General features: G+C 38.0%; 3 protein-coding genes, 1 long non-coding RNA gene and 1 pseudogene across 5 annotated transcripts; 2 read left to right on the top strand and 3 right to left on the bottom strand.

The window, feature by feature from the left end:
- The first annotated feature begins 22,541 nt into the window (after positions 1-22,541).
- On the top strand, positions 22,542-23,530 carry LOC135630711 (glycine-rich cell wall structural protein 1.0-like). Its single transcript, XM_065137866.1, has 2 exons — positions 22,542-22,979; positions 23,030-23,530. Exons 1-2 carry the CDS (start codon positions 22,542-22,544, stop codon positions 23,528-23,530), a joined length of 939 nt encoding a protein of 312 aa, XP_064993938.1.
- A 740-nt stretch (positions 23,531-24,270) lies between these two features.
- Positions 24,271-32,145, bottom strand: LOC135632141 (adenosine kinase 2). The gene is made up of 13 exons (XM_065140593.1): positions 31,987-32,145; positions 29,923-29,976; positions 29,540-29,586; positions 29,424-29,455; positions 29,237-29,338; positions 29,070-29,137; positions 28,610-28,686; positions 27,779-27,876; positions 27,608-27,678; positions 27,265-27,331; positions 27,073-27,195; positions 25,080-25,140; positions 24,271-24,694 (listed from the first exon to the last, which is right to left on the bottom strand). The coding sequence occupies exons 1-13, from the start codon at positions 32,067-32,069 to the stop codon at positions 24,552-24,554; spliced, it is 1,026 nt and encodes a 341-aa protein (XP_064996665.1). The 5' UTR covers positions 32,070-32,145; the 3' UTR covers positions 24,271-24,551.
- A 15,244-nt stretch (positions 32,146-47,389) lies between these two features.
- Positions 47,390-50,363, bottom strand: LOC135632154 (phenylalanine ammonia-lyase-like; annotated as a pseudogene). The gene is made up of 2 exons (XR_010494617.1): positions 49,903-50,363; positions 47,390-49,266 (listed from the first exon to the last, which is right to left on the bottom strand). The product of XR_010494617.1 is annotated as a phenylalanine ammonia-lyase-like (transcript).
- A 7,847-nt stretch (positions 50,364-58,210) lies between these two features.
- On the top strand, positions 58,211-58,762 carry LOC135630783 (uncharacterized). Its single transcript, XR_010494136.1, has 2 exons — positions 58,211-58,399; positions 58,516-58,762. It is a non-coding gene; the product is annotated as an uncharacterized LOC135630783 (long non-coding RNA).
- A 564-nt stretch (positions 58,763-59,326) lies between these two features.
- Positions 59,327-70,950, bottom strand: LOC135630782 (uncharacterized). The gene is made up of 5 exons (XM_065137961.1): positions 70,833-70,950; positions 67,825-67,849; positions 60,316-60,390; positions 59,785-59,889; positions 59,327-59,711 (listed from the first exon to the last, which is right to left on the bottom strand). The coding sequence occupies exons 2-5, from the start codon at positions 67,840-67,842 to the stop codon at positions 59,595-59,597; spliced, it is 315 nt and encodes a 104-aa protein (XP_064994033.1). The 5' UTR covers positions 67,843-67,849; positions 70,833-70,950; the 3' UTR covers positions 59,327-59,594.
- Between the last annotated feature and the right edge of the window lie 1,139 nt (positions 70,951-72,089).

The following is a 72,089-nucleotide window of genomic DNA, read 5'->3' as shown; positions in this document are numbered from 1 at the left end:
ACCCCTCAATTCTCAGCAAAGAATACAACTTTAGTGAAAGCAATAGATTGAGATAAAAGTCTTAGAAAAGTCTTTAGCAAGTCTTGTTTTCAATTGCTTGAGTGTTCACCTCCTTCTTTCTCTTAAAAAATTTGTAAGAGTGTGAACCACTTGTAAAAGGTTGTAAGAGGGGTATTTGTTCTTCCCCTTCAAAGAGATTTGCTAGTGGAAGTTAAGAGTCTCATTGAAGAAGGCTTCACAAGTGGATATAGGTCATTTGACCGAATCACTTTAAATTGACGTGTTCATTGAATGTGTAAGTACTTATCTTTCTACAATCGTTATCTACATAGCAGCAAGTTTTCGTTTTTCACTTTACTCAAGCTACTCTCAAAATGAAATCTCCTTGCATTTTATGGAATTATTTTCAAACTTACAAGTTTTAATCCGCTGCACTAATTCACTCACCCCTCTTAGTGCCGCTTCGATCATAACATATACATCATCATAATAAAATCATTAGTATTGCATGCATCATTCCAAATCAAAAATATTTCACATCATGATGGTATCAAATATCAAGAAATCAAGATGATGATTCACAAAAAGAATTTCACAAGTTATAATCAAGAGAAAATTCATCATTCATTTTCAACTAATTCAATTTGTCAAATCTAATATTTCTTGGGTATGTATGATACCAAAACATGGTTACAAATCTTCAACATATAACATGCATAATTTCAAATCATTACAAACCATTATCAATGTCCTAGTTTGTTTGCATAAGTCTCTTCTTTAGTAAATGATAAGAATAAATAATCGAAGATAGAAAATTTTTTATTCTCATAAAAGATAGCTCAAATAGAGAAATCAAAAAGAAAGTTCATGATTCAGTTGAAAATTTTTCATCCAAATTCAAATAATCAAAATTACTTTTCGAAAAATTCAATGAAGGCAAAGTAAATAGATTAATATGAGAACTTGATTCATGCATAATGCCTCAATTTTTCATGAATGCCACAAGACATGATTTATTTCAACAAATCTCTTCTTTTATAAATGGATAAAAGAAACATAGGAGATCAAATGATATAATATCTTGACACATGCATAAGAAATCTCAAGTTTTAAATCTTAAAAAATCAAGATAAAGCTTATTTAAATTTAAATTATCAAATCAAGATCATTTTCAAGAGATTACATAAGATAGATTCATCAGTAAGAATCACTTGTTGAAAAATCGAAAAGCTTTAGAGGTATTTTCAAGAAAACATACATTCTCCCTTTTTGTCTTAATATAAGTGATTTGATTTCTTACAAGCATACCTTTGTCTTTTTATGTCAAACAAAAATATGCATCATTGTTTAAAACGAAAAAGAACTTTCATTACGGCAAAGATCGATAATCCATCATCATGCATAATTTTAAAAGACAAACTTATTAAGCATGATCTCAAATCATCATTACATTATTTTATTAAAACATCAAGCATAGTTTCATTGAACATAAGGCATCTTCAATCAAAATCGAAAAGTAATACGGAAATTAACATGATTACATATTATTGCTTCTTAAAAGCATACATACGATTATTCTTATTAGGTGTACAAGCATTAGATTTGTATCTAACATTTTGTTATATTTTCATAAAACATACAATTGTCATTATCATTTTCAAAATTAGCTAGAAAAAGAAAAGCATGATCCCCTTTTATTTATTTATTTATATTTTATATTTATATACTAATTTAAAAACAACATATGAAATGCATCAAGTAATTTCAAAATAAACTAAGGGGGTTTCATTTGAGTATTTTACCTCATTGTCGAGAGTCACCAAAGCGAAGTTTATCATTTCGTCTTCATCGGTTTGCTCCTCTTTTTCGGAGGTACTCATTTCGTCCCAAAGTACTTTCTTCTTCTTGCATTCATAGTAAGTTGTTGCGTTCTTTTCAAGTATACTTTTAATTTTTTACTCTTTTTTTAAAAAATTTTTAATCTTTATTGTGAGAGATTCAAGTTCACCATCACTTGAGCTTTCGCTCGAGTAGTCTTCTTTTGTTCTAAGTGCAAAATCCTTCCTGTTCTTTGCAAGGTTATTCTCAAGTTCGTCATGTGCCACATTAGTCATTTCATAGGTCATCAAAGACCCGATAAGTTCTTCGATCGAACAAGTATTCAAATATTTTGTCTCTTCAATGGCCGTTACTTTAAGATCCCAAGTTTTAGAAAGAGATCGTAAAATTTTGTTCACAAGTTCAAGGTTCGAAAAAATTTTACCAAGAGCTTTTAAACTATTGACGACATCCATAAAACGGGTGTACATGTTTCCAATAGTCTCACTTAGTTCCATTCGAAACAACTCAAAATCATATATCAAAATATTAATCTTCGAATCTTTAACTCTACTAGTGCCTTCGTGTGTGATTTCAAGAGTGTGCCAAATATCGAAAGTTGTTTCGCAAGTAAAAACCTGAATGAATTCATTTTTGTCTAAGGCGCAAAATAAAGCATTCATAGCCATTGCATTTAAAGAGAAAGTCTTCTTCTCCAACTCATTCCAATAGTTCATCAGAAGAGAAGACTTTTGAAAACCAAATTTGACTATATTCCATAAATCGAGATTCAACGAAAGCAAGAAAACTCTCATTCGAGTTTTCCAATATATGTAGTCCGTCCCATTGAACATGGGAGGACGAATGAGAGAGTGACCTTCTTGAAAGCCGAAAAGAGTCATTTCTTTTTGGGTGTTAAACCAAATGAGAAACAAATGTTGCTCTAATGCCAACTATTAGGAACGAGTCGGCACTAAGAGGGGGGGGTGAATTAGTGTAGCGGTAAAATCATGTCGGTTTCGGAAAATTCTTCCGTATATTGAAAATCGATCCCGGAAATATGCTTAACTTGAAAACGTTTTCGTAAACGTATTAAAAGTAATAAGCAAGTAAAGTAGTTTGTAGTTAAATTAAATTACTCAAAAGAAACGTAAATCAGATTTTTATAGTGGTTCAGTCGTCGTGACCTATATCCACTCCACCGATTCCTCTTTCGTCGAGGCCATCGGCATCCACTAATGATCTTCCTTTAATAGGCAAAGATTAACCTCCTTCTTACAACTCTATTCTCCTTTTGTAGGCTCAGGAGAGAACCTTTATACCCCCTTTTTACAAAGCTTCCCTCACACTCTCCCTTAGAATGGTCTCTAAACTTTAAGAGGAGGGACTCTATATACTTTACAAGGGTTTTTAACACTAGAAACACAGAGTTTTTGTTTACTTTTTTTGCATCTCTATGCAGGAATGGTTAGGGTATTTATAAACCCTAAATGGCTTCAAAAATAAAGCCAAAATTTAAATCCTCGAAATTTTAAGGTACGGTCGGTACCACCGCTTGCACTGGGCGGTACCACCGCTTGACTGTCTTGGAGAGTGAGTTTGGGTAATACCACCGCCCAAACTAGCGATATCAAAACCTGACACATTCTCAATGACTGTGCCACGATGGTTTCACTTGTTTGGTCATTGTTTGGGCTTTTCTTATAGCCCAACACAGTCCAAACTTGGGCCCAACTGTCCTCTAATTGGGTTGACCCAATTCTAATCCTAATTATATGCTAACTACGAAATTTAAGTTATACACTAAGCTAAATAAGTCTGATGAGTCAAGGTTTCTTCCGACAAGCTTCCGGCGAACTTCCAACGAACTTCCGACGATCTCTCGGCAATGTTCCAGCGGACTCCCGGTAAGCTCTTGGACTTCATGACGATCTTCTTGGCGAGTTCCGACGAGCTTCTTTGACAAGCTCTAGGACTTCTCGGTTGGTTCTGGTAGAACTTTCAACAAACGTTCGAACTTCCAACGAACTCTCGAACTCCCAACGAAATCTCGTTCATGACTCCGGGACTTCATTTTGCTTTATGTCTTGCTATCATAGTTAACCCTACACATATAAAACACACTTCGATCTAGACAATTATTACTAAGCATGAATCATGTTGTCCGGCATGTCATTGGTCCATCGATGCTTCGTCTGATTCTTCGACGCATCGTCCTCTCTTGCGGCCTATTGCCCAATCGGCCAATTGACCTCCACAACTCCGATATCCTTGGCACAATATCCGCTCTTCTTGGCCCGAAGCCTTCTGTCGATACATCGACCGATCCTCCGGCGCGACGTCTAATCTTCTAACGTGTTTTTCTCTAGCCCAACATGATTCTTCCTGCTTTAATTGTCTCTCCCTTATCGAAGCTTCCTACGTCACTCAAAACGCAGATTAAATCATAAATACTATCAATTGGTTTCATCATCAAAATTCAAGATTCAACAATTATTTCATTCGTTCATTAGTCTCTAAGACTTTTTAAAACCGCTTTTAACAATTTTCATAAATTGAAATTCATATAAAGCAAGAAAATTCTCATTCTAGTTTTCCAATACGTGTAGTACATCCCATTGAATATAGGAGGACGAGTGATAGAAAGACCCTCTTGATTGCCAATAAAAGTCATTTCTCTTAGGCCAAATGAGAAAAACCTTGGCTCTGATACCAACTGTTAGAACCGAAATCGGCACTAAGAGGGGGGGTGAATTAGTGCTTTTGATAAAAATGTCGATTTTGAAAAATCTTCATTCAACGAAAACAATAATAAAAATGTGCTTGACTTAGAGTAAGTGAACTAAACAATTAACTCGAAATGTAATAGCAATGAACCACAAAAAGAAAGTGCAAACCGAATTTATAGTGGTTCGGTTGTTGTGACCTACGTCCACTTTTGATTCCTCTTCTGTCGAAGCCCCCGGTGGGTGATCACTAATGGTCTTTCTTTAATGGGCAAAGACTAACTACCCTCTTACAACTCTTTCTCATTTTCATAAGTTTAGGAGATAACCTTTACAAGCCTCACACCTCTCTTAGAATGATCACAAATCTAAAGGAGGATGACAGTTAGCACTTTTTCAAGACTTTTGTTCACACTTTTCATGCTATGTATGAAAGAGTGGGGTATTTATAGAACCCAATAACTTCAAAAATGGAGCCAAAAAAGTGTCACATCCCTAGTTTCTAAGGTACTAGCAGTACCACTATCATTATTGGGCAATACCACCGCTTGATAGAGCATCGGAGATTGGGCTTTGGTGGTACCACCGCTTGATAGAATAGTACCACTGCTTGGTAATATTAATTATCAATGGTTACACCGCTCAAATCACCTAGGAGGCCGAGCCTCAAGCGGTTCCACTGCCTAGTCTAAGCAGTGCTACCGCCTGACATGGCTCCAAGTGGCTGAATGGGCCATCCAACCGGCCCAATTCAGCCTTGTTTTGGGCCCAATTGACCCCTAATTAAGTTAGTAGGATTTTTTCTCAAAATTAACTCACATTAAAATCTCAATTACAATAGTTAAGGCTAAAACAATTATAATGCAAGCAATTTAAATTATTCGGCACATCAATTGTTCAACCAAACTCTTAGTGAACTTCCGACGAACTTTCGACGAACTCCTAGCGAGCTTTTGGTGAACTCCCAACAAACTTCTGGTGAGCTTTCACTACATCGTCTGATCCTTCGGTGTATCCCTCGATTCGTTCGGCCTAATGCCCGATCATTGACTCTGACCCAATATTTGATTCTTCTTTAATTATTTTACTTTTTTCATTATCATAGTTAGTCCTGCATCACTTATCTAAATACATGGATTAGATCATTAATTCATCAATTGATTTTATCATCAAAATTTGAGATTCAACAATAAAGTATTGGGAAGTCCCACACAAAATCATCAGTGATCGAGATGCTCGATTCTTGGGATGATTCTGGATCGAGATATTTAAATTGTTGGGGTCTAAGTTATACTTCTTAATAAGCCTCCACCCCCATACAGATGGCCAAACTAAAAGGATAAAACTCGCTCCTTGAGCAATATCTTCGGCACTACGCAAGTGCCAAACAATGAGATTGGGTGAAGCTGTTGGACATAGCCCAATTCTCCTACAACTTACAATAGAGCTTTGCATCCAACAAGAGTCCCTTCAAGATCATTACAGGATAACAACCGTCGACTCCTCATACCTTGGCTATTGGGTATACTGGGAGTAGTTCGTCAGCATATCACTTTGCAAAAGAATGGCACCAAAATATAGATATTGCACGAGCATACTTGGAGAATGTGACAAAAAAGATAAAGAAGCTGGTAAACTTGAAAAGGCGACCGCAGGAGTTCAAAGTCGGTGATTTGGTATTGGTGAAGCTCTAACCAACATCACTCCAATTCTTCAGGCATAAAGCACACAAAGGATTAGTGTGCAAAAGTGGTCTTCCTAATTATCAGTAGAGTGGGCGACGTATCTTACAAGTTGCAGCTGCTAGCATGGCTCAAAATTCACAATGTTTTTCACACCAGCAACTTAAAAGTCTATCACTCAGATCCGCAAGATGCTTCCCAGAGTGCTCCAACTTGGCTACCCCTCACTAGAGTCTCCTACGAGAAGTGAGCTAAAACCATTTTAGCGGATCGCAAGATAAAGCTACCCAATGAAGCTTAGCAAACCGAGTACTTGGTAAAGTGGCGAAAGCTTCCCCAAACTGAAGCTAGTTGGGAGCCCGAAGATGCCCTATAACATGAATAAGTAGTCATCAAAAACTACCAACAAGTGTCGACGAGGGCGTCAATAGTTTTAGTATGGGAGAATGTCACGAACGATCATTGAGCACCCAAAACAACTTTATTCAATAAACCATTCATCACTTTTGCAAGCTTATACAGATACATGATAGTATGTTCTGCCTTGTTTTTGTATGTTTTTACTTGAAAAATGTAAGCAACAATAGTTCACAGTGCTGTAGTGCGATTGCTCGCTACGTCGAGCCAAACTACCCCAAAATGGCTTTGTTTTCACGTGTCATAAACTGTTTTCTATAGACCGCAAGCTCATGCAAAATGTTAGCCATCTCAGCACCTTGGAACCCCATGGGTGGCACCAAAGGGTGTGGGGCTTCAAGGTAGTGTCGGGTGTTGAACAATCTTCATAAATTCACATGTTAACTTGACGGGAACTTGCCTTCGTGTCCAATACCCGGTGAGCAGTTGTTTGTGGACTTGCAACTATTCGTTCTACCTTCTAAAGTTATTATTTTCTCCTTCCTCTTTTTTCTCTCTTGCACTCAAGGTGCTCAATGAATTGCTTGTAAAGCTTCCTTCTTCGTGAGATGTCGGGAATTGTTCATCGCTCGTTTTCAATCTAATTAACTTCCTATTTTACAAGTCTTTCGGGACTTGTATAAGGTTACAACTAGGCTGACCCTTTGCAAATGTATATGTTGCAAGGGCACCTCATGACTTAGGTAATCCTAGCTAAGTCCGAGTAATTGGCGCAAGGGTGCTTCATAACTTAGGCAACTCTAGCTAAGTCTCTGACTTTACCGCAATGGTGCCTCATGACTTAGACAATTCCAACTAAGTCCATGACATGTAGGGGCGGTGCTCCCTCGCAAGTGAGTCGTTTGCAAGGGCGGCTCCTACGGTGGTGATGGTCACCCGCAAGGGGCACCACCACCCGTGGGTGAGCTGCCCGTAGGGGCGATCGCCATCTGTGAGTAGGGGCATGCCCGCCCACAAAGGCCACCACCGGTGGGGTGGTGGCGATCGTAATGCAACAAGCATAGGGAAAGTGGGTTACAGTTTTTGGGAAAAGGATAATTTTGCCCCTTTGAATTTTAAAATTTTCGAGGTCTATCCTTTTTATCAAAATTTCTTAAATACCCTTCATAATTTAAAAAATTTCCTATATTATGATATTTGACATATTGGCATGAAAATTACATTTTCTTAATGACAACCTCGAGGAGTTGGTGTATATGATACAGCTTGACAAATTTGTGTGCAAAAAAAGTTCATATAAGTATGCAGATTTCTTAAGTTCATCTATCGGCTGAAGCAAGCTTCTCAAAATTGAAACATAAGATTTGATGAGGCCATCAGATCTTATAACTTTGTTAAGAACGAAGATGGGCCTTATGCGTAAAGGAAGGTAAGTGAGAGCGCTATCACTATTTTGGTGTTGCATGTAGATGACATTCTAATAATTAGGAATAATATAGGAATGCTCTCTATACTAAAGGCTTAGCCATCTAAACATTTTACCATGAATGACTTATGGGAAGCATCCTATATCTTAGGGATTCAGATTTATAGAGATAGATCTAAGAGGATGCTTAGCTTGTCCCAATCCAGGTATATAGATATCATTATCAAAAGATTTAGCATGAAAATTTTCATGAGAAATTTCATACATATGAGACATAGGATACACATTTCTAGGAGTATGTCCCCAAAAACTACTAAAGAAAGGATAGATATGGATAGGATACCCTATGTCTCAGCGATAGGGTTTATCATGTATGTTACGCTATATACTAGATCTAATATAGTGCATGCTCTAAGTGTCACGAGCAGGTATCAAGCAAATCTAGGCTTGGAGTACTAAAAAGCAGTAAAGTATATCCTCAAGTACTTATGAAGCACTAAGGATCTTTTATTAATATATGGAGGAAGTAGCCTCAAGGTTGAGGGCTACATTGACTCGAGTTATGAATCTGATGTCGATGATAATAAGCCTAATTCAAGGTATGTATTCACCGTGAATGAAGGAGCAGTATGCTGGAAGAGTTCCAAGCAATATACTACTATTAACTCGATCACAAAGGCAGAGTATATTGCTATGATAGAGGCAACAAAGGAGGGATTTTGGATAAAAAAAATTCATCATAGATCTAAGAATCGTGCTAGGCAGTGAGGAGTCGATTCCCTCATATTGCGACAACTATGGGATGATTGCTCAAGTGAGGGAACCTAAGTCCTATCAGAAGTATTTTAAGGAAGTTCCAGCTTATTAGGGAGATCGTGGCTTGAGGAGATATAGCAGTGGAAAGAGTTTCATCCGAAGATTGCTAGTCAAAGGTGCCCTGTAAACCAATCATGTGAGTGATGACACGTGTAACATGACAAATAGTTTTTTGCTTATTATTATGGTATTTTTTCACTTTATATTGCTTGATGCATAAATATATTGTGATGTCCAAGGATCTATAAAATGAGAATCGAATCGTGATGAGATCATGATAATGAGATCAATTCACCTCTAAACATAGACTCTAAATAATCTTGGTCATAGGTTACTCAAGAGAGATATCGAGATAATCGGACAGACTTGTGTATTGTATACACATCCATATGATAGAGAAAGTTGGTCTCATAGTTGCTCGTGTGGGGACACTAGGGCTATAGTGTAGGTACTCATTGGAGAATAAGTTCACTGATTGATCCGCTCACAGAATGCTAGATGATTGATGATACCTCATTGTCAAACAGTGATTCTGTCGTGATAGGACCGAAATCGACACTAAGAGAGGGGGTGAATTAGTACTTGCACAAAAATTAAGTCGATTTGAAACTTTCGACTTGATAAAAACGTATCGAAAAAGATATTGAAAGTGTGCTTGACTTAGAATAAGAGTGATAAGTAATTAAGGCAGAAAACAACAGTAATGAAGAGCAACAAGAAAGTGCACACTAATTTTATAGTGGCTTGGTCATCATGACCAACGTCCATTCCCGATTCCTACTTCGTTGAGGCCACCAGCATCCACTAACGATCTTCCTTCAATGGGCGAAGACCAACTACCCTCTTATAACTCTTTTCTCATTTTCATAGGTTAAGGAGATAACCTTTATAACTCACTCACCCCTCTCTTAAACTGAAATCAACACTTAGAGCTAAAGGAGAGGAATTCTCACAAGATTACAATAGCATTTTCCCCTATTTTTGTTCTCAGTTTGTGTGTTCACTTAGCAGGGATGAGTGGGGTTTTTATAAGCCTCAAGTGAATTCAAATTTAGAGCCAAAACGATCTCATCTAGGGTTTTCGAGATACTGGCGGTACCACCGCCTGACAGATTGACAATTGACGGTACCATCGCTTGTTAGTCTGACACTAACACTGGGCAATACCACCGCCTAATTTGACGGTACCATCACCTCACATAGTTTTGAAGACTATGTATAGACAGTACCACCAACCAAACAACCAGGGAGGTCGAGTCCCAAGTGGTGCCACCACTTGGGCCTGGTGAGGGTTGCTGCGTGGGCCTCACTTAGCAAAAACTAGTCTCAACTCAAGCCCAACGGGCCCCTAATTGAGTTGGCATTACTTTATCTCAATATTGACTCAATTTTACCTAAACTAACTTGATCTAGACAAATTATTACAAAGCATGAATCATATGTTGTCTAGCATGTCATTGGTTATTCAGGCGCTTCGTCCGATCCTACGGCGTATTGCCCAATCAGCATGTTGACTCCTACAACTTCTGATCTCCTTGGCGTAGTGTCTGATCCTTCAGCCCGATGCCCGAACTCACAGAATAAATTCCTTCTACCGGCACGTCGACTAATCCTTCGACTCGACGTTCAATCTCCTGATATATTCAACTATAGCGCAATGTTCGATTCCTCATGCTTTAATCAATTTGCCTCTCCTTTATCAAAGCTAGTCCTGCATCACTTAAAATGTAGATTAGATCACAAACTCATCAATTGATTTCATCATCAAAATTCGAGATTCAATAATCTTCCTATTTTTTATTATGAAAACAATTGATGATAGAATTTAAACTAAACTCCCCCTATCAATATGTCATATGTAATATTGATAGAAACTTTGGATTCAGAAAATCATGACTATTTTATCATTGCATGCATCATGAATATTGAAAGAACCAATTAATCATATAATTGCATGCATCTTAAAATCATGAGTATTTCATGACATGTTCAAAGTATACAAGACATGATCATCATCATAACTTCTCCTCCTTTGTCATCAATAAAATGAAGAAGTGCAACTAACAAGTTTTCAAGCTTGCAATTAAGCAAGATTTACATCACTTTAAAACATACAAGCTAACAAGTTTATGAGATATGAAACTTAGCAAAATTTTGCTTCTCTTGAGATTGCAAGCTAGCAAGTTTTCTTTCCTTGAAATGTGCAAGCTAGTAATTTTTTCTTCCTTTTGCGATGTGCAAACTAGCAAGATTTTCTCCCCCTTTGTTATTGCAAACAAGAAAGAAGAAGAGGGGAGGTACAAAAATTTACATCAATGATCATCACATGAAAGACATCAAAGATCATGAAAGATCAATACAAAAGATCATCAGTCTTTTGTATTATCAAGAAAAACTTCAAAACATAAGAGATCAATTTGATGATCAATACAAAGGAGTCATAATAAATCTCAAGTTGAGAAATTAAGATTATAATTTGTATAAATCTCCTCTTAAATAAAAACGTCATAGAGAATTTCAAAAATATCGAAAAATCAAGAGAAGGATTATGATTAAAAAAAATCTCCTTTTTAGTGAATAGCAAAAGGAAGAATCATAATAAATGATCTTGATTCAAATGAAAAACGTAAGTCATTAAAAACTAAGAAATCAAGATAAAAAAAATGGTTAAGTATTCTCTTTAATAAAATGCAAGAGTCATATGAGAATAAAGAGTAGGGGATCTTGATTCATATAAAAAAAATCTCAAGTTATAATTACAAGAATTCAACATCATGATAAAGATAAAACTCATTCAAACTCAACTTTGTTGAATCTCGGATTTTGATGATGAAGTCAATTGTCATTTATTATCTAATCCATATGTTGAGATAAGTGTACAGTATTAACTACGATGGAAGTAAAACATGCAGCAGGAGTTGCGCCGGAGTCAAGACCATGATCACAGTGGGGGTTCGAGAGTTCGACGGAAGTCCGGACGGTCGTCGAAGGTTCTACAGGAAGTCGAAACTCGCCAAGTGGATCGTCGCAAGTCCAGGAGTTTGTCGGAAGTCCACCGAAGCATCACCAAGGGTTTGTCGAATGTTCGCCGGAAGAAGCGATTGATGCACTAAAGCAAGTTGCAGTATTAATGTCTTAAATATCATAGTTAGCATGTAGATTAAGTTAGGAATGGGAGGTGATCCCATTAACTTAATCTGGGGGCAATTGGGCCCTTGACAGACCCAAATTGGGCCGAATGGATCAGCCCATTCGGACCCAGAATTCCTGACCGACGGTGGCACCGCCTAGGAGCTCAATCTCCCAGGAATGCCAAGCGGTAGTACCGCCCTTGTCAAGCGATGGTACCGCTTGAGCTCGGTCTCCGAGCAAAGCTGAGCGGTGGTACCGCCCTTGTCAGATGGTGGTACCGCTTGAGCTCGGTCTCCGAGCAATGCCAGGCGGTAGTACTGCCCAGTTATGACGGTAGTACCGCCAGGACCCCGGAAATCCGGGAGATGACATTGTTGAGCTCCAAATTCGAACCAGTTGAGGACTATATAAACCCCATCCTTTCCTGCATGAAAGGGCACCGAAATCTTGATCTTATTCTGAGAATTTGAGAGCTCAAAAGTGTTGTAAAAGGCCAAAAGTTCTTCTTCCTCTTTTCATCTAAGTTTTGATCATTCAAGAGAGGAGTGAAAATCTATGAGGGTTGTCTCCTAAGCTCATCAAAAGGAGTAAAGCTGTAAAAGGGTGATTGGCCTTTGCCTATTGAAGGCCTCTAGTGGACGTTGGTGACCTCATCGGAGAAGGAAGCCAAAAGTGGATGTAGGTTAAGATTGACCGAACCACTCTAAATCTCAGTTTGCATTTACATTCTACTCTCTATCTTAACTGCAAACTACCTCCATTGCTTTTCTTCAATTGTACTTCCCTTAATCTTAAGTTGAAGAACTTTCCGAAATAGTTTTTCATCGAAAGTGTTTTTATCGTATGAACGTCGTTTTAAATTGTCGAAAGTTTTCCGCTGCACTAATTCACCTCCCCCCCCCCCCCCGATCCTAACAAACTTATCAAATTATCAAAATCACTTTCAAGATATTCAAAATGGCATATATTGATTCCTTTTTTCAAGATTTTCAAGAATAATGTATTCCTTTTTTTATGTGTTTCAATTTATGTAATTTATTTCATACAAATATTGTTAGGATCAAGAGCGGCATTAAGAGGGGGGGGATTAGTGCAGCGGAAAACTTTTTGAATTCAAAAGACTTTCGTTTCGATTAAAACTGATTCAGACGAAAATGGTTTCGATTCAATCTGTTTTGAAGAGATTATGAACTTGAAAACTTTCGTCAAAGTGCAAGAGAGGATTAAGGAGATTTGCAATAATGTAAATTGCTCAAATGAAAAGCAAACCAGGATTTAGAGTGGTTCGGTCAACTTGACCTATATCCACTTTCGGATTCCTCCTCCGATGAGGTCTCCGGCGTCCACTAAAGGCCTTCCTTCAATAAGTGAAGGCCAACCACCTCTTTTACGGCGCTTTTTCCTTTTCACGGGTTTAGAAGAGAACCTTTACAAGTCTCACACCTCTCTTAAATGATCTCAAAACTTAGAAAGGGAGGAGTACTCTAGCACTTAATTACAACACTTTTACACCCCAACAACTCAAGAGTCTCTCAATGCTTTTGTGCCCTTTCATGCAAGAAAGGGTGGGGTTTTTATAGGCCCCAATGGCTTCAAAAATAGAGCCGAAAAGTTTCTAATCTCGGATTTTCGGGGTCCTGGCGGTACCACCACCATTACTGGACGGTACCACTGCCTAACACCTGACACTGGGTGGTACTATCGCTCAGTCTGGGCGGTACCACCGCTTGACAAAGCTCGGAGACTGAGTTCTGACGGTACTACTGCCTGACAGGGGCGGTACCACCACTAGCAGCAATAACTGCCGACAGTACCATCGCCCAGTCTAGGAGATACCACCGCCCAAATTTCCTAGGGCACTACTTTCCAAGCAGTGCCACCATCGACCAAGAATTCAGGGGCTGAATTGGGTGCTCAATTCGGCCCAATTCAGCCCAGTTAAGGGTCCAATTGACCCCTAATTAAGTTAATAAGATTACCTCACAATCCTAACTTAATTTACGCTCTAACTACAACAATTAAGACATGTTTACTACACTTCTTGTTCCGGTGCGTCAATTGCTCTTCCGACGAGCTTCCGACGTACTTCCGACGAACATTCGACGAACTCTTGACATTACTCTGACGGACTCCCAGCAAGCTCCTAGACCTTACAACGATCTTCTTGGCAAGTTCTGACGAGCTTCTTTGGCAAGCTCCTAGACTTCTCGGTTGGTTCCGGCAGAACTTCTGACGAATGTTCGGACTTCCGATGAACTCTCAAACTCCCAATGAGATCTCGATCTTGACTCCAGCACAACACCTGCTATATGTCTTACTGCTATCGTAGTCAATCCTGCATACTTTTCTCAACATATAGATTAGATTAAACAAATTACAATTGACTTCATCATCAAAATCCGAGATTCAACAATCTCTCCCTTTTTTATGATGACAATCAATTGATGACGGAGTTAACCTTAACTCCTCCTATTTATATGCCATACTTGAGAAAACACATTCTTGAATTCAAAGCCTTTGAATTCAAGAAACAAATTGATAAGTTAAGTTCATTTAAACTTATCAATACACATATCATGATTTCTATCATGATCTAACATTCTCAAAATGATGTCAAGGCATGACATCCATTTTCAAGTATGATATTTCAAATATGAAAGATGACAAAGATAGCAATTCATCATTCTATGGCAAGATATCAATTTGTAAAATAGTAAGTTAAGCTCTAGATATCTTATGAAAGAAATTTATCAAGCAAACATTTCAAGTATCTATGATGAAATACATTGCATACATTTGTCATCAATTTATCACATTTTGGTATTATTTCTCCTCCTTTATCATCAACAAAAAGGAGAACGATTCAACAATGCAAGTGTGGTAAAAATTCATTTCAATTTGTATACCAATCATATTTCAAGCATTCATGACATGGTATTATTCAAAAGTTCTCATATTAAAAGTTATAAATATTAAAGAGATAGCTTCCATTAACTTCTCCCCCACTTTTTTTTTATCAAAACTTGGCATGAAGAAGGAAAATAAGGAGGAAATCCATTAAGAACCAACTTTGTGAAATGATTTGAATCAAATAAAAAATGATGAAAAAGTTTTATTAAATTATTCTTCAATTTTCATAAGGATCAAGATATTCATGTGAAATCAACTCCTCATTCTTGCAAGTGTTTATCTCAAAAAAAAAAAATTTCTTCCTTCATTAAGAAAGAATTCATGTGAAAGAATCATCATATGAAGGATAAAAGAAATTCCATGAATAAAACTTCATAATGAGAGGAGCATCACATCAAATCCAATTCTCATTAAAAATTCACAAAAGATAAATATGTGAGAGATGCATTTGTCAATGACACAACCTTTATTTACAAGTCTAAAGCGGCCACCAAACCCAACTAAAATGGGACTATTAAGCCTTCGGCTGTCCCTCTACGTGCTATGCAAAGCATGAACATACCAAAAGTCACGGACATACATAAGCATTACATCAAACATCCTGTTTCGAAGTTTGTCCGTGACATTCTCCCCCACTTATTCCTTCGACGTCCTCGTCGAAGCCTTTGTGAACACGACAACTCCTCGCCTTTGCTGAGTCTTCAATCTTCTGCTCCAGCTGCAATGCACCTCCTGGCTCCCAGTTGCTCTTCGTTGTTATTTTTTTTTAGTAGTTGAACCTTTGAGCCGCCATGCTGCTTCAACTCACCAATGACTCTGACTCTGGTGTGGGGTTGGCTGAGTTGTGTTGATCATTGTTGATTCCTACGGATCCTCCAGATGAAGGAAAAGACCATCCTTACTACGCCAGTCTCTCAAATGCCTCATGCTGCTTGAACTGGGTGGATGCTTGTTGGAGCTTTTAACGAGCATCGTCTCGCAAACTTCTGAAGTTTTGGGTCCTTCCTCCACAAAATTTGCTTATTGACTCTTCTTTCACTTAGTTGTCACTTCCAAGTAGGTTCGCATCACTTCCGCTTTCGATTGGCATTTCGTTAGGAAATGAAGCGGACAATCTACTCTCAATAGCACTGATCATCGTTGGAGAGGATTTGACAACTATTGTCTTCCATTATCTTCGAAGAGTCTTTGAACCTGTGCAGAGCTCCTCTACTGGATAGATAAGAGAATTGGGGTACTCGGTTTCGCCCATTCTCTTAAGGGTTGAGAAGGCAAAGGTTACTTGACTTCGCCCGCCTCATCGAGGTTGTACTCCATGCATCGAGCTGGTTACTGGTCTTCGCCTGCTCTTTGCTCACACTTCTGAAGCACTTGAAGTGTTTGCACTCCTTGCGTTGAGTTAGTTACTGTGATTCACCTTCTCAATGCCATCGAACTTCTGGAATGCAGGAAGTTTTCACTCCAATTTGGAGTAATTCTCTAATGGATCTGGTCGCCTCTGGGATTGTATCGTCTTCTCCATCAACCCTGCCACCTACTCCACTAAGTAGCAATGGTACAGCACCGCGTACTGCTTGCTTCATTCCTTGGTCGTGCACTCTTGCATGACCCGAAGTCCTTCACTTTCGGCTATCTTGATGAGAAGCTCGTTGACACCGGTCTTACGAAGTTCCCTGGCCTCTGCCCTTTAGCCTTGTCTCGGTACTTGGAGTTTGCCTCTGCATGCTCCACCTCCTCGGCCCCTTTCACGACCAAGCGCTCTCCCTCCATGAGAGCAAGGGATCAATGACTTTCACGGAAGTCCCGCCTCTGCGGTACCATGGCGCTACCATGCCCATGGCCCTACTATCCATCGCCTCGCATCTGCATCCATTTTCTTCACGATCAGTAGATATGTCTCTGTAGCACTCCTCCGAGTCCACCTCCATTCTAACTGATGCTTGATTTTGGGTAGCTAAGTCCCTCTGGACTCGTCGTTGCTTCCTCGCCCCTTTCGACCCTCTGCTTCAACACCTCTGTGTTCTCCAAGCAACTCCCTTTTTATCGATGGAAAGATAGATTGCAACTCCCACGCATGGCCTCTGCCATCACGTTGTAGGGTTTGCACCGATTCTGTTCTCCTTAGCTTCCTTGGTAGCAACGTTCGCTTACTCGACCTTATCCTCTGACTTGTCGAGCTCCCTTAAGCGAATATGGGCTCTGGAGCAGTCCAACTCTCCAGTTGCTTCGATCATACTTCTACATGATCAAGTCCCTCCCATAGGACTTACTAGTACTTGTATTCGAACTTTTTCCTTAGTGAAACATAGCCCCCATATGCTGATGACTAAGGCTTTCATCCGATGTAAAATTCGATGCACGCACGGAAGACCTGCCTCTACGGTACCATGGCATTCACTCCTTGAATCCATAGCCCTTCTTGTCGTCATGTTGTTCACCGAAGTGGAGCTTCCAGTAGCTCCCGATCATACCTTCGTATGATCTAGTCCTTCACGGGACTCATTCACGTGTATCGCATTGCCACGAACTGTTCCACCACGATCCGCTGCACCATGTCGCCTCCTGGTGACATCTCCATTACATTCTGATCCTTGTGGGACGAACTTGAATTGTGATCCCTCCATATGTGGCCTCTGCCAATACATCGCAGGGTCTCTTCCACCTTCGATTTTGTTCGCTCCTTTGGCAATCGACCTTCATCCACCCACTCTTAGGTCACAACTAGACGAAGCACCGCTCTAGGACAGTCCGTCGCCTAGTAGCTCCCGAAGTCTCCCAACTTCGCTGCAATTAGTGCACCATTGTCTGGATCCTGGGCCTCTGCCCCTACCAGCATAATTTCCGCTATGCACCGCTTCCTTCATGGCAACTTGAATGGCAACACTGTGGCATATTCTTTAAGAGTACTCACCTCCGCGTCCTCTTGCCCCGTGCCAAGGCCTTCTAAACCCAACTTCACCTCCGTAAATTGAGTCGCCTTAGTTCCTCCATCAAATGCTTTTCCGAGATAAAGTGCATGTGCCCAGAAGCTCCCTTCATCTTTGGCACCATGCAAGATGAGTCTACTCCGTCAGAATGAAGGACCCATGGAACAACATGATCCTACTCTTGCCTCTTTAAGAGTTCATGTCCTTGACCTCTATCCAAGGAAAGCACTGTGCCTCCGCTCCATGTTCCATCTTCTATGCTGGCTCCCTTCATGCGGCTTAGGTACTTCGCCAAGTTACACCCAAGTTGCTTCGTTTCTCGTTTTTGCATTGAGTTGATGGTGGCCCTCGCGCCCACCATTCCACGAGTTAGCCCTCCCTTGAGTCTGATCTCTATATCGACTCCAAGTGTGCCTTCATTTGTGTTGCTTTGCGTCGCTCCCCCACTTGAACTCGCAATGCATCCACCAATGCATTCTCTCGAGCGAAATCATGCAACGACTCCTCGCTGTTTGCTCAGTCCATTGAGCTTCGTGGAGTTATTGTTTGTTGAGGTACTCCTCCTCAACATGTGAGGTCCGTCCCACATGATTCTCCCTCTGGAAAGCCGAGACTTATCCCTCTTGGATAACTGTCCCGTTGGAGCAACATCTCTCTTCGTTTCAGAGACCACCATCCCCTTGGACTACTCCGATTTGCTGAACAAACTGTGCATTGTTCTGCCTCCTGTAAACGCACTTGCTAGATTGCGACTCCACGTTAATACAGCCCCCGCTACACCACTCAAGGCCTAGCAACATGCTGAACTCGTTGCACACTTTAGCCTCCTACAGATGTATCCTTCACATGCTGAAGAGAAAGTTTCAATGCTCCATGGCGCCGAGTTTCGATCGCCTTGGGATGGTCGCAAACATTCCATCGTCTGCATACAAGTCCATGTATGAGTACCGAATTCTTCGAGTTAGCAATTCCCCTCACCTCTATGAGCTTTGCACAACTCTTTCGGTCGCTGAGCAACTCATTCCATCTTGCATAGTATCATCCTTTACCAAGCGCCTCGCTTGCCTTGAGCACCATCAAGTATAGTTGTCAACGTTGAGCCGTAGCTCAAACTCAGCCATCCCAACCTTTGTGCGCTCCACATTTTTCCAAGCTTGCTTGTTCTCGTGGTGCCTCTTGCGCGAAGGGTTGGTCATTCCTCTGAATGTAATCTCAGGTGCTCGCTCCTCCGAGCGACTCCTTTTCCCTACATCTCAATGCTTATTTTCCCCCAAACGGTCATGCGTGTGCTGACTGCCCTCAACGCAGCCCCGCTAGGTCCCCCACGTTTGCATGCGAAGTGTTTCTATGAGTGCTTATCCAGAAAACACTTCATAGACAATGCAAATTACAAACAGACTTTACAAGCTCTGAATAGTTACACAACAAATGGTCAAAATGATCCATTACAGACCGAAAATCTCTCACAAGTGTCTACATGACACAACCTTTATTTACAAGTCTAAAGCGACCACCAAACCCAACTAAAATGGGACTATTAAGCCTTCGGTCGTCCCTCTACATGCTGTGCAAAGCATGAACATACCAAAAGTCACGGACATACATAAGCATTACATCAAACATCCTATTTCGAAGTTTGTCCGTAACAACATGATAGTGTATACAGGGGAGAAGTGCCAGTTCACCATCACGGTCATCTTTCTTGAGAATCCCTTATTTCCAGTGTTGCCTAATCAAGTTCATGAAGAGTATCAATTTCAACCCAATTCAAAGCTCTACAAATCATTCAATGAGAACATTTTCATTGCCATACGTACAATGTCACTTTAGAGCAAAACCAATGCCATCCGTACAATTTCACTTCGGAGAAAAACCAAAGGTTTGGTTTTGCTGCTAACAATTAATTTGTCTCAATTACCTTTCCTCTTCTCAATTGCTGCTATTTGTAAGAATTGGTTGCAGGATTTTAAGATCTAAACAGAAATATCTGAAAGGCCACACCTATGACCTAGAAAAGTTATATCTAACATTGAATTGATGTGTCATTCAAACTGGATACTGTTTCAGCAGTTATTGGTCGATCACATTGTATATTTGCTACTATCATTGATATTCAATCAATACTAAGATTTTTGACTAGTAGTTCCAATCTTGTAAAATCTATACCATCAGGGAAGTAATGTATAGTAACAATCAGGAAATTATGCATATTTGCATATTGCAACCTGAACAAGATAAGAGATTCACATATAGATAAAACATATGCAAACATTGCACATCTTTATAACATAATGCAATATCTATTCATTCACTATATTCTGATTAATCCAATCAAAACTGGAGCTTCGTATTCTGTTTATTTTAGATCAAGTGTAGATTAAGACATTAAACTGAGTTTAGAAACAAGTAATATTCTCTATTGTAAAAAGATCTAGTGCTTTTCTCACTCTATGCTAGAGAGGTCAATATGGTGTGTACTAGGAACTATATTAGTCCATTAATAACTATTTATTAATTCCAATTATTCAGCTAATTTCCTTATATTTTGAACAATTCAAATAAGGTATGTTTCATAATTAGAGTTCATAAATATCGGTCTTTTAGTTAGATCTTGAACTACTCAAGTGAGATAGGTTTGAAATTAAAGAGTTCATAAACATGGATCAATTTGTGGGCCAAAACTTAGACCATAATATGGCAGGACACAAAATCTATTGACTAAGACACGGATGTATGGTGTGTTAGTGACCTCAATGGGAATGTTACTGATGGGCCAGTTGGTGCATGCTAAAAGAGTTCATAAACTGGATCAATTTGTGGGCCAAAACTTAGACCATAATATGGCAGGACGCAAAATCTATTGACTAAGACACGGATGTATGGTGTGTTAGTGACCTCAATGGGAATGTTAATGATGGGCCAGTTGGTGCATGCTAAAAGTGACAACTAGTTTGCGGCATGCAACAGTCTTGCTCCACCTCCAACTAACTTGGTCACCGCTACTCCCAGAGGTGAGTTGAGAGGGTGGCATAAGAGGGGAAAGGAGAAGAAGCATAAGAGTTAATATGAGGAGTCTCTTCAAAGATACCCCAAAGCATAAGGTACTTCTGTGAAAAAACAGAACACATAACCACTACCTGCACTTCACCTCATCCTTATTTCCTAAAACCTGCCAACCAAAGTCATCACTTATTTCAAACACTACAGATATTAGTCCACAATCACTCACATAATTAATTTTTGGAACTACATTAATGTTTACATTCTGAATATGGTAACAATAGTGTGAGCCTCAAGAATATATTATCTTGTTGTTTGACAGTTATACTTTAGTCTGCCATGGATAAACAAGATTTAGATAGAAGTTTATATTACAAACTAAAGGGACCATGAGATTGTGGGACAAGGGCATCAGCATGGGATGCTCACAACAAATTACCCCAACATCACAAGGATGTGGCGGAAGGAAAAAAGAAGAGTCATGGACTCAAGACATCTCCTCCCACCTCAGCTGTTGTGTGATACTATGTATGATTCAAACAAAGAAAATAAGTGTTCAGATCAGCCTGGCTCAGCCAAACCCATAATAGACCTAACAGCAAATTGATTAGTCTGGCCAATTAAAACTAATTCGGACCACAAAATCATAACCTGACTTTATTTAAGAACAGATATCCCAAGTGTATCTCAGTAGAAATTAGAAACCAATTTAACACAAGTTGAAAATTGTCAAAATCCGAGTACCTTCTAGTTTTTCTAAAGACGGAGAGAGCCAAAACAAACAAACATGATGCGATGGCTCCCTGATTCAACATTCCTTACACTGAAGTATTTCATGGATGTTGCAGACAAATATGAAATTGACACCAATGATTTCTGCTACCCTGGACTTTTCCACCCAACAGCAGGTTGCTATAGAACTTGAAATTTTGAAACAACAACACTCTACTAAAATAGGAAAAAAAATCCAATACTTCCCATCGCTCAGTTGCTGCCAAAGCCAACAATGGAATGGAAATACACCAAAAATACATAAATCAGCAGTATCTTCAAGTCAACTAAAGTACAGAATTACATATTAGACGAGCCCTAGCTGAACACATAAAGCTGCATGGCAACAAAATGCTACAGTTTTAGATCTTCAACTGTCTGACTCAGATCAATAGACCAAAAATTAACAGCTATAGATGTCATAACCAACAACACCTTAAATGCACAATATGGTGTACAAGTAAACCTTCCCCAAGAACTGTACATTTGAATTCAGATCACCCTCAATGACAAACTCAGGCGCAACAACACGGCATAAAAAGACAAGGAATCACAAAAAGGGCAGTTCTATAACAACAAATTATTGGAGGAGGCAACAGTAGTACCTCGCAGTCATGTCAAAGCAATGTAGGGAGCTGGAAAAAACAAACTATGCAACCAGTTCCACAGTTCCAGGTCATCTGAGGCCATTGAGATAATCCTCCAAATCTCTTGCCGTAAACTGCTGGCCAATTAATTCTCCATCTTTTCACCTTACTGCAAAATCGAAGACCAACCAAACCGCACTGATGTAAACCTGTACAAGTGAAAGAAAAGTTGCCACAAATAGCTTCCAGCCAACCATCGTCACCATCCATCTGCCCAGATAACCACAAACCAGTGTTTCCAAGAATTTGATTGAGATGGCCTGTGTTGGCATGAGTGATATCATATATAACCCCTCTTTCACTACATCCTGCCCTCGTCGGCATAAATCATGGTCCATGATCTCCACCCACGGGATGACAGCAAACACAAGCGACACCACTGCATCCACCAAAGCCCTCGCAAAAAAGAACCCCAGGAGAGCCTCATCGTGCGGCCCAGGCCATGGGTTCAAGGGCGAGAGGAAGAAAGGCATAAGCTTGACCTTGACGAAGAGCATGAAGAGCACATTCTGGTCTCGGACATCGGCAAAGAACCAGATCCACAAGAACTGGACGATGGCGTCCCTCGCGGCCCACCTCCAGAACACGAACTGCGTGAGCCGTCACATCCCCAACCGAGCGCCGGAATAGATGGTCTCCGTGACGGAGACCGGCTTCCGAAGGTGGAAGGCCACAGTCGAGAAGAAGACGGCGCCGAAGGCGGACGTGTAGGCGAGAATGAAGCCCATGATGGCAAGGGCGTGGGTGGAGGAGAGGAGGGTAAGAAGGTAAAGGATAGTCGTGACATCATGAGGATCGAAGCCGAAGCCCGGCCAAGAATCCGGATATCAGGGGCCCGATCTCCGTTGTCGTCGACGCCAACAGCATCGGCGGCGTCGGGGAAGGAGAAGAGGAAGGGGGAGGATGGGGAATAGTCAGGAATCCTAATCTTGACTCGGTTGAAGGAACTCTGGAGCCCAATGGAACCGTTGCCACGGAGGAAGAGTGCGAGGAGGGAGGTGTTACCGGCGGCGGAGAGGCGGCGAGCGGCGTCGGAGGAGGTGAAGTGACCGTTGTCGTCGAAGGTGCCGAGGCGGGTGAGGTGGATGAAGGGAGTGCGGCGGCGGGCAGCGGGGGGAGGAGGAGGGGAAGGGGGCGACGAGAAGGAGGAGGAGGAGGAGGAGGAGGGGGGCAAGGAGGAGAGGCGGTGGAGGAGGGAGCGGACGTCAGGATCGCCGTCGGGGAGGGAGGAGAGGCGGAGGCTGCCAGCGAGGAGGGCGGTAAGGATGAGGGCAGGAGCGGAGAGAAGGGAGGACAGGGAAATGCGGCCGTCCGGTGATTGTGATTGAGCCGCAGCGGACCGACGAGTTGTGCCACGGGCCGTTGGCCGCTTCTTTCTCTCAAAATCGTCAATTACTTTCTCGGTTTATGGATACATGTCTTTCTAAAATTATGTTCTTCGAATCAGAAAAATATATATATTATTAATTTAAATCTTACGAGACCTTAATAGAGAATATTCTTAGGAAATTGGTAATAGAAGATGTCTATATTCTTCATCCAAAGCAAAATTACGTGCGTCCAATCCTAAATCAAAGTATGCAAGTGGAGAAAAGGAAATATAATAACAATAATAATAATAATAATAATAATAATAATAATAATAGAAACACAATAATAAAGAGACTGACGTGAAGCTTATGACCAAAAGGGCAAGGAGCGAGCTCGAATTCAATGATTAACCAATCCAAAAAGACATCTAAGAACAAAGAACATGAAAAGACATCTGAGAGGTACTTCAATGTTGCATAATGAGGAGGCATCACACAAAACGAGCGTGTGTTTATATATATATATATATATATATATATATATATATATATATATATATATATATATATATATATATATATATATATATATATATATCCAATTGTGACGTGCAATTCCGGATTTAAATAAAAAATTTTAAGCATGAAAAATTTTAGTTACACGTACACATGCAGTAAATGACTTGTAGACAATAAAATGCTTTCAAGTGGACTAACTGCAATAATTTACTTAAGAGCAGCCACAAAATAGATAAAGATTCTCTTAATGATTAGATATTAATCCCATGATAAAGCAACAAAAATGCTAGTACAATGCACCGATGAATAATGATTGCTTAATAGGGAAATATAATGCCTGAAAATTTGGAAAATATTGCCCTCACCATCATCTAATAATGGCAGCCGAATGACAATAACCAGTTTGGAAACACAAAACAGCATAAGGGATAGACATTATTATCATTCTGAAAAATAAAAGGTAGGATCGATGACTGGCATAGTTTGCTGCGGCAAAACCACCAGGGAGGTTCACTTAAAATCAGGCTTCTCTGGGTAAGTGCAGCCTGACCTCTGAATTATCACATTTGCGGCATAACAACCGGCTCTTACGCAGTCCTCGATGCTCTTTTCTTGAACCAACTGGGACAAGAATCCTCCAACAAATGCATCACCTTCACAATGCAAGTCCAGAAATTAGAACAAAAGCAATGGTGGACCAAATCAAGGATAATTGGGTGGACTCCTTGTTGGATTTGGTTAAAAATTAAGCAGCAGTATCATGACACTTGATCATCTTTTGTTTCAATGCCCTTAACATAGCAAAATAAGAGAGGCTCCATACAGCAGACCCAGTGGTTGGGATGTTGTTGCATCCAGAATCAGTAGGATGAGATGCCAAATTCCTTCAAACTAATGCCTCAATTTTTACTGATATATCTTGTTGGTTCTAAACCTAAAATGTTCATTTTGAGAAAATAGTATGTTCAACTTAATAAACAAGATACAGAACTTGCATGTTGATGGATGAGATTCTTAACTCAAGGGAAAAACAATTACCTGCACCATTGGTATCAACCAGCTTCTCCTTTGGCAATAGGATCACTGGGAACAATCTCACCTGTTATCAGGATGGAATGAAAGAAATCACTAACAGATTGTTTATAGAAGCAGAATAGCATAATATAGCAGATAGATGAATTACAAAGTTCATGTTGTAATCATAGATGACTAATAAGTGCCAGCACAAAACCTGATATCCCTTTCTCATATTTATTTAGAACATACCTAGCTAATCGTGAGAATATTGTACCCAAAAATATTAGATGAAAAGATGTCAAAGGATTTGAGGCCATACCCCAAGCAACTAACACAGTTCAATCTGTGGGGTGATTTGAATAATTGTAAAATACATAAGAATTGAACTCAGAAGAAAACGGAAGCAGTTTGTGTGGTATAGCCATGCCTAACAATGTCAAGGCAAAAACCATTAGGGGTATAAAAAAAGTATATTAAGGTCTGCGAGGTGTCAGCTACAGTGCATTAGTTGAGTTGTATTTAGGCATCAAGAGGAAAGACATCCAATAGAAACACAAGTTTCAGGAACTATATCAAATATGCATAATAACAGAAAGAGAACCATTATATCAACAAATCAACTCTTAATTATTCTGAAACCAAGCATTGAAGGTTTCACTGTTGGAATGAAATGTTTTTATAGTATGGTTTCTGGTTGATTTTTTTCTTACAAAATTTCAGGAAAATTGAAGAAATGAAAATATAACAGAATCAATATATTGCTTATCTATTAAAATTTTATATTTCAGTAATCTAAAAATCATACTAAAAATTTAAAATTAAAATTGGTGTTCTTATCTATTAAAATATTCAAGTTTATAAAATCAAAAGGTTCCTTTGTACTTCAAACTTGTACATCTCTACTTGCTTTTGTGAACTTATAAATTGAAGTGAACTCATCTCAAGACTATTATTGGTCATTTATGGCTAATAACTTTCTAGTATGGGGGTTGGCTATCAATCAGGTTTATTTTCAGTAAAATTTCTATTTTAACCAACAAGGATGTTTATAACTTGCCTTGGGGGAATCTGGAGAAGATTTAATCACTAGAACAAGTTAAAAGAATCACAAATTTTGTAATAAAAAAATTAATTTGATCCAGAGACAGTCTTTAGACAACTTTCTTAGTGTTGGGACCTAGCTCAAAATGAGGGAATCTGGAAAAAAATGTGCTGCAAAAAAAGTGGAGAATCAATGCTGGAATGAAGAACAAGACACCGGATGAGTTTCGGGAGCAAAGGTGGTGCATATACAGCCTCAATGATGAAACTCAATGACAGGTTTTTGTTTCCATCCAATCCATACAACATTAGATAAGCAAAAGTGTTTGACCTAAAAACAGTAGAAAAGTCCTCTGAAGAAAGGACACTTGCAGATTAAAAAAAAAGAACAAAATGATTGATAAATTTCTTTTTTTTTGGATATCCATTGAGAAAATTGAAAATTCTGAAACATTTTGAGACTCCTATTAGAATATATATATATACACACATATACACACACACACACACATACATACACATATATACATATACACATACATATATACATATTGAAAATTCCGAATTTTCTTCTCTGTAATATTTATTTTTCTTTTTTCCATTATTGCTTATCTGTTTTCTATAGTACATGTTTTAGATATAAAAGGAAAAATCTTGAGATATTAAATTTCCAAATTACAAGGATACAATTTCTACAGGTCACATTTTGTTTGCATTGGCATATGATTTGAATAAGTTCATCTCTTCTTTCAGTATTCTCTCCTCTTATCATCCTACTTTGCTCATAAAGACTGAGTATGCAATGTCTCAATCAAATAATTGTGCTACATTTTAAACATATTTTCTGTTAATTGATAATTTTATATTGATTTATTGCAATTGTTTTTACACGCCTTAGCATTGCATGGTATTTTTTCTAGTAGATTGAATGCACCACTTTGTGAACTGCATTGTGATGATTAAGAAATCTAACCTTTCCATCCTCAGCGACAACTACTGGATCACAACCTTGAGTGATAACAGTAATTCTTTTGTGAGTTCCTGATGCCTTTGGCAATGCTGAGATCTTTAAAGCAATCTCCTCAACATTCTCAGTCTGAGTATTAGAACCAGTCAGGCATGATTGATACCATAAGCTAGTACAAGCAAAATGAAAGATTGTTACCTCCCAACCGCGAACTCTTGCAAAGGTCCTTGCTTCAGTTTCATTCCCAAATACATAATCTACATACCTGAAAATTAAAATAGTACATAATTTCCATGTAAGTGACCATGTGATCTTTGGGAGATATCGCTAAAGCATGGGTCAGTATAATAAATAGGAAAGTAAACAGTTTCATCAATGACTTATAAAAACCGAATTTGGTGTATATAGATTGCATGCCTTTTAAGAATGCAAATAATAGTGTTATATTGTGAAAGGGCAACGATGTACAGGTCAATTAACTCATCAGTCAAAATTGTTGACAGAAATATCAGATGACACTTGGAGAGGGGATGACACTCACGGCAGAGCTTTCTCTTGAACACCTCGGAAGAATTCACAGATGAAAGGAGCAGAAAGGTTCATCATGAACACCTATAGACATGGAATGTTTGGAAAATAAAAATATGTCAATGAATAAAGAAAAAGCCTCATGGCCAACATGAAGTTTCTCGTAGCCAACATGAAGATGTACCTTGTTATTGGCAGCAGCATGCTCAGCTACAAGTTGAATAGAATCAGGAGACACCGTGAGGAAAAAACCAGCTATGTAAATGTACTTGGCCTTTTCAACTGTCATAGTTACACAAAAACTACTTGTCACAAGACCAAAACTAATGTATTATTCTCATAGTTTAACAATCATAAAAGCAGTTGAAAATATAGGAAAACTTAAGCAGGGAAAGTAGCCTTTAGTCCAGATATGGCTTTGGCTTTGGATTCTATTATAATCCATAAAATGTTCATGAGTTCAACCGTGTATACCTTGATAAAACCAAAGAAATTCTAGAAGGTAGTGCCTAAACATTTGGTAATCATCTCAACTTTTCCATTTGCTAGGAAAAAGTTCCAAATGAATTGGATCAATATTTAGATATTAGGCTAGATGTGAAAAAGGAGGTCAAAGATAATAATAAAAATTGAACCTTCTATCAAAACCAAATTAGAAATACTCTTGTAGTAAGGCTGTTTGTGAATATTGTTATGCTTGAAGTGTTAGCAATGGATACCCTAGCATATGTGCTGAAAAGCTGATGATGATTAGATGACAATGGCATAGACTAAGTTTACCGGCAGCCAGAAAGAAAAGGTTAATTATGCACACAGGTAACAAGTAGAAAACCAGCCTGCCTGTACGGCAGTGGCTTGTCCGCACACCAACACATGTGATTAATATTTCTTGACAGAAGGTATCTATCCCTCAACTTCAATGAGAATTCAGTTGTGTGCATTACAATACATCACTTGTGCATGATATAAGCACCAAAAGAAGCATTATGAAAATACAGGCTCAAGACAAGTTTACCCAATGCAAAGTTTTCTGGTCTCTTTAGGTGTTCGATTTTATAGCAATTCGCTGCAGACAAATTAGCAACTAAGGACCTGTTCATCATCAAAAGATGGCATCAGAAAGACAACTACAGCAGATACACATAATGACTTGATAAAACTAAAAGTGAAAAGTGAAAAAATGAATGCCGTCCTAGAATCAAGGTGGTCTTGCAATCATCCCAAACTAGATGCTGAAAATTAAAAAAATTACAGGTCACAAATGATAGAAAGATATATGCAGGCAATGCACAACCTTTTGCCATAAAATTCAGCAGCATGTATGCACAAGAAAAAGTATATCATAAAAACACATCCAAATTCCACACTAGAGAAGAATAAGATATGGACACATAATAATCAGTCACCTATCATGCAAGAGATATTCCTTACCATATATGTAGTAAATTTAAATAAGGGGAGAATCATGAACTCACCTCTCACCACCAACAACACAGACTGCACATGTACCAGTGGGGGCAGTTTCATCCTCATAGTAATGAACCTGTGAAATAAAGATTGAAGCAATATTTACTTAAGAATCATACAGAAGAAATACAAACAACAATGGAGGAGAACATAAAGGAACAAAGGGTAGACTTACATTAACACCTGCTGCTTTCGAGTTCTTCTTCATTTCCTCTCCAAACTTATCCTTTCCAATGCATCCCATATAACTTGTTGCACCAGGAATTTGAAGCATCCACTATACAAGCATGAAGTAATGACTCTGTTAGAATCGATCATTTCCATAAAGCTATATACAGTGATAACTTGACAATAAAGTATACCTGAGCAACCCTGATTGAATTCTGCGTAGCCCCTGAATAGATACAGTTAAAAAATAACATAGATGTTAACATAATCCTTATGGAAAGAATTGTTATGATTAAACACAATGTATTACCTCCAGCAATATATTCAACATTGTATTTTGTAGATAACTCATCATACCTGGTCCAAACAGGCAAAACTTAGCTCATCATGTTAAACAGCCAAACAGAGAATAAAAGTAAATTTCACATTTTTCTGAAAGCAAAAGGAACCAAAATTAAAAATGAAAAACTAAAAAGTTGCTAGCATCATCATATATACAAAGGTTTAAAAGGAAGAATTTCATGATAATAAACATGACATGTTCCCTGCTATAATAGCTTCAATTTCAGTCTAGTATCAAGAAGTTACAGTAATTAATAAGCCCCTTATACAAAGAAAAAAGAAAAAAATAAAATTATTTATGGAAGATAATATGTTATGTGATAAAATATAGAAAGAGTAACAAAGACCTACATTGGCAAATGTTTTTCCTCTGCAAGAATTGCATCATTCAACTTAATGCCAAACCTGAAACATTAAGAAAACATGTCTTCACATCAGATACATCCACAGTATCATATAGTAGAGATGTAAGCTAAACCCACAAATGATCCTTATCAGAGCTGTCTACATAATCATAAAGCAGAAATCTAAGTTACACTCACAAGCAATGAGTTCAACGTCCAGTTTATATGCCAATAAGGCTATTTTTTGGTAAGGCACTGGCCATGGGAACTATTGCAAGCACAAAATATATAAATAATTAGCTGATCAAAAAGAATATCACAATTCAGTTTTGGATGGGGAAAGAAGTGGAAAAGGTGCACTAGAGTATAAGAACCAGATCTTTCAAAAAAAAATAAGCAAAAAAAGTATAAAAATAAATACACTAGCAATATGATCTATGAACTCAGTGCAAAGTAACACAATCTGACCAAACTGAATCTATGATCAGAGCAGAAACATACAATTATAGAATACAACAAAGACAAAATATATTGACAAACAGTGTTTGCCATGAAAAACGCCCCAAAACCCAAATAAATTATAATGAAAAATTCAATCATCTACGTAAAGATTATATTATGTAACAATGATAAACAAACAGAGAAATGGTTGAATCTACAAGTAGGGCAAGGCAGAAACATGTTAACAGTGAAAACCGCATCAAAGTAATGCAAGCATGCCTACATGATTACAGTAGCAATGATCAGATAAAGTAGAAGAAAATAAGTTTTAACTCGCATCAATGAGTCATGTAAATGTCAATCAAGCCATTTCCAAACCCACAATTGGAATGATTTGAACAGTATGAAGTTATTCAAGCTTAATTTCACGATGTAGACCATCGTAAGTTGTAATATAGTGCTACATTTCTCAGGTTGTAGATCTTAAGTTAAAGGTTTTACTGATGATTTCATAACTTGAACAATCTTAAGATTAACAAAAAACTGAAAATTTTTTCTGATTAATTTCATATTAGACACGATCATTTATACACTTAAAAAGTATCAAAAGCACCAAAAGACAGATGCCTTACAGGCTTAATGAGACAGATGCGTCACCTAACTTAGTTGATAAGGACCTTGACTCTTAATAGCAAGGTCTTGGAATCAAGCCCTGCCTTCACCACTTACCATTTACCAAAAAAAGAAAAAAGAAGAAATCACATAAAGTACAAATATTCACATGTGAGACAATAAATTAGGATCTTACTATATAAGGTATTGCGTTATACAAAATAATGAACTTGTCATTAATAGTATCCAGATACAAAAATCAGTTGTGCGACCGTATAAGGAGGTTTAGATCTGGATTGGGCTTTCCAGGTCGTTAAGATGACAATGAGAAATTTAAGTATTTGCAAAAGTAAAAGAGATTTATGTATTTACGATCAGAAAAAAAAAACCCTTAACAACTCAATGTTAAATTGCAACAAATAATGCATCCAAGAACCATGATCTAAAAGCAACACAATACATGTCAAAAGATCTAGGAAGTATTAGCTCTGTACTGCAAACAAAGAGCTAAAATAATCAAGGAAAACATGTTGGGGAATCCAAAACACACGAAATTTCCAGTTTTACGAGGAGAAACAAGGCACAAAACAAACGACGAGGAAACAGCTTCCATCAACAACAAATCACATTCCGAGAAAAGAACGAACCATATCACACAATCTTGCAAAACGGCACGAACATAAAAAAATCCAATCACCTCCACAGAGCAAGATCCAAATATAAGAGTGCTTTCTTACAATACAAAAAACCCCAAACAACAACCCGACAAATGATTCAACATCAAAGACAAGGCAGATCTCACAGAAAGGTTTAAGTTTCACCAGATCCTTGACCAAAGTTAGCTGTCAGATCTCAATACGCTCGAGAACAACAATACTGGAACACAGAACGGCAAGAAGAGTTGGGATCCGCGGGACAATGAACCAAGATCGGATCAGAGAGCGATATCTAAGCTGAACGAAAGGAAAAGGCCAAAAGGCACCACAAAAGAAGAGATCCAATGGAAGGATAGGTTCACCTGCTGAGGAACTCGTCGTCGACGACGGCAGAGATGTCGAGGAGGGGATTCCCCATCCCCAGAAGCACCCCTTCGCAGGCCATTTCCCTGTTCCCAGCAAGCGAACGCGAGCTCGGCAGCGTGCGAGGCGGCGAGGAGCAAAATGGAAGTGTGCGAGGGGGAAGTGTTGTGAGGCTACGATTTATAGAGGAGCCGATGACGGAGAGGGTGATCGTCGACTTTGGATGCTACCCAACCACCCCGGTTCGGGATTAGGTTGGTGGGTGGGTGCGACCCAGACCGGACAGTGTCCGGTTCAATTTCGAACCACAACGCACGTGCCAAACACAACGAGATTGTAACATTTACATACTAAAAATAATAAAATTTTAATAGTGAATTGAGTTCCATATAAATAATATTCTCCAAAGTTTGTGGTTACATATTCATCCCCTTTAATTTTATGTTTAGCGCACATGAAAAACTCAAAAACTTGTAGAGTGACATTTATGATATTGTAACTTAAAATTGACATTAATGTGCTTTCCAAAATGTTATATATCTTTTGATTAATTTTTTTTTTCAATTTTTAGTTTAAATATAAAAAAGTTAAGTGACGTTTGTGATATATCTATCTTATCTAAGACATACTGCCTTTTCAAACTCATGGATAAATAGTGGATATCCCAAGTTTATTGGAAGACACTAATGAGATTGGCATATATGAAGGATTTAAATATTTGAAGGGATATATGCATTAAAGACATACTGCACATTTTTGAACGGATTGAGCTGAATCAAAATCATTTTGTGTATAAATTAACGTAAAGCATATAATGACATGCAAATGCTCTCTAACTAATATGATGATGAATCAAAAGACATATATATTCTTTATAACTTTGCATATTGTTTTAAATAAGATATATATATAAGTATATATGCATGATAAAATGACCTAAACTCCTTGTGCCACTTGATATTAGTAACAATTATACCAAGATGATGAAAAGTAGGCTAGAATCTGTATCTAACAACTAAAATTTAGAATCTAAACAAAATTTGCAGGTAAATTAATAACACCATAAAGATCATGGGGAGATTGGAGTGGCAAAAGAATACTTCCACAAGAACTTAGATAATATATATGATATCTTAATTTTGTGTAAGGTCAAGTATGTGGCTTTCTTTTTAGGAGTTTAGTGCTAAAGCAAGGATTGGATTCCCTATTTGAATCCAAACAGGGTTCAAGGCCGCACTAAATCTAAACTGAGACATGGATGGAGATCATGACTTAGTTGATGCTCAAAACACAGGTGCAATAAAAAGCCTTTCCAGTTCCAGTATGCAAATACTGGAACTATGTTGACCATCAAGAAAGTGTGATGATCTTCTATGTTATAACTTGTGTGTTTTCTCGGTAGTCATATATGACCAAAAATGAGGTTTAATATTATAGTTGGAGTCGTCAAAATAATTTTTCTGCGTATAAACACCAGACTATGTTTATCAAAATAAAAATTCAAGTATCGAACAAAGTCATCCAAAGATAGAAAAGAATATTACTTGCAGGATTCTTAAGGTTCGAAGAGATCTAGATTTCTTTCTCCATACAGCCACAGTGACACTAGATAAGGGATTACTTCTACAATTATCTTCTCCTATTTCCCTCGAGAAAATAATTACTGACACACAATGACAGTGTTTACGAGGCTAACTTATGGTTGTGGATCATAATAATGCCTCTGAAATTTGTGTACTATTTGCTTTTTGATTTTATATGCTATTTTAAAACAAAAACTTCTTTTCATTTATGTTTTTAGGAAATCTCAGCACAGTTCCTTCTCATTTTTGTTCAGGCCGCTGTGATTGACTAACTTAAATCAGTATTCCAAAGCTTTAATTCATATATATTCGAAATGGGACCTGTGCTTCAGTGCTGTCCGATTGCTGGCTTCATTTATGGGGCCGTAGCAGGCGGTATAGATCCTCGAGAAGGGTGCATATTCTACTGCCAATACGGATACTAGACGGCAATAACTAGGTTCTTTATGGTTCATGCTTGGGTTAGATGCTGCAAAGTTTAGTATGTGAGCATAAAAACCTTATTATTATATAAAAAAATTTAATATAAAAATTTGACATCAAATAATAATTTATTTAAATTTATAATATGTATCTTTTGATGATTCTCAGAAAATTTTTTTCTAATATGTAAGTATATCATGATCCAATCTAAAGATCACAACGATACCTCTCTATAAAGATAACTAGATGTATCTTCTTCTTCGATGGATTTAGGGATAAAATAGATATAAGAAAAGATTTATAATCTCTTATTCACGTGACTAAAGAAAGATAAAAGAATATCTATAATTTCTTAATTATGTCACATATCTATATACTCTATCCGTATATAGTCTTTAAAACGTCATGTCTATAAATATTTATAAACAAGAGAATAAGGTCTAGAATAAATAATTATAAGAGTCTCTCTCATCAAGATCATCTCCTAAATAATTCTATCATAGTTAGACTTCCTTTTCCATTGACTATAACTATAATCAAAACCTATGTCATAATATATCTTACTTAATTAGAGAAGGTTACATAATCTAATATTTTTATGTTTGGCTCATTAATTAATAAGATATAAAAGGGTTAAAAATTAAAATATAAATAAAATAAAATTTATTTAAAAATAAATTTATCTAATTAGATTCTAAATTTTGAAAATCATTTATATGTGCATAAATTTTAAAAAATAGGTTAATAAATCTAATAAATATAATAATACCACGTTAAGTCTGACTTCTATGTATCACAATACTATTAATCCTTTCTAATATAGTCTAAAATAATCTATATAATTTATCTTATCAAGATAATCGTATCATCACATTCAACCATAATATGTACATAAATAAATATGAACGGATATCATAAACAAATAACTTTAAAAATATAAACAAGAATATTAATTATAATTTTCACTCAAATATGCATCATTATATCTTTTATGGGTTACTCACAAACCCATTTATAAGAATATGTTCTTTGTAAGTTTTAAATGAATAACTCAGTAATCAGTATAGTGAAACTCAAGTTAGTAATTAATATTAATTATTTATAAACTTTTTATCTAATTATTAAGTACTTTATATTATAATTCATAAATCTGTAATGATACTTGTCTTAGATAAGAAAAATATTGTGATATATCACAAAGTATCTTTAGCAATTTGATAGTTAAGTTTATTCATATAAAGTCCTGAGATAAAATTTTACGGTTATAAAGCTTAATTAGTAGCCTTAAAAGCATGCCACAAAATCAACTTCTATTATTAATAATATAATGATGTATTGCTTTATATTTTTCTTGTAAATTACCTCAAGTTGATATATATATTAACCGTAAAGTGGACTTTAATAAGGTAATTTTTAAAATTTGCACCTAAAAAATATTATCATTTCAAGCTGATCTAATTTTAGACATGTGAGCATATGATCCTTCGTCCTTTTCAAATATCTTATTACTTTCTTTATAGTCTTTTAGTATTTTCATTCTTGGGTAACTCTAGTATCTACCCAATATTTTAACTAAAATTGATATCTAATTTGGCATAGGTTTAAGCATATAATAAACTTTCAATTGCACATAAAGAATATTTTCTTTATCTGTTTTTTTCAAGTCATTTTTAAAAAGATTTATTTTGATTAATTTTTTTTTTATTTTTATCATTTGTTGAATAAGATTGTATACTAAATCTCTCTAAGACTCGGTTAATATATTCATTTTGAGATAAACTTAGAAATTCTTAAAATTTATCTCTAATTATCTCAATACTAATAACATAATATGTCTCATTCATATCAACCATCTTAAAATTATTGGTGAGAGATTTCTTGGTTTAGTATAATAAACTAAGATCACTATTGGTAATTAAATTATTATCTATATATAATTCTAATATAATAAATTTACTCCCATTGATATTTAGATATAAATATTAATTAATAATATTTTTCTTAAACATTAAAGAAATAATGATATTACAAAACTTTATATAGTATTTGTTGAAAGCTTGTTTAAAGTCATAAATGGATTTCTTAAATTTATATACCAAATTTTATATTTCTTTCATTTTCTTTGTGAGTCATTTAGGTTAACACATATAAATCTATATTCCTAATACGAAAACTTATTTTCACACCCTTATAATATAACTCAAAATCATAATGAACCACTAATACAATGATAATTCTTAACGACTTCATTTAAAAAATAAAAAAAAATCTCAATATGGTTGATGCATTTTCTATGAGTAAAATCTTTGATCATAAGTTATAGTCATTATATTATTTGATGTTACCCTTTTAGTAATATTTATATAACAAACTCTTTTTATAGTTATTGGGCAATTTGATGAGTTCTCAAACATTATTCTGGTCATTGATTTTAACTCTTCTTTCATTATATCATAATAATTTTTAGAATCACTATTTTTAATAACTTTATAAAAACAATGAGGAATCCTTTTGATTCTTATATTATAATCTGATTCTTGTAGATATATCACATAATCAGAAATGATAGATCTTATTTTCCTTTGAGATATTCTCAAAACTATTGATTATAGTTATTCTAAAAAACCATTAACAGTAGTATGATAGTTCATTAATATTATTTTATTATTCATCTTTACCAAATCATTTAATGCTTTGGGTAATAATAATCTCTTGAATGATAAAGGAGTATCAACTTATATCTTCTCGATATCAATATTAAATTTTAAGATTTTTAATCATATTAATTTAATATTTTCTAAGAATCTTACATTACCAACAACTATCCTCGTACTATGATTAGGATAATAAAATATGTACCCCTTTAAATTTTTTTAGATAAATAATAAAATATCTAAAAATAGTTCTTGAATCTAATTTCTTCAATATTAAATATGTAAATATCTTCAGTTAGGTTTCCTATTAGTCTACAACTCAAAAAAAGTTAATGGAATTGACTTACTATGAACCCTATTCAGAATATATATAATCATCCTTAGAACTTCTCCTCATATAGATTTAGGTATAAAAAAATAACTCATCATGCTCCTAACTAAATTCATAAGAGTATAATTTCATTTTTGATCCTACTCTATTATAGTACATTTGGCAAATTATATTGAGAATTATAATCAGATTCATCATAACTATCATAAAATTTATCACCTTTTATCAAATATGATAATTTTAATTTTTTTATCTAATTATCTCTTAACTTCATTTATGTACACAGGTGTCAATAGCTTAAGACCTTATATAAATTAGATATATATACATATATATATAGTCATATCTCAATATATTATTTATAAATATGATAAAATATCTCTCTTTATTAAAACAGAAATATGGAGTGTCCCATAAATATAAGCATATATAATTTGAATAAGTTTTTAAAACTATATTTCATCTGAATATTTGATTTAGGATCATTATAAACTCCATAATCACATTAATTATGTATAGACTATCGAATTCAAAAGTTACCTTTTATTTAATTATACTAATTTTACGACCATCAAGAGAGAGATAATATCCTAACAATTCTAGGTAAAGAACATAAATTTCTAAAATTATAAGGACATAACATATATCCTTAATATCTATCAAATGAATCATTTATAGGTATAGGTGATAAGTACCAACTATTATCGCTTTCGTTTTAAGGTGATTGCTTATAATGATAAATATTTTATTATCTTTTAATTTTTATATTAAAATAAATCTTTATTATTTGTAACATGTATTGAAATATCAAAATTAATCCACTAAGTATTATAAAATAATTTCTATAATGTTTAATTTGAAATATACAATGGTCATATTTATTTATTTTTCTTTCATACCAAACTTTATAATTCTTCTTATCTTTCTTGCCATATAAGTAGCACTTTACTATGAATATTTTTTTATAAGTTTATATAGCATTTATAAACTTAGGTGATTTATGTTTTAACTTTATTTTATTGTTACCTATTCTTTGAGTAGTACCTAAAATATTATAAATCTTTCATATTTTAATTTTAATTCTTTCGAAACACATATACTTATCAACTTATTTAATTTTTACTTATCCTTAATTTTATTATAGTAAATTTTAAATAAACCAAACTAAGAGAAAACAGAATTAGAAATAAATTATATGAAAAAAAGACTCAAATACATTTATGCCTAAAGTTCTTGAGCTTATAACTTTGTCAATCATATTGATGATATCATCTTGAATTCTTTAAATACTATCATACTGAATTTCAATCAGTTTTTTCATTAATATGTTAGCCAATGACTTGTCAATAAATTTAAATTAATTTTTAAATATTTCAGTATGCTAATTATATACTATACTAAAGTCTAAATATTATTAGTAATTATCATAAAACTAAGTCTTTTAGACTTTTTCGATCAATTATCTCAATTATTTATTCCATAAAACTTTCAATAATTAAGTCTAATCAAGGTCTAACACATAGTGTAAATTACATATGCTCAATTCATTTAATCCAAAAAATATATGGACATTTATAAGAATACAATGAAGTACCACTATAATAATATTATATTAATGATTTGAGTATTTTATGTAATGTTGAACTATTGAAATCATCTCTATTTTACTTTGGGTGAAATATTAACATATCTACTATTCACACAAAATTACTTATAGAGGACTAATATAATCCTCATAGAATAGTATTGCTATTTTTGGATATACAATCCTAGACTATAATGATATCCAAAATAATATCATCTTACCCTATCACATAATTATTCGAAGTATATTCTTTTTTGAGATTATCTAAATCTCCTAATTATAAATATCATTGGGAATATTATTTTTTTAATATTATTTATGATTAATTCCTTAATATAATTTTATAAGTTATTGATCTAAGCCATTTTAGTAGCTATAAGATCAATATGATAATATAACATATAGTTTAAAATATTCAATAAATGATAAGATATTTATTGTAATTCACATCCCACAAGCTTACTATCCTAGGCTACTTTGACAACTATCGATCAAATAAACTTTAGAGATATAAGTTACAAATAATATTCACTAATTTTTTTAATCTAATTTATGCTAAAATAATTTAACAATAATCATAATAATTATTGAGGATTAATCAACATAAAGAAAAACTCATATGTTAACTATAATCAAAACATAAATCATGACTTTATGTAAAAAAATAATTATTATTTTATAATTTTAAATATATGTATATGAATAACCAAAATAAAATCTAAGAATAATAGTTAGATTTTAATTTATCATAAGATTTTATCAATAAGTCATTTGAGAAAACTATTAAATAAAATCATATTTTATATTGAGCTATCCATAGGCTCATATATTTGAGCTAACCATTTGTCCAATTAGACCTATTAAAATTAAAAATAATTAAAATTAATTTTTATTCAAAGTTTAATTTTTCCTCGAATTCGATCTAATTAATAATATACTTTATAGTCAAAATATAGATATGATCAAGTCTAATCAAAATATTTAATTAACATAAACCAAATTAATCAATTTTATAACTAATGACATAATTTAAAAAATTTGAATTTTTAAAGGATAAAACTATAATTTTAACTTAGGATATATAGGAAATTATTTTGATTTTTGAACATCAAAATTAGAAAGTAAATAAAGGGACACATATTATAATTATCTTATTTTTGAGGGATAAAACTATCCTTTTGGCAAAAACCATAACTAACCCATTCTGCGCTTGCTACGTAAGGTGTAACCACTGCCTACGTGAGGTACCATAGCTGTTGTCCTTGGTCATTGTGCAAGGCACTATGTTAGAACCCTTGCAGATTCTAAACTTGGGGTTGATCTCTTTAGGGGATCGGCCTCCTTGGAACTCTATAAGGGTTCCTTCCTCCAAGTTGCTGCTCAAAGGCTGCAGAAAAGATTCATCTATTGCTTATGAAAGAGAAGGAATACATGGCTATTTATAGGGCTTCTAAACCCTAACTCCTAATAGGACTCCTACTCAAGACTCCTATTCCCTTACAACTCCTAATTCTTCTCTAAGAAAAAACCTCATAACAGAATGTCCCTCTCAATTAGGACTCCCTCTCAATTAGGACTCTCCTAGCTAGAGTCCTAACAGAATGTCCCTCTCAATTAGGACTCTCCTAGCTAGAGTCCTAACAGACCTGCCCTCTTCAAATCAGCCTTGTCCTCAAGGCTGAGATTCCATGAACTCAGGGAACCGGGTCTTCAGCTCCTCATATGGTTCCCATGTGGCGTCTTCAAGTGGTAGATTATTCCAATGCACTAGTACTTCAGTAGAGGGATGTCGGCGACGCATCACGATCCTGCGATCGAGGATGGCTTGTGGTTGGGCTTGAATTACTGCATCCTCCATTGTGTTGGGCAGTTGGATCTGGGGTGACTCGTGTTCTCTCGACTTGGGCTTTAGGCATGATACGTGGAAGACAGGGTGAATTTTGGCATCCTCAGGTAATTTAAGTCTGTACGCCACGGCTCCAATACGCTCTGTGATCTGATAGGGCCCATAAAAACGTGGGGATAGCTTCATGGAGGCTCGAGTGTTGATAGAGAGTTGCTTGTATGGTTGTAGGCGAAGATATACCCAATCTCCTACTAAAAATTCTCTTTCACTTCGTCGTGTGTCAGCTTGCTGCTTCATTCTGGCTTGAACGGTAGAGAGATTATCTTTTAACAGTTGTAAGAGTTTGTCCCTATCAATCAATTCTTGGTCAACCTGATCTACCTTGGCTGAGCCAATTACATACTTTGGAATCACAGGGGCTGGTTGACCATACAATGCTTCATAAGGGGCACATTTTGTAGATGAATGATATGTAGTATTATACCACCATTCGGCCCAGGGAAGCCATTTCGCCCACTCTTTTGGTTGGTCACTAGCGAAACACCGGAGGTACGTCTCTAAGCACCTATTTACCACCTCTGTTTGGCCGTCAGTTTGTGGATGATACGCTGTGCTCATCTTGAGTTTGGTGCCTTGTAATTGAAATAACTCGGTCCAAAATTTACTAGTGAAGATCCTGTCACGATCACTTACGATGGACCTTGGCATCCCATGTAGTTTAACAATATTTTCTATGAAAATCTGAGCAATACTAGCAGCAGTGTAGGGATTTCTCACAGCACAAAAATGAGCATATTTCGTAAGTCGATCAACCACCACGAGAATCGTGCTTTTACCTTTGAAAGATGGCAGCCCTTCAATGAAGTCCATGGAGATGTCAGTCCACACTGAGTCTGGTATGAGCAGTGGTTGTAGCTTCCCTGGATTTGCCACAGCTTCACCCTTGTGCTGTTGACATACATCACATTGTGCCACATATTCAGCAATAATTTTTTTCATCCCTCTCCAATAAAAATTTTGCTTCACTCTTTTGTAGGTTCTTAGGAATCTAGAGTGCCCTGCTGAAGGTATGGAGTGCATTTCATGCAAAATGATTGTGATGCAAGGGGAGTCTGGTATAAGCACAATGCGACCTTTGTAGCGTAAATCCCTCGAATCCCAGGTGTAGTGGGCTATTGCACTTGGATCCTCCTCCAATTTTTTTATGATGTTGCTGATCTCTGGATCCTTCTTCCATTCTTCCCTAATATCCTCGAGGAGACCGGTGGTAGGAAGGGAGATGGCTGAAACCTTAGCTTGTTCAGGTAGCCGTGAGAGTGCATCTTCAATAATGTTTTCTTTCCCCTTTTTGTAAATAATTTCATAATCAAATCCAAGAAGTTTGGTTACCCATTTTTGCCGCTCAGGGGATGATATCTTTTGCTCCAAAATGTACTTGAGGCTTTTATGGTCAGTTTTAATTTGAAATCGCCGGCCGATCATGTAGGGTCTCCACCTCGTTACTGCGTGTACAATGGCAAGCATCTCCTTATCATATACTGACATGTTTTGATGGGAGGGAGATAATGCCTTGCTAGTGTATGCGAGTGGTTGACCATTTTGCATGAGAACGACTCCAATTCCGACTCCAGATGCGTCGGCCTCAATGATGAAGGGTCTATTGAAATCTGGTAGCGCAAGCACCGGCGTCGTTGTCATGGCTGCTTTAAGTTTGTCGAAGGTAGCATAGGCTTTGTCCGACCATTGGAAAGCATCTTTTTTTAGTAAAGAAGTGAGTGGTGCACTGATCTTCCCATAGTCCTTAACAAATTTTCGGTAGTAGCCCGTTAGTCCAAGGAACCCCCGTAGTAATTTCACGTTTGTAGGTTTCGGCCAGCCTTGCATTGCCTCAATTTTTGTTGGGTCTAACGCCACTCCTTCTGATATTATATGCCTAAGGTACTCTACTTTTTGCTGGAGAAAGCTGCACTTTGGTTGCTTTACAAAAAGAGTATTCTCCCGAAGGATCGTCAAAACAATCCGTAAATGCTGAAAGTGAGTCTCAAGAGAAGGGCTGTAAACGAGAATATCATCGAAAAATACTAGCACAAATTTACGAAGAAAGCTTCGAAAAATATCGTTCATGAGACTTTGAAAGGTTGAATGAGCATTAGTGAGTTCAAAAGGCATTACCAAGAATTCATAATGGCCATTATGTGTGCGAAATGCAGTTTTTGGAATGTCATCGTCACATACCCGAATTTGGTGGTAACCGGATCGGAGGTCCAACTTCATGAAGACTCGAGCTCCTTTTAATTCATCAAGAAGTTCATCCACCACTGGTATTGGGTACTTGTCCTTGACGATGATGCCATTTAAAGCTCGGTAGTCGATGCACATCCGCCAAGTTCCGTCCTTCTTGCGTACAAGTAGCACCGGTGAGGAATAGGGGCTGCAACTTGGCCGAATCACCCCTGTTTCAAGCATCTCCTTTACGATCTTTTCAATTTCATCTTTCTGGAGGTGAGGATATCGGTACGGTCGAGTGTTCGCTAGTGGCTTGCCCGGAAGGATTGGAATTTGATGGTCATGTTGCCGAGAAGGAGGAAGACCGCGCGGTTCAGCAAATATGTTAGCAAATTCAGTAAGCAATTGGGCAAAATTTTGATCTTCAATTTCTATTTTCTTCTCTTCTTGTTGTGGCTGGAGATGCATCAAAAAGCCACTATTTACCTTGTGCAAAACTTTCTCCATTCGTTGGGTCGAAACAGTGGTAACGTTGCTTCCGCGCTTCCCGCGTAGGATGATCTGTTTGCCCTTACAGTAGAATTTCATAATTAATTTAGAAAAGTTCCAAGAGACATCACCTAGTGTAGTCAGCCATTCTATACCAAGCATTGCCTCATAGTCATCGATTGGTAGGAGGAAGAAATCGGTGATAATTTCTTGGTCTTGCAGTAATAGTTTCACCTGCGAGCATCTTTGGTCGCACTTTAGAATTCTGCCGTCGGCAACCTTTACATTGAACTTGCTGCAACCTTCAATATGCAGTGTCATCCGAGCAGCAACCTTACAATTTAGGAAGTTATTAGTGCTACCCGTGTCGATGAGAACAGTGATCGGCTGTTGTTTGAGAAGGCCTCTAACTTTCATCGTTTGCGGATTTGAGTAGCCAGCTAGTGCGTGTACCGTAATGTCGGTCGGCTGTGGCTCTTCTTCCATATCTTCTTCTTCATGTTCATGGCTCTCTTCTAGATGTTCAATGACCTCTTCTTCTACTGGTTCAATCATAAGAAGTCTACCTTTTTTACAGCGATGCTCGCGGCTCCACGACTCGTCGTAATGCCAACATAACCCCTTCGCAGATCGCTCCCAAAGTTCTTCCCTTGTTAACCTTTTCGGTGCAGGGACTCGGTTGATAGTAGGGGGGGCTGAGGGCTTTAGTATTGTAGGTCGTGGAGTGATCATAGTCCTCCGGGCTTCATGGTTCAATCGCTCCTCTTGTAGTCGTGCGAAAGAGATGGCTGCCATAAGCGTGTAAGGTTGTCGCGCCTTAACTTCTCCCCGGATCTCTGGCTTTAAGCCTCAATAAAGGTCCCCAATAATTGTTTTTTAGACCAATCACGAGTTTGATTAGATAACCTTTTAAACCTGGTCTGGTACTCCTGAATGGTGGAGGTTTGTCGGATCTTTGCTAGTTGTCCGTCAATATTCTCGTAATAAGTTGGTCCGAAGCGGATCAGTAGTCTTCTTTGAATTGTTGCCATGAAAGAACTCCATAAGTGTGTTCAAATCAGTCAAACCATTGTATGACATCCCCTTCAAGATGTATAGCTGCAATTTCCACCATGGATGCATCCGCAGTTTTATGGTATCGAAAATATCGCTCTACGCGCGAGATCCAACCAATTGGGTCTCCTTCTTCCCATCTAGGGAAGTCCACTCTCATGCGCGAATAGTTGGGGTCTGTCATAGAGCCTCAACTCTCTTGGAAGTCATCTCTTTGAGCATAATGTGATTGGTTAGAGCTCTCTCCTTGATGTGATTTCTTCGGGCTTGGTGGTCGGCCCAAACTGAATTCGGTAAGGAGAGTCTGAATCTTATCCTCCATTCGTGCCTCAAAGGCTTCAAATTTTGCATTGATTGCCTCCTCAGATGCCATAGTATATGACTCCAAATCTGTGATATTAAGATCTCTCTTTTGTTGATGGGTTAAAGGCATGTATAGGTTTGATAGAAATCCGTAAAAGTTTGCTGCAGAATTGTGTTGTCTTGTAAGAGCAGAATTATCGTCGAAGAAACAATGGTTTCTCGACGAAATCTCCATAAAAATTTGAGAGATTTGAGGAGGGAATTGACAGCAATATCTCAGTTTATATGACAGCAAGGATGTCCAATTTAATCAAGAAAATTTTGGTAGTAACAGCAAGAAAATTGGTGTAAGTTACGATAATAGAATTCTCGTCAAAAAATTTCAACAACTTACGATGAAAATTTACAGCAATATAGGAACGATTTTTTTTTTTTGGATTTTCGGATAGGGATAACTAAATTGCAGCAGCAGTAAGGTAGGAAACCAGAACCTGTTGCAATTCACGGGATGATCCGCGGTGGTGGAGATGAGGGCGGAAATTTGGCAACGATCTCTTAAGCAATTGTGGGAATTGCTTTGGGCAGTTGTGGAGGGTTGATGGAAGGCAGTGGAAGGGCAGCGAGATGCCAAGAACACTGCTCTGATACCAGGTGTTAGAACCCTTGCAGATTCTAAACTTGGGGTTGATCTCTTTAGGGGATCGGCCTCCTTGGAACTCTATAGGCGTTCCTCCCTCCAAGTTGTTGCTCAAAGGCTGCAGAAAAGATTCATCTATTGCTTATGAAAGAGAAAGAATACATGACTATTTATAGGGCTTCTAAACCCTAACTCCTAATAGGACTCCTACTCAACACTCCTATTCCCTTACAACTCCTAATTCTTCTCTAAGAAAAAACCTCCTAACAGAAGTCCCTCTCAATTAGGACTCCCTCTCAATTAGGACTCTCCTAGCTAGAGTCCTAACAGAATGTCCCTCTCAATTAGGACTCTCCTAGCTAGAGTCTTAACACACTACAGCCATTGTCTGCGGTGACTTTGTGAGACATGATCGTCGCCATCATGCATAGCCATTGCTTGCGTGCGACCTCTGATGTCTAGTTGACGTTGGCCGCAACCATAAATGCTATCACAATTGTGCTACTGCAACTCCTGTAGGCAACGACGATGCTATTGTAGCTACTGCATGCAATTATTATGTGAAAACCTTTAATGTTAAAATATGAAATCAAATAACAATATATCTAAATTTACGATGTGTACCTTTCGATGGTTATCAGAAACAAAGATTTTAATTTTGAATGATATCGCCTATACCAAGTAGTACATACCGGTTCGCCAGTAGATTAGTATGTAGATAGCTCGCTATCGGGGTATCATCGATTGGGACTATTTTTGCTTTGTTACTACTTGAAATTGATCGGTAACGGTTAATTTCGACCGTCATCATCTACTACTTAGTGATATTAGTCGAGGGGGAAGAAAGAAGAGGGAGAACCTAAAGATTCGGTATCACTCTCCCTCGACGATCCCGATCTATCATCGCCCTCCCTTGCCGGATGCCGCATATGAGATGTCACCTCCTCCTCGTCTAAGATAAGGAGGCCTTGGCATTATCGACGATTTCTCCTCATTTGCATAGGAAGAAGAAGATTCTTCGTTGGGAGAAGTCTTTTAATTTATTATTATTATTATTATTATATATATATATATATATATATATATATATATATATATATATATATATATATATATATATATATATATATATATATATATATATATATATATATATATATATATATATATATATATATATATATATATATATATATATATATATATATATATATATATATATATATATATATATATATATATACACTCACTGAGCGATATGCCAGAGTATACTACTCGGTATGCTCGTACTGTATAGAGCTAAGCTCGATGGGTATGATACAAAATTATGAATCTTGTTCAGAAAATATTTTCTGATCTACAAGCAAACCATAGTGGAATTCGAAAGCTACAATGATACTGATATGCAAAGATAACTAAACTCATCTTCTCCTCTTTTCTTATCCTTTATAAGATTATTATGAGCGATGGATTTAGAGACAAATGAGATATGAGAGAAGATATATAATCTTTCAATCATGTCATACATCTATGGGCATTGTGTGTATAATCTATAGGAGATTCTGTGGTGAGAGCAAAAAGTCTAGAATAAATAATTAGAATAGTCGTTTCCATCAATATCATAAGAAATTCTATCATAATTAAAATTTCTTTCTATTGATCGATAATTATAATCATATTTGTCTCTATCAAATGTTCTCATGTTCTTTTCTGAAGCAAAAGATAGTCCAATATGTTGAATTGATCCTGTGAATTTTCTGGCATGTACTCTCTGATCTTATGGGAGTTCATAAAGTCAGAAAATGCTCACCTTCACTTTGGCACATTTTTGGAGTAAAATAATTACAAAAGTTCATCATCATAACGTCTTCTGGGCCAGCTTTTCTTGCAGCTGTGTTTCCATCACAAGGCAAAGCATACGTGCAGTGACGCGTCTTTGGAGCACTTGTGCTATTACTCATGGCTGGTTCAAAATCCATTCAATTATGCTGCAGCTCTTGGCTGGGTCAGAATCCACCCTGCGTAGAGGAGTTTGCACGTCAGAAGCCACTTAACTTTTTTCCTCGTATCTTATTCTTGAATTAGTTCTCTCAAATTTTCTTAAATCCTATAACTTAAGAACAGGAACAAAGATGCTGAAAGTAATCCTTGAATTCTCACTTTATCTTGGATTCATAGATCAAATTCTGTTCAAATGAGTTCTTGAATCAATGTTCCAAACATGCTCCAAGCTGCTTTGCTTTCTTAAATATATACCGATGGAAACTTTGGAGAAAGGAACAAGCAACAAATTAATGCAGCATTGCAACGTTCACTACACATTTCCCCGCTTCTGCTTAACATACATCGACAGCTATGAGAAGAAGAATTCAAAGAGGAACTAATGCTCCCATCTCTTTCTCAACATATGGGAAGTGGCGCGCCATTCCACTCCTTCAAGCACTCGAGAAGTGGATCGATCAGCGACCCTCCGTTGATGGCCACAAACACCTTGTCGAACTCCTCGCCGGGCGACCTCACCTTCTCGCCGGTGAGGCATGCAGTGCCGAGCTCCTCCCTGACAAACCGGTACAGTGGGTACGATCTGCATTCCTTGATTCGGTTGGCGATGGTCGCGTCGCCGTTCTCGACCTCAGCCCTTGCTGCCTCCGCTGCCTTGGGCAAGACGGCCTTGAGCTCCTCCTCGAACGCGGTGATCTTTTGGAAGATGGAGGTGCTTGCGTCCTTCTCCTTCTCACCGTTGACCAGGGCATGCTCCACCAGGACCATCCTCAGCTTGGGCATCAGAGCGTACGTGGAGCTGCAGGGGTCGTCGGTGTAGCTGAAGACGTGCTCGCGGTCGACGATGGTGATCAGGTCCTTCTCGCAGAACCGCGAGGGTTGGAGCTCGCCGTTGACGTCTGCGGTCAGGACCCTCTTGGCGACTTGGCTCACCGTGTTCTTGACGGCGTTCTTGAGGTTCTCCTCCAGGTGCCTCAGGTCGATGGCTTGGCAGAGCGCGACCAGGTAGGTGGCGGACATGAGCTTCAGGATGTCCACGGCATCCGCCGTCTTCCTGGAAGAGATCAATCCCAAGGAGTTGACGTCTTGGTTGTGCTGCTCGGCGCTCTGGACATGGTTGGTGACCGGGTTAGCGAGGAACTGAAGCTCGGAGCAGTAGGCCGCCATGGCGATCTCGGCGCCCTTGAAGCCGTAGTCCAAGCTCGGGGTGCGCCCGCCGGAGAGGTTCGACGGCAGGCCGTTGTTATAGAAATCGTTGACGAGCTCGGAGAACTGCGCGAACATCAGCTTCCCGATGGCGGCGAGGGCGAGGCGGGTGTTGTCCATGGACACGCCGATGGGTGTGCCCTGGAAGTTGCCGCCGTGGAGGGCCTTGTTCCTGGAGACGTCGATGAGGGGGTTGTCGTTGACGGAGTTGATCTCCCGCTCGATGGACTTGGTGGACGAGCGGATGACCTCGATCTGAGGGCCGAGCCACTGCGGGGAGGTGCGCAGGGCGTAGCGGTCCTGCTTCGGCTTCTGCAAGGGGTCTTGCTCATGGAGCTTCTTCGCTATCTTCATAAACGAGCTTCCGTCGAGGATGTGCTCCATGATGGCGGCGGCCTCGATCTGGCCCGGGTGGTGCTTCAGCTTATGGGTGAGGTGGTCGGTGAACTCCGGCTTCCCCAGCATGACCTCGCAAAAGACCGCCGACAGGACCTCGGCGAGGACGGCGAGGACGTTAGCCTCGTAGAGGACGACCGAGGCGAGGCCGGAGCCGACGGCAGTGCCGTTAACGAGCGCCAGGCCCTCCTTGGGCTGGAGCTCGAAGAAGCCGTGGGGGATGCCGGCGCGGCGGAACGCCTCCGCCGCATTGATGGCCTCCCCGGCGGGGTCGAACGCCTTCGCTTGGGGCGGCCAGTGAGCAAGCCGGCGATGTAGGACAAGGGGACGAGGTCGCCGGAGGCGGTGATGGTGCCGCGGAGCGGGAGGCAAGGGGTGATGCCGCAGTTGAGGAGGCCGGCCATGGCCTCCAGGATCTCGAACCGGATGCCGGAGTAGCCCTGGAGGAGGGTGTTGACGCGGACCAGCATCGCGGCCCTGGCCGCCGAGGCCGGCAGCGTGTGGCGAGACTCCCCCCCGGAGCCGAATATTCCGGCATTGAGGAATCTGCAGCAAGGAATCTCGATGGATCAGCTGTCACAGCTCGTGGTTGCCAGTCTCAAGGCAGTGTAGCAGCCATGAGACGAACAAATGATAGGCACAGGGAATATTAAGGATTCATGTACACCACAAAACCTCGAGCCTATCATGCAGTCGCATGCAACATCACAAACATAATGATTCTTGTAGGTAGAATAATAATGGAGGTCAACACCGTTCCAGCTCATAAAATATGAATGCAAACCACATGTATATTGCCCATGTTAAGCGCCCCACCTACCCCACAAATAATTGATTTCATGATACCTTCTCCGCCGATTGGGTTGGTAGTGGCAGCATCTACTAATGTGGATCTCATGCATCTTTTTCGTCCTTTGTAGTTGGATCTTGGTCTCTCTCTCTCTCTCTCTCTCTCTCTTATTGCATCCGCATGCAACGACAAGGTTGCGTGCAGGGCACTGTGCAAGCGACGAGGACCATGCGACTGTTCCACTGTCTTCCTGGATACAGATTGCACCAGACCATGACAGCTCCTACTCTTCCCTTCTCGACGAATCAGTGGATCAAACAGCCATGGATTCTACCTGTTATGCTTAATGTAACTTGCTCTCCTAGGTATGATGGGAAGAAGGGGTGGGTTACCTGATGAGCTCCTTCTGCAGGGCTCCTCCTTCCTTGGTCCGCCGGTGCGAGGTGGCGCCAAACCCGGTGGTGACGCCGTAGCTGTCGGTCCCTTTGGTCATGCTATCCACCACCCACTGGCTGCTGGCGCGCACCCCGTCCCTCGCCGAGTCCGACAGCTCCACCCGAACCGCTGCCGCCGTAGCGACAGCCGCCACCTGGGAGATCGTGAGCGTCGCGCCCTCCAGCCTCACCAGAGGCCGACGGGACTCCTCCACCATCCGCCTGACCTCGTCGAGGTGGCTCCCTGACAGCGCCTCCGCCGCCGCGGCCCAGTTCAGGGCGTCAGCCTTGATGCACAGCCCATCCGTGGTGCTGTTCGTGTAGGCGCCGTTCTCGACCTCCATTAAGAGAGAGAGAGAGAGAGAGAGAGAGAGAGAGAGAGAGAAAAGTTGCTAGTAGAGATGGAAAGCTTTACTGGGAAAGAGAGAGGTGACAAGAGAAACATTAAATAGAGAGGCAGAGAGGAGGTGGTGGCAATGGCATGGGACAGTTGGGGTGGTTGGAACAGGGGAAGAGTGGGTTAGTTGGCATGGACTGTGGACCGTCGGATTGCGATCGATCGAGATCGTACGGTGAGAAATTAAACATTATCATTTCCTCGAAGACGGAGGCGCGAGGGGTTGGTGGGATCGCAAGGGGATGTGTAATCATGCAATCATTTTTCCTCACCAATTCTTCTATCTACTTTGGCTTTTCTTCTATGTTTTTTGTTTTTGTGGTATAATGAATTTTAGAATTAGTATAATTAAAAAATTAATCACCTCTAAAATATATATATATATATAAAACATATGGTATCGTATTGATCGAAGACGATGACACCAATTAACTTAGCTGGTTAACACTCCATGACATGATTTAGGCACTGAATCTCACCCTCACATTTTATCATTCAGATCAAATTTAGATATCCATTGCCATTCCGTTTGCTTAAACTGAATCATGGTCTTTATTAATAAAATTTGATACAGAATTAATAAATAAGTGGATACTTAAATTATTAATTAATAATAAAGTGAAATTAGTTGGAAAAAAGGAAAAGGCTCCGAGCATTGTTGAGCTACCACATATGTCATTGTCTACACCAACCTCTCTTTGTCTCTCTTTCCTCTCCATGTAGTAGGTGAGAGATGGCTGCCAAATTGCTTTGGATCGAAGGGGATGTAACAATCAAGACGAGATCCAATTGATGGAGCTAATTATGCTCACATGCTCGTGTGGGGAATGGCATACGTGTCTCATCTTAACCATGCGATTGATTCCATAAGCTCACCGAGTTTTTTATACAGCTCGTCCCTGAATCTTTGGACCGTAGCTTCAGTCTAGTTGTAAGATTAACCTGAATCTTTGACAGTCAAAAGTCACTTAAACAAGGATTGATTGAATTACTCATAGTTCATATGTACCAATTATTGAATTACTCATGATCGTGGTTGAGCTTTCGATCTCGATAAGTTGCGATGACATTTTCATGATTAAGTTATTTTAGTACGATGATGATGATGATGGGTTTGATTCTTGATGGGAGTTCTTTCGAATGATAAATCATCGGTCACCTAATAAAAGATAGTTAGTCGAGAAATTATTGTTCAAAAATGATCTTTTATGCTATCAATCAATAGTCATGATCTTTACTAACATCTTCTTCTCATTAGATACTTAGCACGATGATAAGTGCACAACTACGACAAGGTTTCTGCCCCCTCTTTGAGATCTGTCACAATAAAATGGCGATCAACGTTCCATTTGGGATCAGTAACAAAGGAATTCAGACATCCCAATGGAAGACTCTCCTCGTACTTCTTGTTTCTACAGAATAAGAAAAAGGGATTTTAATGTTCATGTTTGGAACGTCTCCGTCATCTGGTTTTGATCCCATCGGACATTGAATTATCAACCACATAGTTATTGATAGTTTTGATGCATGATTTTATTTTCAAGTCAGAAAGTTTAAGCAGCATGCTGCCGAACTTCCTGCCAACTCAAATCTTCTGAATCACATCCCTTTGTTATGCTCAGTACAAATTTCCTCCCATCTTAACTCAAAATATTTATAGTCAAATTAATAGTAATCGATGTTAAAATAGATAAAAAGAAGAGATAAAACTATTACACAAACATTCTTTACAACTTCAAAGTACTTTACCAAACATATGATTTATATTGTTCCATAGATACATTAATTATATTTAAAATATTTTTCTTTTTTTAAATTCAAGAGTCAATAGTCAATTTGGTTTGTCCTTCTATAAGCATTTAATTTATTTCTCCTCTTGATATAATAAATCTCTCTCAAGTTTAATTTGAATGTTCTCTCCCCTTAAACTTATTCTAACTAACATACTAAGTTTCTTTGAAAGTTATTGAAATATTTTAAATTTGAGAGGTTTTATAAGTATATCGACCACTTGTTAACTTGTCTTGACATGAGGTAGCTCCACTTTTTTATTTTTGACATGAATCTCTTATAAATGAAATCTTGTATTAATATGCTTCGATCTTTCATGATAGACTGGATTATTAGCTAAAGCAATAACTAATTTATTATTAACATAATCTTAATTGATTTCTCACATATGAAGTTTTTGGAGTAGTCCTCTTAGTCATATTACATAATAAATATAAAAAAAGCTATTATATATTCTACTTCACAATTTGATATAGCAACGATATGCTTTTTTTTTTTTAAGATTATGTGAATGTAGCTTCACCAAAATAAAATGTAGCTTCTCGCTCAATTATTATCACTATATCCAATGAGCTTGATTCTTTTAGATGATAAATAAAATATTTTATACTCAATTACTATCTCCTTTGCATAATTTTCTTATGAGATGAAAATTCCTTCATTGTTTTGTATAACTTCAATACCGAGGAAATAAGTCATTAGGCCCAAGTCAGTCATCTCAAACTCCTTCTTCATATAGTGCTTAAAATCTTTAATCATGGAGATATTATTACTTGTAAAAATTAAATCATCTATATATAAGCATACAAATATGATATCTCCAACAAAATTAAATTTCATATAGAGAGCATGTTCATGTGGACATTTAGAAAAATTATTTTGAATAAAATAAATATTTATCTGAGAATTTCATGCTCATGGGGCTTGTTTAAGCCCATAAAGAGCTCTTTTAACTTGTATATAATATCTTCTTATTCATAAGTAATAAAACCATGAGGTTGTTGAACATATATCTATTCTTCAAAATCTTCATTAAAAAATTACTAATTTAATATCCATTTGTAAATTTTTTATTTTATTTGAGTCGCTAGGGAAATAAGAAATCTTATAATCTCCTATCGAATAACTAATGTGAATACTTCTCGATCCCATATTATCATTTGTACTCTTTTGCAACTAATTAGATATTATATTTCTCCACTTCCCTTTGTTTATTTCTTTTTATTTTGAAAATCTATTTAACACTGACCACTTTGTGATCTTTTGGAAGTGTAGTAAGCTCCTATGTATTATTTTTGTTAATAGCATGAATATTCTCATTCATAGCTTCTTGTCATTTTTCTTCTCTACAAGCTTCTTTGAAGGTTAATGAGTCATCTCTTATAAAAATAAAAAAGTTTATTATTGTTAGTATTAATCCTTTGAGTCACATGCTCCTAAATCATTCTTGTCCTTCTTATAGTTGGACTTCTTGAATCATGTGACCTAATTGATCTAGGTTATGATTTAGACAAAAACTCTTCGATACTTGCTTATATTATATCATCCTTTTCTGAATATATAACTTTCTTATGTGCTCGTTATTTTTCCAATTCCGATTCTGTTATTCATCAAACTCAACATTGACATTATAACTTTACCTGTGATAAGATTATAGAGTTTATAACCAAACAAGACACATTTCTAACTTTTATCCTCAATGTTTGTTCTCTTTTCTTTTGGTATCTTAACAAATATAACACTTTAAAAAATTCTCAAATGATTGACTCTTCATTTATGTAAGCTTCATATTTCTTCTAGTGTAATATTATCAATTCATCTTATTAAAAATATGTTAAATAAATAAACTGTACAAGAAATAGCATCTCCCCAAAATTCTTTAGGAATTCTTTTTTCCTTTAACATGCATCAGATCATATTAAGTATAGTCATATTTTTCTTTCTAAGATGTCATTTTATTGAGGTGTGTAGGAATGATGAATTAATATAAAATTTTATTATTTCTATAAAAACTTTTAAATTTATTTGATATATATTCACCATTCTATTTGTTTGTAAATATTTAATTTTACAACCATTTTGACTTTCAACCAAATTCTTAAATTCTTTGAATTTGCCTAAAGCTTCTTTATTTTTCTTTAACATATATAAAGCTTCTTTATTTTTCTTTAACATATAAACTTAAGTTTTGTCACTATGATCATTAGTGAATGTAAGAAAATACATGTTTCTTAGTGAATGTAAGAAAATACTAGACTAATATGGCCACAAACATTTAAGTGCATTGGATCAAGTGGATGCTTTACTTTTTTTGTGCTTTTGACTTTGAAAGACTTTCTTTCTTACTTGCCCATAACATATATTTCATATAATTTTAATGGGGGATCAATTCTTAGCATTTATGTCATCATATTATACTTTTATAAAAGTTTTAAAGCCTTCAAATTTAAATGAGTATATCTAAGATGTCATAAGGTAGAAATATCCTTAATATCAATTTTAAAATAATTTGACTAATCAAAAATACATAAATACAAATGAAACATTTTGTTCTTTCCTATTTTCATATATGAGATTAATGTTTTATTCTTATCATGAATTGAAAGAGTCATATCTTTCATCTTAATATCATAACCTTTTTCAAGTAGCTACCCCAAGCTCATAATAGTATTTTTCATATCAGAAACATAATAAACATATAAAATACATAATTCTTTATTATTATTAAGCTAAAGAAAAATTTTACCTTTGCCTCTTACTTGTCTTTGAGATGGATCACCAAATATAATATTTCCGGAATAACTTGTATCCATTTCCAAACATAGTTCTTTGATGCTACACATGTGATTTGAAGCTTCTATATCTAAATGTCATATCATATAGACTAATCTTTTATCAAATTATCATAAAACATCAGCAAAACTTAATTTTTATTCTTTCCGTTCTCAACAAAATTTGTCTTTATCACCTTAATTATTAGGATTATAATAATATTCAAAGTAGTGTCCATACCTTCTACAAACTTAGTATTGTATTTCAGACTTTTTAAAATTTCTACAATGTCTATGGCCTTGACCATGTCCTCAACCATAACCTTGGCCTCTTTGGCTAGAATTTTTTTTATCACATTTATTGTTTTGAGATTCTTGAATGGTCTGATTTTTGTCATTTCTTCCTTTTTGTTCATGACCTCATTCTCTTTGAGAATTTGATTCACCTTTGTATTCAAGAGTAAGCTTGGTTTGTAGTGTTTGCTCTATAGATTTTTCTTCTCCTCTTTTTGTAAGCTTTTATTCATGAAGTTGAAGAGAACTCATTAGTTGTTTTAAAGATATTTGTTCTAAATCTTTAGACTCTTCAATCGCTATAGCAATAAAATCAAACTTTGGATTTAGAAATTTTAGTATTTTTTATTATTTTTTGATTATTTATTTGTTCACCATTTCATCTCATGAATAATAGAAATGATTTTTGAGAAGCAATTAGAAATAGATTCAGAAGTACCTTATTGTAATTTTCCAAACACGGCTCGTAAAACTTGTAGACGAAGATTTCTTACCTTATTCACACTACTAAATATTTTTTGAAGTATTTCCTAAGCCTCTTTTGAAGTATTTGATAGAGCGATGATCTCGAATATTGTATCATCAAGTACTTGGTAGATCGTGAATAAAACATTTTTCTCCTTCCTTTTTCTATCTTTGAGTTGTTTTCTTGCTCCTGTATTCATTGCCCTTTCTTCTACTAGATTTGATTCAACAAATCCATTTTTTATAAACTCTCATATATTTTGGGAGCCTAGAAATATCTTTATTTGGATGCATCATATATCATAATTTTTTTTTGTTAATCTAGGAATTTAAAGTTAAATGGTGCTTGGGGAAGAAGTCATACCAAATGTTGAAATAGATAGGAATAAGAGATAGAACTATCATATAACCGAAGATTAGGAAAAAGCATAATATTCTATTTTTTACTTAAAAGTTTTTACAACTTCAAAAACTCTACATTAGGTTTATATAGTTTTCATAAATTTATTATATTAATTACTTTTTTTTCTAAAAAATTAATTTGGTTTATCCTTCTCTAAGTATTTAATTTATTTTTCCTCCTGATGTAATAATTCTCTCACTTGATATAATGAACTTTTTATGATGACTTTAATTCCTCGTCTGACCATATAAACCAACCATCTCAATTCCTTTCCAGCTGCATCTTGGTTGTCTTTGCTATTTAAGTTTCTCATTAGCATTAGCAGCTTTGATGTCATTTATCATGATTTGACAATAGAATAGAATAGCTATCCATTGACTTAATAATCCTAAAACTCTACTCCTTTAAGCCCACATTTCATAAACTTTAGAGTAGTCAAAAGGTGAAAAAAATTGCTTGTGAATAGCATTGCTATGTTTGAGCATTCAAAAGTGCATGTGAATAACATTGCTATCTTTGAACATTCATCATTTGGAAAATTTCCACCAAACGAGCTATCACGATCCAACGTGAAGAGATAATTGACTCGTTAATTTGATGAATCTGAATTAGTGACTCAAAATATTTATCATCAAATTAATAATAATAGATTCATCAAGCCATATAAATAATCTCAAATCCCCTTCAGTAGTTCTTAGACACTTACATCCCTCACCGACGACAATTTTGATGTTATTTATCATATGACCCGACTCAATAAAATAACTGAATTATTAATTTAATAGATCTGAAACACGCATAAAAAAAAAAATTTGAAGTCCAAATTACACAAATCTTGACCTGGTGAAGGGCGAGAGAAATTATCCATGGATAGTATTATTGTGTTAAGAATTCATGCTTTGAAAAATCTTTGTGGCCTTGAGAAATTCCCACCAACCAAGCAATTTAGGTACAGAGTCAAGGTTTGAGAAAGGTTAGCTTCCAATTTCCAAGTGGTAGGAGTTTGGTGTGCAAAGCTGCTCACCAACAGAAGGAAAATAATGGCAGGGACAATTTCTTCTCCCCCACCCCCACCACACTATAAACCTAACAATGGGTCCCTTTGATCCCACCACTTGTAATATAAAATGTTAAACAGGAGTAGTAGACAACTTGTTGGTGATTAGATAACAACCTCCCATTTGTGCCATGAATGAGTTGAGTCTTTGACAATGTGGTTGGTTGGCATGAGGGAAGAAGGAGAGATGGCAGGGAGTGGGAGGAGCTGACTCTCATGGATAAGGTCAGCTCCATTTGCAGTCCAAAAACCAGTGTGCACATGAATGAGGATTGGCAGGTCATTTGCAAATTGGAGAGGAGAAGATGTACGTCAAAAAAGAAAGAGATGAGGGGCTACCAAATGCCACAACAAAACTACTACAGCTTTGCATGCTACAAATAGGAAACTCCAAATGACAATTATAAGTAATTAGCCTTAGATGAGAGTTGAGTAATTTTAATAGGAATTAAGAAGATTTTGATATATTTTTAAAAAATATATAAGATGATAAAATCTTGACTTTTTTTTTCTCACTTAGTCTTAGACTCGTGTGATATTTGTCTTTATTTATTATGAAATAATGATAATTAGAAAAAAGATGAGTCATGACATGGTTATTGATATGGTTACCAATTTCGTTAGATAGATTTCCACAGAAAAATATTTTTTTTTATTAAATGGTATTTTGGATATTGGTAAAGGATAGAATCTCACTATCAGTATTGTTTATATAGAGGACGATATTTATGAAAATTCTAAAATATAAAAAATTTTCTCCTGAAGCCATTTCCTATTATGCAAAACACAAATTGATGTCATGAATCTTACTATATATATATATATATGTATATATATATATGTATATATATATGTATGTATACATACATATACATATGTATGTATACATACATATACATATGTATGTATACATACATATACATATGTATGTATACATACATATACATATGTATGTATACATACATATATTTATACATATATATTCTTTTTCTTCTTCTTCAAAATGTATCGGGCTTTTATCTGCTTCTTATGACTGGTTGTTAGCATCTGAGCAATGCACCGACTGTTAGCTGGGGCGGAATGGTTTGGGAGGTAGTTGGTGCGAGATCAAGATTCATATTTGAGCTGCATGTCATCTGCTTCATTTTGATTCACTTTTTCTTGTAGCCTCTGATGGATCCACCATCTCCTGCTCCTTTTGACCCCGAGGTGCCATTCCTCCCACCTGCACCACCACCACCACCACCACCACCAGCAGTAGGCATTCTGGATTCATGGTGAGTATTATTGTACCACACTACCAGTCGCTCTTCATCTTTCTGGCATACCATGTGGACATCTTGCTCATTTGGTTGGTCTCTTCCTCCAAAAACAAAAAACAAAAAAATTGCAGCCTGTGGTGTCTTTGCTGCTGTGGATTGTTTACGAGTTGCTGCCCACCACTGTTTCAGCCTGGACTCCCTCCTCCACTCTGAATCCATGATGTGGAGAAATCAGATGGATGCTTTTTAGTGTGTGTCTCCTCCACCTGTGATCGAAAAGAGGGATTGGAATGGGATGTTTTGATATGATTAGAACCGCGACTTAAATTTTTCCTTCATTTGTGGCCAAAAGTGGACTCTTCATGTTCTTCCAATCCACTCCATGCTTTGCGTTTCTATCAGCAGCGAAGCTCCGAGCTTCTTATCTCCGATACGATAAACAAGGTTTTGTGCAGAGGGGTACGATATGATAAACAAAGGGTGTGTAATGTTGTTCGTTTGTCTGTACAACATACATTATGACACACGTCCTGAATATAATGCAACTCAATAACAGTGGTCTTTCCTGACCATTTAACAAACAATTTCAACGCTTTTATCCTTTTTTCTCTGTTGTCAATTAATGTTACCATAATAAGCCATTCCAAAATCCAACTGACCGCCTCTTATAATTGACCATTATTCTGACTGACGATGTGATAGATAACACAACCTAATTTGCTTCATGCAAATCCAATTTGTCGGCCATCTCTAGGAAACAATACCAAATCTGTGTTGCCATGAAAGTATTATTTGTCACTTCAGACGACTAATGCTACCTTATCGAGAACAATCTGCCATCACTCTCCGAGGAATGACGGACAAAACTGCGATTTCCATGAACATTAAAGAGTATCATCATGCAAGTCATCAGCAGATGCACCGGGGTGGTGATGAAGAATCTGCATCATAACAATTCATCATTAAAGAAATATATATAAAATCGGCATCCATAACAAATCATCATTTTGATCTCAGAGTCCACTCTCATCTACTGTATTCAACACAGTACATAAAAAAAAAATTCAGCACATTAAAAGTTTGTTTTATCTTCTAGCCAGCCCCAAAGCAAGCTAACAGTTCCAGACATCCTTCTCTTACCATACAAACTTATCAGTACCTGATAATATGCACTACATGACATGCCATTCCCTCATTGAATCTCAGATCCTCACTTGGGATTCCTGAGTACAATGATGACAGAGTCCCCTCGAAGGAACATCTTACTGATGAATCTATCCTTGTTGACTGGAAGTGCTTTCTTCTTTCCCTTGCCTGTCTTGGGTATCTGCAATGATTAAAAAAAAAAGTTATAGAAAATGCTGGAATGAGACGACTGGTGAAATTATTTAGTAAGTTACCTCGGTCCACATTTCCCTAACATTTTCAAGAACCATGTTACAGTGGCGATCAAAAGCTCTTACACGGCCAAGTAGCTTCTTGTTGTTCCTGCAATTGATAAGCACCTGTTGCAGCAAAGTTTCAGTATAGCTGCCTAATTACATGCTAAATTCTAAAATAAGATATTATTCATGACAAGCATACGATGCCAACTGAAGATGTTCTGTTACTAAAAGTCAGTAAACAAAATAAAAAAGGATGATATTTTGGTTGTCTTGCATTTAAACAATTGCCAAATAACGTGCCCCATCATTTGCCATCATCTGCAACCAAACTTTTCCTAGAAAGGTAATGCTGTCAAGATATCCGCAAATTCTTTCTACATAATCTTGTACAATGCAGAAGAATAACTCAATTATGCATCCATTTAAATAGCCTCATCTATGAAACAAGTTACCAACATACACTAATACAAGTGATCTATAATTACAAAAATAGTTCTCTTCCCTACCCCCACATTAACATAATAGAGCATGTAAGACTCCTCGTACCTGTGTATTATTTTTGACACTCATCATCAGAACAGAGAGAGGTCCTGTGTTGAATTCCTCCTCTTCTTTCTTGGCCTGAACATATAAGTTTAAAATGTTAAAATAACTAATCAAACACCTTTGCCAGTGAAAAGATGTAATTTATTAGCAAGCAAACTTAAAGACCATCTATGAATGACATCATAGTTTCAAAACTCTGGTTCTGGAATGTGAAAGATCATGCAAGAGACACAGCTTGTCAATTCCAGCTATACTAGTCGAGGGGAGGAAATTGATGTAGGAAGTCACAAAAAAATCACTAGTCAGTCCTACAAGCTTTTAAGCTGTAATCACATTTTACGGTGACCTGTATCAACAAAATGCATGAATTATGTGATTTTTCAACATCAATGCTATTTGAGCTCAATAGATTAGAAGCTGTGTTGCCATTTGCCTAAAAACACACATAAAGACCATTTACCCTCTGTATTCCCTGCATCATGCTCATCTTAAGGAAATGATACTGCAGATAATATTCACAAATGAATCATAAATCACGCTGCTGGATCTAGCAATTTTTGATGTCATCTTATTCAGACAAGCAAACGAAGTTGAAAACACATAAAAGATCCCTGACTAGCTGCATTTACAAAAGTACCTATATCATTTCTGTAATTGGTAAAATATTGCCTAGACCTTCCACCTAGACCTGCATTTATTAGCAAATTCACTCTGAACCAAGCATACTGTTGTAGGCATAGTAATACTAGCATACAAGAGGACACGTTGTCACGGACTTAGCTGGAATTGCCTAAGTCGTAAGGCACCCTTGCGGCAAAGATGCGAACTTAGCTTGCGTTGCCTAAGTTGCGAGGCACCCTTGTGGCAAAGACGCGAACTTAGCTTGCGTTGCCTAAGTCGCGCTTCGCCCTTGCGATTTATGTCCGCAAAGATCAGCCCACTTGCAACCTCTTGCAGGTCTCGAAGGACCTGTAAAAGAAAAAGTAGATTAGTTCAAAGAATGAGCAACAGATAAGTCCCAACGTCTCGCAAAAAAGGAAAGCTTTACAAGCAATTCAGCGAGCACCTTACGTGCACAAGAGAAAAGAGGGAGAGGAGGAAAACAAGGACTTTAGAGGGTTGAACGAACAGCTGCAAGTCCACAAACAGCTGCTCACCGGGTGCCGGGCGCGACAACAAGTTCCCGTCAAGGTAACGTGCGAACTTGCGAAAGATTGTTCAACGCCCGACACTATACCGAAGCCCCATTCCCCATGGTGCCACCCGGGTGGTTCCAGGGTGCTGAGATGGCTGACGTTTCGCGTGAAGCAGCAGGCAGCAGAAAACAGCATGTGGCAAGCGAAAACGGAGCTGTTTTGGGCTGTTTTGCTCGGTTCGGTGAGCGATCGCACTGTAGCGCTGCAACTTATTCGAACTTACATTTTTACAAGCAAAATGACTTAAAACCAAGCCAAAACATGCTGCTAAGCAGCTGTACATATAGATGAGAGCGACGAACGGTTCGTTGAACGGAGTTGTTGTGGGTGCATAACAACCGTTCGTGACATTCTCCCCCACTCAAATTGTCGACGCCCTCGTCGACGCTTGTTGATAGTTGTTGAGGATTGCTTCTTCATGTCGTAGGGTGTCTTCAGGCTCCCAACTGGCTTCAGTTCGGGGAAGCTTTCGCCACTTCACCAAGTACTCGGTCTACTCAGCTCCAGTGGGTAGCTTTATCTTGCGGTCCGTCAAAATGGTTTCAACTTGCTTCTCGTAGGAGGCTGTGGTGGGGGGTAGCCGAGTTGGAACACTTCGGGAAGCATCTTGCGAATCCGAGTGGTAGGCTTTCAAGTTGCTGGTGTGAAGAACATTGTGAATTTTGAACCACGCCGACAGCTACAACTACCGGCATGGTTAAAGCTTGACCAACACCAAATCGCCGATTTTGAACTCTTCAGGTCGCCTTCCCAAGTCTGCCCACTTCTTCATTCTTTTTGCCGCTATCTCCAAGTAAGCCCGCGCAATATCTGCATTTCGGTGCCACTCCCTTGCAAAGTGGTAGGCTGACGGACTACTCCCAGTATACCCAATTACCATGGTGTAAGGAGTTGACGGTTGTTGCTCTGTAATGATCTCGAATGAGGCTTTTGTTGGATGCAAAGCTCCACTGCAAGTTGTAGGAGAATTGGGCAATGTCCAACAACTTCACCCAATCTCGTTGGTTGGCACTCACGTGATGCCGAAGATATTGCTCTAGGAGCGAATTTATCCTTTCAGTCTGGCCATCCGTCTGGGGGTGGAGGCTTGTGAAGAAGTATAGGTTCGACCTCAACAATTTGAATAGCTCGGTCCAGAATCGTCCCAGGAACCGAGCGTCTCGATCACTAATGATATTGTGCGGGACTCCCCAATACTTCACTACATTTTTCATCATCAGCTTGGCCGCCTCCTCTGTTGAGCAGTGTAGGGGAGCAGCAATGAAAGTTGCATACTTAGAAAATCGATCGACCACCACGAGTATCGATCCGAGTCCCCCTACCGCGGGCAAGCTTGATATGAAGTCCAAGGAAATGCTCTCCCGCGGCTTTTCTGGTATGGGCAACAGCTCCAAAGGTCCCACAGGCTTCCGTTGCTCCACCTTGTCTTGTTGGCAAGTGAGGCACGTTCGAATATATTCCTCCACATCAGTCCCCATCTTCGACCAATAGAAGGCCCTTTCCATGAGAGCCAAGGTTCTATGAATGCCTGGGTGTCCAGCCCAAAGGGAATCGTGACACTCTCTTAAGAGTTCATGTCTCAGATTGTCCACTCGAGGAACATAGACTCTATTCCCTTTGGTGTAAACGAGTCCCTCCTGGACCCAAAACCGTCGTGCCTTGCCTTCTTTAATGAGCTGTATTAGGGCTTCTGTCTGGAGATCACTGTAAAGTCCATCCCTGATCCTGGAAAGGAAGTTGGAGTGTAGCTGACTTGCTTGGCCTCTGCCCTCCAATTGTACGATATTCATACGCTTCACTTTCCGACTCAATGCATCGGCCACGACATTCGTCTTTTCGGCTTATACTCCATTGCCATATCAAACTCAATCAGGAAGTCCTGCCATTGTGCCTGCTTTGGGGAGAGTTTCTTCTGAGTTTGGAAATAGCTCAAAGCGATGTTGTTTGTCCTTAGTACAAATCGCGATCCAAGAAGGTAGTGTCGCCAAACTCGTAGGTAGTGGATCACCGCTGTCATCTCCTTCTCGTGCACCGGATACCGCCGCTCGGTCTCATTGAGTTTGCGGCTCTCATAGGCCACCGGATGACCCTCCTACATGAGTACTCCCCCAATAGCGAAATCTGAAGCATATGTATAGACTTCGAAGGGCTCCCCATAGTCTGACAATTTGAGCACTAGTTCTTCCAACACAACAGCCTTCAGATCTTGAAATGCAATTTCACATTTATCAGACCACCTCCAAGGCTACTCATTCAGCAACTCCGTCAGTGGAGTTGCACGCTTCGAATACCCCGCTATGAAGCGTCGATAGTAGTTGACGAAACCAAGGAAGGATCTCAACTCTGGCACCTTCTTTGGAGTTTGCCATTCTGCAACCGCTTGTACCTTCGATTTGTCCCTCCGAATAGAGCAATCACCGATTCGATGCCCTAAGAATAAGATCACCGTTTGAGCAAAGTAGCATTTCTCCCTTTTCACGAACAAAGTGTTCTCCCTGAGAACCTTGAAGATTGTCCGAAGGTGCTTGACATGCTCCTCGAGCGTTTAACTGTAAACGACGATATCGTCTAAGTAGACGACTACGAACTTATCCAAATACTCCTTGAATAGCTGGTTCATGAGAGTGCAGAACGTGGCCGGAGCGTTGGTTAAGCCGAAAGGCATCACCAAGAACTCAAACGCTCCATACTTGGTCACGCAGGTAGTCTTCGCTTCGTCGCCTTCAGCGATGCGCACCTGCCAATACCCTGACCGAAGGTCGAGTTTTGAGAAATACTTAGCTTTACCCAACTGGTCGAACAAGTCTGCGATGAGCGGGATGGGATACTTGTTCTTTACCGTCACTTTGTTGAGAGCCTGGTAATCAACACATAGTCGGAGGCTCCCATCTTGTTTCTTCTGGAAGAGAACTGGAGCTCTGAATGGTGCTTTAGAACTGTGGATGAGACCACCACTTAGCAGTTCACCTAACTGCTTTATGAGTTCTGCCAACTCTGGCTGGGGCATGCGGTAGGGTGGTCTCGCTAGAGGCTTCACTCCCGGCTCCAGCTCGATATTGTGATCCACGCCTCTGCATGGCAAAAGAGTCTTTGGCAACTCGGGTGGCATAACGTCATTGAATTCTTTCAGGATGTTCGCCACCACAGCAAGTTCATGAATGGCCTTCTCGTCGAGTGGCTCTAGCTTCATAGCAGCCACGAATGTTAATTCATCTTTTCGCACCCCTTTCTTCAATTGTAATGCCGATATATGTTGGGGTTCCCTGGCTCCTCTCCGAGAGATGGGAACCACACAGGGGTCGTCACCTCCCATCACACATAGGGAGTTAAGGAACGACATTGGCACCAACTTCGCCGCGTGCATAAATTCCATTCCAAGAATCACTTGGAAGTCATCCAGTGGCACCGCCATCATGTTTGTGCTCCTGCTCCATGTTCCGATCTTGATGGGAACTCCCTTTGCCAACCCGAAGATTTGCTTGGCCTCCGAGTTCACCGCCTTCATTCGACTTGGGCTCTTCTCCAAGATCAGCCCAAGTCGCTTTGCTTCTCGATCGACGATAAAGTTGTGGGTAGCGCCCGTGTCCACCATTGCACGGGTTGTTTGGCCATTGAGCTTGATGTCTACGTACATCAGCTCACCACTTCCTGCTTTTTGTAGCCTTGTCTTCGTGTTCTCTCCCACTTGACCCCGCATGACATTCAACAAACGCATTGCTCCCATCCGGGGTCTTTGTGACTCCTCACCGTCGCTGTTGGATTCAGAACTACTTGAATAAAGAGCGACAGCCTTGCCCTTATCCGATCTGGGGGGTGGATGAAAGCTGTTAAAGCATCGAGTGCCTGTTTTTGTGGGCACTCCCTTACCATGTGCGGCCCTCCGCATAAGAAGCATCCGCCAGGTTTTGGGGCTTTGTCTTTCAGGCTTGGTCCTTTGTGGGAACTATTCTTCCTTTGTTCGCCCCCGAGCTCATTCTCTCGAGAATATTTTGGAGGGCGATTGCCCGAAGATTGTTTCCTGTTTCCCGGGTCTTCAGAGGAAACAAAGTCGGTGAGCCTTTCTACGGCAGCAATTGCCCCGATCACATCGGTGACATTCCTTCGATGTAGTTCTTGTTGAGCCCATGACTTCAAACCATCGAGGAAGCTGAACAGCTTATCCTTCTCGGACATGTCCTGTATGTCCAGCATTAGCGCAGAAAATTGCTTCACGTAGTCTCGAATGAAAGTACTCTGGCGGAGCTGTCTCAACTTCCTTCTTGCGATAAACTCTATGTCCTCCGGTAGGAACTGAGTTCTCAACTCCCGTTTCAAGTCCTCCCATGTGTCAACTCGACACCGACCTTGTTGGATCTCCTACCAACGGGTTCGCCACCAAAGTTTTGCATCTCCGTTCAGATACATTGTTGCTATAGAAACTTTGGTTTCTTCAGAATCAGGCCTCGTAGCTCGAAGTATTGTTCCATGTCGAACAGGAAATTCTCGAGCTCTTTGGCATCTCTAGCCCCTCCATAACCATGAGGCTCGGGTGCCCTCAAGTTTTGTGGTGACGCAACGCGGGTGTTGCTTCCTCCCGCATTTAGTGCTCTTGTGAGCATGGTCACCCTTGAAGTGAGTTCTGCCATAACTTCCTGCAGGTGTTGCACGGAGTCTTTGGTGTCATCTGACAATCGGTCGACTAGGGCCTCAACCTTATCGATCCTGGACTCCGCTTCTTCTTGCGAGCTTTCTACCCCAATAAGCCTTCATTGGCCATAGTAGAGTTCCTCCAAGCTCGCTTCAAGAACATCCAAGTGGGGGTTTCCGCCGTTGTGAGTCTCTCGTTATGACTCTTTTTCCCGGTTGGCGCTCCAGATTGCGCTTCCTCCGCTCGCGGAGAGCAGGCAACTTCTCGCTCATCATGTTCGCTGCCGCGCTCCTCCTGAGCGGCTCCAACAGCATGAGAGCGAGTGTGCACTTGCAGCCCACCTGCGGCTGCTTGGGGCAAGGGTCCGATTTGCCCCGTCTTGCTTGATTCACCACGATGCTTTGCCATGGCGAAATTGCGAAGTTCCTTCGCTGCTCGCTCGAAGTGCTTGCCCGCTCTGATACCACAATGTCACGGACTTAGCTAGAATTGCCTAAGTCGTGAAGCACCCTTGTAGCAAAGACGCGAACTTAGCTTGCGTTGCCTAAGTCGCGCTTCGCCCTTGCGATTTACGTCCGCAAAGATTAGCCCACTTGCAACCTCTCGCAGGTCCCGAAGGACCTGTAAAAGAGAAAGTTGATTAGTTCGAAGAACGAGCGACGGACAAGTCCCGACGTCTCGCGAAAAGAAGAAGCTTTACAAGCAATTCAGCGAGCACCTTGCATGCACAAGAGAAAAGAGGGAGAGGAGAAAAACAAGGACTTTAGAGGGTTGAATGAACAGCTCCAAGTCCACAAACAACTGCTCACCGGATGCCGAGCGCGACAACAAGTTCCCGTCAATATAACGTGCGAACTTGTGAAAGATTGTTCAACACCCGACACTATACCGAAGCCCCATCCCCCATGGTGCCACCCGGGTGGTTCCAGGGTGCTGAGATGGCTGACGTTTTGCGTGCAGCAACGGGCTACATAAAACAGCCCGTGGCACGCGAAAACGGGGCTGTTTTGCTCGATTCGGTGAGCGGTTGCACTGTAGCGCTGCAACTTGTTCGAACTTATATTTTTACAAGCAAAAGGACTTCAAACCAAGCTAAAACATTCTGCCAAGCAACTGTACATGTAGATGAGAGCGACGAACGGTTCGTTGAACGGAGTTGTTGTGGGTGCACAACGACCGTTCGTGACAACGCGGAACATAAAATATTCTCAACACATTCAACTGAATTTAGAGCCAAAACATGCCAAACCTTGAAACACATATATTAAGTTAAATTACATTGGTTCACCGCAGATGGATAATAGCTTAGGATCATATACTTGGAATAACTAATTCTAAAGATAAGCATAAGTATTCTATGTTTCAACCATGGAATTTGCCATCAAACAAAAGAATATTCTACATACTTAGAAGAAGTAATAGACAAAATCATGTATGCAAATTCTATCATATATCTATTATTTGAAGCTCTTCAAAATATCTTAGTTATTATGCAAATTTATAGATAGCATGAAGACTATCATCTCCCAGCTCAATATTCAAATGCCCTAAAACAAAATGAGTAATATCAAACTTTGATAAGCCTTAGATAACATAAAACAACGATAAGTTCGGGAAGATGCCATGCTGTATAAATATCCATGCAAGAAAAGACAAAGTACAGAAACTTCAGAATAGAAAACATACATTAGTTTCATCCTCCATTAGCCTACTGCAAAATGAAACAGGAAGGGCAAATCAAAACAAATAAAAGAAGATCAACTAATAATTTGCAGCAGTATAATAACAATTAAAAGCTTGATCTTCATGAATAGGGAACTTACATAAAACATTAAATAAAAACCCCAAACGAATTTTAAAAGATAAACTTAAAACAGAATGAATCAATTGTAGACCTAAGATTTAACTTGAACTAATTGAAACCCAAGAGGACATATCTGCACTAAAAATTATGCAAAAATTTCCTCAAAACATTCTTGAGGTACTTAAGAAGCTAAATCTGAGATAGAAAAGGAGGCCGGGTTTCAGGTGAAAATGAAATAGTCTGGAACAACTTGATCCATTTCGACTGAAATTGATTGATATTAATCAGAATTGACCAAAATTCGACAAATAGTCTTCGAGAGTTTGCTACTTATAGGATTTTGAAAATTTCAAGCAAATGGCAATTTGAGAAGATTTGACATATATTCAGTGGTTTCAGCTATTGAGTGAAATAACGAATTCATGGCTATAATACTATTACATATTTGGGGATTTAGTACAGATTTTTTGGTTATTCACTTACATATAATAGGTTACATGACTACTTAAAGCACTTCTACATCCATATAATTTTTTTAAAAAAAAGAAAAGTTATTGATATTCTAATCCTATCAAAAAAGTAGAAACAGAACATTGCACAGACCATTTAAAGTTTTAAAGTTTGAGTTATCCGAGTGACTAGCATAAATATGGAACTTGTGGTTGTATGGCATTAATTTTTAAAGCAATCTAAATGAAAAACATAGATAAGATAAGGTATGTTCTTCACATACAATATGGGTAAATCAGTTCAAAAGCTAATTACGACTCTGGTTCTTGTTCATATTTTCTGCCTCAAACAACCAGATATGTTTTCTAAACAATGGAGTGTATCACTTCCTTCCACTCACTTTTTTTCGTCTCACTAGTTTTACATGTTTCATAAGGCTAATTACATTTTTGGTTTAAACAGATTAATATCATGATCAGGTTTCAGGTTTCGATTCTCAATTTTTCTGTGCATGTTTACAAAGGATCACCAGAATAGATAACTTTAGATTATTTGAAACACATGTCACAGAATAAGACCATGCACCTGTTTGAATCTCAAAATGCTTACAGGATTAACTTAGCATAAGTAACTTTGAATTCTTCAAATCACATGCACAGCAGTCACAATGTAGAAAAGGCTGCCAAACCTATTTAGTGTTCAAGTAAGTTTAATACCTTAGATGAAAGTAAAAGTAAAAAATTTTTCCAATGAAGTAGTTGGATCAAGTTTTCATGTCTTTTGAGCTTCATGAATTATTACCGTACTTTTTCTGTAAGTTAAAATATAAATTGTTCAGATAATAGAAACACTGGAGTTCACAATCATGATATGATCAAATGTATGTCTTTCATAATAAAGTTAAATGCAAGAAAGCTAATAAATTCAAAAAATTATTCAGAAATTAAGTTTTGGTGGACACCGACCAACAAATTTCCCAGAAAAAAACCCCAAAAAGTGAGATAGAAATTCTAAGCAATGTAACTTCTAGTTTAGAAGCATATCCTGAACTGTTTTTGTTTTTTATCAGTTAGGACATATAGACCAAAGTTCATTCAAACTAGACAATTTAGAAACCAACCAAGATTATAGGTTACAATGGATCAGGTTTCTTTTCCAAGTACTTAGGCCTATCCGACTCGCTAAATCTGGCTTTGGTTAACCTTTAATTAGGTGGTGATGGACTTGAGTCGCAGGGTACCTGAGTCTTGATTTAGATATTTGACAAGTTAGTTGATCAGGTTTAATTCCAGGTGCCAAAGTAGCTGGATTCAAGTATTAATAGTGTAAAATTTGTTGGCACCTTATACGTTGTCACTCTACTGTTAAAAAACAATGGCAGCAGATATGTGATGGGAGAATGACCGGCTTAAACTGGAGAATGACCACCCTTCAGTCAAGTTCCAAAAGGTTTGGATTAAAATATATGTGATTGTTTCAGATTCAGGTAACTCGTAGTTGGTTAAATCAGGTGAAATCATACCTTGCCCATTATTATCATTCCTAACCAAGATCAACTAAACCAAAAAAGTCTTTGGTAAATATGCACTCCAAAAACCAATGATATTGCTGATCTAAAACAGTCAACATCCAGTGTAAAGAACGATAAAGTTTTTATTAGAAAAAAGGTACAGCTTTGGGTTGGGTAGAAGAGGATACTTAAGAACACCTTTTTACACCAACAACACTCCTAGTCGGTCTATATCTGATCCACATGGTCACAATATCTACTCTAATGTCCTAATCAAATCCAACTGATCGCAGGTGACATAAGATTACGCTACAAGATCTATTTCGAATCATATACTCTTGAAGCACATTAAAGGAACATAAAGTCCTTATGTGTATCCCATCGATAAGGCAATCAAAATAATGTTTCCACGTGCACAATTTTTACGGCTCAAATTCCATGTCTTGGGGGAACAGAAAGACGCCGAGACATTCCTGGCTCATTTGATAGCTTCACCTCCCGAATAAACCTTACGCATCTTGCGTCTTCATGCAAGTCTCACTCCCAACTCATCAATCAGCAAAAACGACCGCCCGGGAGTACTTAGCCGAACGAACGGGAAGATCAATTGACACGCAAAAGAAGTATCCTATACACTCCACCGCGAACAAATGCAAAAGAATCAGCAGTTCAGCAAAGAATCCAGAATAAGAGTGTGCCGATCGCACAATGCAAGAGAACGTAAGGTACACAAAGATCCAATCTTCGGGAATAAAAAGCAAAAAATACCACAGCGGGAAGAGTAAAACGTCAGGGTACTCGAACCTTAAAACCCTAACTCCTAAACAGTTAGAAAAAGCCGCGAGTTTTCCACAATAAAAGTGTGCCAATCGCACAATGCAGAAGAACATAAAGATCCGATCTTCAAGAAGAAAACAGAGAGAATAAAACCTCAGGCAGTTCGAATCGCGCTTCGGGTTCTGTCGACTCTCGCTGACTCTTCCCGACGAAACCCTAGAGTGAGAAAGAGAGAACAGGACGCGCTGAGAGCTTCCACTTGAGCCAAGTCCGGGCCGGGGGTTCGGCCGCTTTTGTATCAGTCGGCCCGTCACGGTTCTGTATCGGTCGAGTTAAGACGAACCACCCGATACCGATATTTGGATTGACTACATCGGGAACAAATGACATTAATTATACATCATAAAACCTTCACGCACAATTTTGCATAAAAAATCCAAATCATAATGTGTGTATATATATATATAGAAAATAGAAGGGCCCAAGCGGGACCCATTGGTGAGGCCATTTCTTATATCTAATTTAATAAAATACCTCCAATCGATTTGAATTTTAGATAAATATATAAATACTTAAAACGATATAATTTGATAATCGAAATCTTATTTGAGTAAGTTGCTAATGTAAAATTTTATACACCCGATTGACTTATTGTTCTTTATTGTGAGTGGATAGAGAGAGGGCCCACGTGGGACCCACTGGTAAGGCCCATCTCCAGCTCCAAATCATTGTGGGGGTAAGCGAGATAAGTATTCTATGAGTATACAAAAAAGGTACTTTTGTTCAAAGTTATTTGGCGTGTTTTCTATATAATATATATATAAATATATAGTAATTGATCTAATTTTCTATACTAAAATATAAATTATTGAACCACATTATAATCTAATGTAAAATTTCTTACAACTGATTTATCTAACGTTGTTTATTGATATTGGGACTATGCAATCTATTTTAGTTTGGGAAGAGATATAAAAAAGAAAGATCACATTTCATGGTCTCTCTTATGCTCCCATTGCTAAAGGAATAAGATAAGATGTTTCTTATTAATTCGTTTTTTATTTCTGCGAATTATGTATCGTATGATACACGTTAAAATTATTTTTTGTATGACGAATGAGCATACCACTACAAAGATAGCATTTGACATTTTATATAGCTTATAACACAACACAATTCAGTACTCAATATTTTTTGCAATTAAGCATACTAATTTACACTAGGATAGATTCTTGAGAGATAATAATTCATAGGAAAAACATTTGGATGTGAATTTTTTTCTCATTTGCTTGTTCTGCTGATCAGATTATGACTCCAGTGATAGTTTTCAAAAAAATAAAATAAATAAAAGGTCTTGTTCTCTGTCGTCCCTTTTTTGAAATATTATATTTTTGGAGAGAAATAATCTTA

The sequence above is a fragment of the Musa acuminata genome, chromosome BXJ3-2, assembly GCF_036884655.1.
Source record: "Musa acuminata AAA Group cultivar baxijiao chromosome BXJ3-2, Cavendish_Baxijiao_AAA, whole genome shotgun sequence".
In the NCBI taxonomy this organism is placed as follows: Eukaryota; Viridiplantae; Streptophyta; class Magnoliopsida; order Zingiberales; family Musaceae; genus Musa; species Musa acuminata.
Note: the sequence above shows the minus strand (reverse complement) of the source record. Positions and strands in the feature narration are given on the sequence as shown.

Excerpts from the sequence above, each read along its gene's own strand:
- LOC135630782 (XM_065137961.1), bottom strand. Across the intron at positions 59,890-60,315 it reads GTGTCAAAAATAATACACAG|GTGCTTATCAATTGCAGGAA; the intron begins GTACGAGGAGTC and ends TTGCTGCAACAG. Across the intron at positions 59,712-59,784 it reads TTAGGGAAATGTGGACCGAG|ATACCCAAGACAGGCAAGGG; the intron begins GTAACTTACTAA and ends TAATCATTGCAG.
- LOC135632141 (XM_065140593.1), bottom strand. The coding sequence starts at position 32,069 with ATGGCCTGCGAAGGGGTGCTTCTGGGGATGGGGAATCCCCTCCTCGAC. Across the intron at positions 28,687-29,069 it reads TGTGTTGTTGGTGGTGAGAG|GTCCTTAGTTGCTAATTTGT; the intron begins GTGAGTTCATGA and ends GATGATGAACAG. Across the intron at positions 27,196-27,264 it reads CAAGAGTTCGCGGTTGGGAG|ACTGAGAATGTTGAGGAGAT; the intron begins GTAACAATCTTT and ends TCTAATACTCAG.
- LOC135630711 (XM_065137866.1), top strand. The coding sequence starts at position 22,542 with ATGGTCCATGATCTCCACCCACGGGATGACAGCAAACACAAGCGACAC. Across the intron at positions 22,980-23,029 it reads GAGGAGAGGAGGGTAAGAAG|AATCCGGATATCAGGGGCCC; the intron begins GTAAAGGATAGT and ends AGCCCGGCCAAG.